This window comes from Pinus tabuliformis, chromosome 8 (assembly GCF_031772625.1).
Source record: "Pinus tabuliformis cultivar Carrire ecotype Pingquan chromosome 8, CPIR1, whole genome shotgun sequence".
Classification (NCBI taxonomy): domain Eukaryota; kingdom Viridiplantae; phylum Streptophyta; class Pinopsida; order Pinales; family Pinaceae; genus Pinus; species Pinus tabuliformis.
Genome location: NC_142294.1, coordinates 1,162,558,467 through 1,162,630,555, shown reverse-complemented (window position 1 = coordinate 1,162,630,555; position 72,089 = coordinate 1,162,558,467). Strand labels below are relative to the sequence as shown.

Sequence of the window (72,089 nt, the reverse complement as noted above, 5' to 3'; positions counted from 1 at the left end):
GAGGCGATCCTTGATAGATTCTATGAGAATCCTTTGAGCCCTAACTTCCCCTTTCATATAATTAGCAATAGGTTGAGCATATTACTTTATTGGTTTAGTGATATATCCTTTGACATGTTCTATAACCTCATTTTCAATGAGATTCATATCTGTCCTTTTCCTCCATGCAAGATAGTTTGAAGCCCCAACCAATTTGTTGCTTTCCTTGCAAAAATACATTTTAATAGATTCATATGTGGACATAAATATACTTACTTGATAGGATGCTCCTTCTATTTTCTGCTTCCTTGATTTTGATGATGATATAGAGAGTAGAAAACTTCTCCTTGACGAAGGTATTTTTCTTCAACAGTGATCCTTGATCTCATTGAGAGTGATATCTCTTTGGATCCTTTGATGAAGATCAATGATGAATTCTTGGTGATGCCTTCAGTGTTAAGGACCTTGATTTATAGATATATTTAACTTGGCCTTCTTTTCTTGATGATGATCCCAAGACTTCTTTGTAGGCTCATTCTTCGATCTAGTGTTATAATTCTTCCTTTGTAGATCTATTCTTAAAGATGATCTTTGCTTTGATGCATTTCTTGAGATTTGATCCCTGAGTGTCCCTTGATAAGATGCCCTTCCTTGAATTTTTCGCCTTAGCTCTGACACCATGTTGAGAAATCTATGGCATTGATATTACGTGATTTCTCTGAGAGATAACTGCTTGTGAATGCTTTTTACCTTTTAGATTAGATTCTTCTCTTTAGATTATTATTGTGTTTTTCTTTCATCAAACAATTACAATGAATGAACAATAAAGAGACAAGAGACATAAAATGTAGGTTATTTTCCAGGGCCAAAACATCTCCCACTTTCGAGGGAAACCCACAAAAATTCTTCTTCTTATAGAGACTTCAATTGACAAATACCAAGACCAAGACCCTTGACCTATTTTCCACTCCAAGAGCAAGACAAAAATCCTTCTTGATGAGATTCTTCTTGCAATGATCAAATCTGCTTCTTCCTCCTTCACGACGACTCTTTAGAATTTTGGTCCCTTGGTTCAGTACTTCCGAGTCATCTCTCTTTATTTAACATTTACTTCTGAAGACTTTGAAGTGATTGACATTTTCTAGTATTACTTCCATATCTCTTAGGGTGTTTTGTCTCTTTTACTCCCAAGCATTCCTTTGTTCAAAATATGAACTATAGCTTCAACTTCCTAGACCCAAAATATATTACTCAACTTTGATTCCTTTAACATGTTTCTAGCCATTTCAACTACAATGTTGTTCTTCCTTTCCGTGACTCCACTTTGTTGAGGTGTTCTAGCTATTTAGAACTGTATTTTTATTCTATGTTCTTCACAATAGTGCTGAAATTCTTTGGATGTAAACTCACCTCCATTTTCTGATCTTAAACACTTTATCTTTAGATCAGTTTCATTCTCAACCATTTCTTTGTGTACCTTGAAATGTTTGAAAGCTTTCGACTTCTTCTTGATGCAACTAATCACTATCATTCAAGTGTAATCATAAATGAACAATATGAAGTAAAGCTCACCTTTGAGCCCTTTAGTTCTCATGGGTCCTCATAATTCAGTGTGCACTAACTCCAATGGATTTGAAGTAGAGTGTTCCTTCGTCTTAAATTTGACTTTGGTATGCTTTCCATGCTGACAATATTTGCATATAATGTTTGTTGGTTTTTTTATTTTAGGAATTTCTTTGACTCCTTCCTTCTTGATGAACTTGACAAGGTTGTCAAAGTGAATTTGAACCATTTTTCTATTCCAAAGCCAACTTTCATCTTCCTTCCCTATGCAACATGTTTCCTTTCCAATTTCATCTAGATAATATAAGTTTTTATGTCCTCGAGTTGCTGTAGACACCATTTTACCTATCTTTTTCTTTCTGATTTAACACTTTTTGGAGTCGAAAAGAAATGTCTGCCCCTGGTCACACATCCGACTCACGCTCAACAAACTGTGATTCAATTTTCAATGGGCAAGGCATTTTCTACCTTGGCACCTTTACCTCCAAGCTTAATTGTGCCTTTTCCCAAAACTTTGGATGATCCATTGTTTCTGAATGATATGGTGCCATATTTTTCCTTTCACAAATATATAAACATGTCCTTGTCTCCTGTCATATGCTTTGAAAAACCAATGTCAACTAACCTTTCATGTTTCTTGCATTCTGCAGTGAACACAAGGCTTCATATCCCATTTACATACTTTTGAAGGAGCATTAAATTATGTCTTTTTCTCTTTCAGAGGAGCACTCATCCAATAGTCTTGTGCTATATGTCCAAAATCATTACACTTGTGGCATTCTATTTCAATTTTCAGTAAAGAAAGTATGTTGTAGTTTCTATTGCGATCTTAACGAAGTCTTCTAGAATAGTTGTTATGAGGTTAATTTTAATAGATTATCCTATTTCTAGAATTACAATTTATAACTTTGTACCCAAAATTGTTGAAAGAGTAACAAACACCAAGAAAAATAGTTTGATACCTGGAGGAGAAGAATCTTCTAGATGGTGCACTTCTCCATCAACCTTCGTACAGGTTGTCAGCTGGTTGTTGTTGCTAGGGAATCCTTCTAGTTGGCTGATCCTTGGTTGAAGATTACTATTTCTTCTTGATAAATTCCTCAATGACTTTGGCATAACTTTTTTCACCATCCTCCTTCCCTATATTGGAGCTTGATCCCTTAAAAAAGTTTGCATGAGATCCCAACACGGTTTTATCATCACATGACCTTTGATTGCCTATGATCTCTTCCAGTATTTTTGAGCTGTTCATAAAGTTCTGTTGGACATTTTTCTTCTAGGCTTCCTTTCAGAGGGAGACTATTTCTACTTCCAGTCTTTTTCTTATCTTGGAGCTTTCTTCTAATTATTTTTTGAGCATTTATTCAATCTTCTTCACATCTTATAATTGTGTTTTCAGATTGATAATGATATTTTTAGAGTTCTCATATTGTTCCTTTAATTTACTGAATTCCTGTTTCAATTTCTTGACATTTTTCCTTTCTGACTTCAAATCATCAAGAGCACTTACCAATTCGCCTTTCAGGTCAACTTCTCCTTCCAATTTTTCTTCATCTTCAGAAACATCCTGATTTTTAAATTCCATAAACAATACCTATTCTGAATCACTGTCACTATCATTAACATTGTTAGATACAAAGTTGTCTCCCTTAGAGTAAAATCTTTTCCTAGGCATTTTCTTTTTGCCTGGTTTCCTGTTTCCTTTTTAATTTTTCTTTTTCTTGGGAGCTTCATCTTCTTCATCGTTGTCAGATTATTTTGCATAGGTGTATTTTGAAGCAAAATCAACAATTCTCCCACAACTAAAATTTTTTATAGGGAACTTACCTTCGCACTTTTTTTTCCTCTCTTGAGTTTCCTCACAAAGTTGGTTACTTCTTCGTTTGAGTCCCTGCTATTACTTTGACTGGACTTTTGTTTTGATTCCTGCTTGTTATTTCTTGTCTTCTTTGAGGCCTTGAATGTTGCTTCACATGTATATGAATTTTACTATTTAATCCTCATTTCATAAGCCGTTAGAATCCCATGTATCTCGTCCATGATAAGTTTGTCCAAGTCTGATCTATCTTCTAGGAAAAAAACTTTAGGACTAAATCTTGTTGGAAGAGATCTTAGAACCTTTCACACAATAACCTCTATATCTGATGGTTCTCCCATTCCTTCTAGGACATTTGTTATTTCATCCACTCAATGAAAATAGGATGCAATGTTCTCGTCTTCTCTCATCATAAGAAGCTCAAAATTTTCTATGCAAATTTGAAGTTTTTATTCTTTAACCTTTGAGTCTCCTTCAAATATTTTTTGAAGATTTCCCCAAATTTCCTTATCTATTTTACAACCCAACACCTTAAGATAGATAGATTCAGAGAGTCCACTCATAATGGCATTCTTGGCTTTGGCATTATTCTCGACAAGTTTTTTACCTTTTTCATATGTTAGAGGAGAGGATGGTGTCGTGTAACCATTTTAAACAACATCCCAAATATCATATACTTGTGAAAATACAAACACCTGTATCCTTCCACTCCATAGTGCACAATTTTTCCCATTAAACAATGGAACTCCATTCTTGGTGTACTACATGATCTCCCTTCAATGGTTAGACTGATTGTACAAGGACCAACTCTGATACTGATTGTTGGAAATACTGAGAGGGGGGTGAATCGATATTTCACTTACAATTAGTTAATTTTTATTTTTTAGAGAATTAATCAGATTAAAACCATAAATCAATAGTGCACAAAATAAAGGACAATAGATACAAAATTTTTAGGTGGAAAATATTATGGGAGAAAAACCACCGAATGCTTCTATAATAATTTTGTGAGTATATCAATGCTTCAAATCCAACTAAAAATGGAAGCCCCAAATCTATTGTACTTTAGAAAAGCATTCTAGTTTTATTAGGGAGCTCTAACTCCTGAAAGGATGCTCCTACATGATGTTTTACCAACACCACTGGAGGGACGCTCCAACGCCTTGCAAGCTCCAACTTGCCCTAGCACCACACTACCATCCTAAATTATTTCTAGGCTACAAATTGTAGGTGAATTCAACCGCCTACCTAGCACCACCCAACCACCCTGAAAATGATAGTAAAAGAGACAAACAACTGTAGGCTCTTGTACTAGAGATAATGACCCACTTACAATGAATTGACTGTTGTAGAAGGATATAACAATGAAGCAACAAAATCCTTACTGCTGATAATTTCTAGATGCACAACAATACTTAGACACCCTTGCAAAATGTTATGACAACGAGACCCAAATACTTCAAAACTAAACAATTACACATTGTAGTATAAATAACCATCCCTTATTACTGAATGCCTTCAATGCACTATACCATCCAATGTCAGAGCCAATAAAATTTTGACTCCATGAACACACTGTTAAAACAAGGTCATGATGATGGAACACCTTTTATTAAGCAACTACTTATCCTTATTATTACAAATAACAATGATGAGACTGCCAAGGATAACACAATTATGCTTCAGATGATACCCTTACAACTTGCTACCCTGTTGCAAACTATATAACAATGAATCCAGACTCGACCAAATACTTTTACTGGTAACGAAACTGTTGAAAGTGACAAAGATCATTTTTGACAATTACACCCTTACTCTTGTAGTGTTGTAGTGAAACCAGGGTATTGATAATGAAACCCTTGCACAAAAATGAAACATATGTTCCCAATAAATAAGTTTAAGATGGGATATAGATTCATTACATAGTTTTCCAGGATACATACTTCTTGCACATACTAGGGATTTTCAATTAAATATAACATACCAACATGAGCATTGTAGAGTTACTTAATATGATTCTCAAAGTTGAGCATTCTTGCTGAAATTAAACACCCTTAGATATGCATTTGGAGTAACTAGTTGACAAGCAAGTGATGCTTCTATAGGCTAGAAATTTCACAAGAGATGGGCCACAGATTCTGTCAACTATGGAAATCACCAATCCTTAGATCCTTGGATACAAGAGTAGACTTCAAAGTTTTTATGCCATCCAGTTTGTGCTCTAATAGGTTGACTCTTACAACGTTTTACAAGTATCTTGACGATTGATGCTTCGATTTTCTTAATACTTGCTCAATGTAGCTTAAGAACTCATTCAATTAATGTGAATTCACCTCCCTTAAGAAAAATTACGACCACATAGAATTAGACAACGAAGTTACACACTTAATGCTATTAGGCCTTTGTCTTAAATATATAACAAGCTCCAGATTATGTCCAAAACTCTTCTCTGATCCTATGTTTAGGTCTGCTACAAAAGATTAATGAATGTAGACATACCATAGTACCTTCAAGAAGGAAGGCTGAATGGCCTTGGCAACCCTTCAATTCAATCCACACACATTTCAAAATACGTTCACCACAAAACCACAGATTGATAACACAAGTTCCTAGAATTTTGTAGTAGCTAGTGATATAAAGTCAAGGGTTTAACCGCTACTCCAAGATGATACTTAATGTGAATTTCATCCCTAGATTCAATACAATTTCACTTGCAACATATTTGATCCTCAGATTGGGTTTATAATGGAGGCTGAAAGTTCAAGGAACTAAGTCTTTAATCGATCTTCTTGTTCCTTCGCTAGTCAAGAGAAGGCATAAAGACAAATGATTGAATTTATTATGCACAATGATGTTTCCCTAACAAGGGCCAGAACTTATAGAGAATAGTTTTGCCTATAAGAAAACAACGAATCCCATGATCTTAACCCAAAAACCCTTCCACTAAATCCATCTCCTCGTTAGGTTTTGAAGACTCCTCAAGGCTGAGAGTTTCAAAGCAAAATCTTGCCTTTAGATCTTTGTTCAAGTACATACTATGGAGAGCTAACGGTGGCCTTTTTATAGTTTTTAGAAGATCATGAATATGGGTAGCCAATTAGATGTTTGGAGGGAAAAGAATTTTGAAATTTAAAATTTTGTGGAGCCAAAAATTTTGAGGGCTAATTTGAATTTAAAAATTTAATTCATTTTAGAGCCAAAAACTTTACTTAATTTAAAATTTATTTTTTGAAACTCTTCATGAACATAAAAAAAATAATTTAATTCTTAGAGAAAGGCCTTATTATCTTAGCCAAAAGAAAGTTGCCACACTATCAACTAGACTAGGGCTATTAACCATGATATGGGGCTTCTGACTTTGAACAAGCATATTTCTCAAACTGTGAAGTATATTGTGGTGTCCCATATACCAATGGAATTAACTTGATGAGGATAATCCAAAAAGGATGGTTTGGACTCCAAAAAATATGATTTTCCATGTCATTTTGGTCAACAAATGTTGGGCTTCATTGGATGCTACTTGGCTTGACATCAATGACAACCATAGTTTATCAATTCCCCCCTTTGAAATTGGTGAAAACACACAAACTCCCCCTGTAACCACTGCTCCCTTGGACTCCATGCCTATGATCTTCCTTGCCTATTTTTTATCCCCCTTTGACACTAATGGAAAATGGTGACTCCCCCTGATAGTGTGCCTGCTTCCTTCCTCTAATGATATGTCTGTCTGTCATGCTAAAAAAGATGAAGATCAATGTGATATTTATGATTGGGAATTACGTAGAGTGGGGGATGAATCAATAATTCAAAATTATTTGTTTCTTCTCAACTTAATATTGTTCTTATGTAGTTAAGGAATATTTATGTTTGTGCTCAATTATTATTGAATTCCTATTGCAGGTTTTAAGGAGATGTAGATTTAATTATCAATAATTCAAAACATTCACACAACACATAAGAATAAACACATGAAGACACCAGATGTAAGTGGAAACCATGAAGGGAGAAAACCAAAAATTTTAGGCTGAAAGTGATGTGAAGGAAAGCTACTACTCCTTATTACATCAGATTTTCATAAGTTCCAACCTACAAAAGGCTCCTACCTCGAAGGAAGCTCCAACTCCCACAAGTTTTGTGCAAGCTACAACCCACAGGAAGCTCCTACCTCAACAGGCTAAAACCTGTTCCTTTTCAAGCTACAACATAGAAGGGGACAAAAATCTCTTAATCACAACATCATGTTACAAATGCTGGTTACCTCACTTACAGTTCTATTTTCAAGTCTACTATTGCACTGCTTCTCCTTTTCACTTTGCATCTCTTTCCTTGTTGCTCATCGACTTTCTTATGCAGATTTTTTCTTCTACAAAAAGTCCCCTTTCCATTCCACATTGTATGTTTTATAAGCGAGCGAGCCATATGGGTTGTTTGTATTCTTTGTAGGAATACGAAATGAAGCATTGTCTCTTGGACTTCCAAAACTTCTCATACACTTGTCCCTTCATTTTTAGTTCTGAAAGAAATTTTGTAATATAAAATAGAGCTGAAATAAAACAACTCAACTAGTAATGATTACAAGAGACAAATCAGATTTGTATCATACATTTTTATATTAATAAAAGCATATATTTTTCCAACTTGTGTTTCAATATTTTTTGTTCCATTTGACAATGTTCAACCTTCACATTGATTATCATAGCCTTTGCACTTCACATCACTTTCAACCTTCTTCAGTTCAAGCCATCTAGAATTCAACATAAATCAACCTTTGAGCAACATTCTCGCTCATCATATGCATACAACAACATAAGCCAACATCATCAGCTCATCAACATCACAAGCTCAACATTCAAATGACTGCTCCTTTTCCATCAATGGCAACAATGCCAACACTCTCCCCCTTTGGCATTGATGGCAACTCATAACCTATTCTTACCTCCCCCTTTGACATCAATGAAAAGGGGTTATAGATGCATTGTAGCCCTCCAATCCACATTTATTTATTTTCTGTGATTAAGGTACTGAAAAAAAAATGGTCTTCAACTCACTATAAAAGAGCGTTGCAAAATATTGTTGTGAGAACACTTTGTAAAAAGTTTCCAGAATAATGTTGAGAGAACACTTTGTAAGGAAAGCATGGAATGTATGAGATTTCCATTATATTGAGAAGTGTCCTCATGTAAAAGCACAATGAATATAAGAATAGGGCAACGATTTGCATCTCTTGATGGACAAATCATTGTTACAAATATCCAAGAATGACTGTGCCTCCATGGTGAAGGCTGCTCCAATGAACTCTTAGGAAATAAGAATGTTAGGGCACAAAACCCTAATTCATAAAATTATGCCTGAGAATGTATTAAAAATACTGCCAATGCATCAATTTTCAATGTTACTTAATGTATTAATCTCCAAGGCTTCCCATATTTGCAACATTACACAATGTTTAAAGTAGTAAGGTAGGAAAGCATCGTTTTATCATATGGTTGTCCACAATTTATCCACATGGCTTCAAAACAATGCCCAATGAATCAACATTATATTTCTCATAGTATTATAAAAAGGGCTGAGAATGACTCCTTGCTTTCTGAGGTAAGTCTCCAAATGAATCATTGATAAATATTGTCAACATTACATACTCATGCACCATGTGAGCTATTTCATACTTCATGCATTTATAATATCCCAAATGGAAACTCTCCTTCTAGCAATCAATTTGTTCCTCGAGTGTGAATGATATGTTGATGTTCCAGAGGCAAGATCCATATTTTTGCCTTCAAATAGTTATCATAAGATGGGGATGGGATTCGATCGATTAGGGATAAGATATAAAAGGAAAGGAAAGTTTGCATATCCTCTCCTAGTGCTCGTTGTCTGTCTTAGTCAATTCCCCTATTTGATACCACACTTAACAGATTAAAACATCTTCGATTTATCGAAACGAAGGCTTTTGGTGACGACATCAGGGTTTTGTTTATACCATGTCGAGCAAAGCCACAACACTAGCCTAGTCGGCATACACGCCATCCTGAAGCCTTTTAGGTATGTCATAAAAATTTAATCATAATCATACCAATACATTGAGTCAAATAGAAATCATAATCAGAGCATTTGTTTTCACATGTTACACCTCTCCCCTTAAATAATAATAAGCTATCCTTATGAAAGGGTCAAGTGAGTACATTAATGCCGCACTCTCCCGTTTTGAGGAAATCCTTCTTCTTCTAATTTTAGTATGAATTAACTAATATTTCAACGAACAACCACATGAATTATTTCAACGAACAACCACCCAAACTAATGATTAAACAAATAGCCACTAGAAAAAATATGGTTTAATCACTAGGCTTGCTTTGAGAAGAAACGAAACGAGATATTGAGGTTGTTTCCCCATATGCCATGAGAAAATCATATATTGAGGGCCACTGTGGTGCTAGCCATAAATAACATATCGATGGTGCTCACCATATGTTGAAATCGAGGCGAACCATAACCCATAGGGACAATTACTCATGAACTAGAACAATTAATGCCTGGTTGCCTGCTTAAGCAGCCCGCGAGACAAGGCAGGGGATTTCTTACTTGCAATAGCGGAAGCCTGCCCAATAGAGTAGTACTAGTAATTAACCATTGACACCTTCCTTCGCTAGCTTCATTCGCTACGTTGGCTTCATACTACCACCCATGCTGGCTTTATATGTTGACTATATAATACATAATATGCTGTTGGCTTCAACTAGGAGATAGAGTAAGTGGATTGATCACGTGCAGGTTCACCAAGCTTGAGCGTGTTCAAAAACCCATTATTTCTAGAAGGTGTTAAACTCATTTTAACATATACAATCTTTTGCTCTTTGTTTTTTTATTTTTATTTTGGTATATGCAGGCAGAGATCTTGCTTCCAATCCAGGCGTAGAATTGCAGTTATAGATGGAGCAAAAGGCTCAACCTCCAAATATGTATTTGATGCAGGTGGGACAATCGAACAAACTACAAATAATAATTTTGTCATATAGTAGGCACAAAACATTGAAAAGATAGACACAACCTGTAATTCTAAATATATCGATGCAACCTGTAATTTTATATTGTTCTAGCCATATAATCTAAACTATTGTAATGTGATACATCTAAATGCTGAAAACTTTCACATAGTCCCATTTTGACCATGCATAGGATGCTACCAAACCCATGTACAATTTAGATGTTGGAGTGGTATAATATTTTTTGTGTAATGCGTTGGCATCAAGTGTATATACAATGAAATGCATATGGCTATTGACTAGAAAATAATAATAAAGATGACATGCTTGAAAATAATAACTACGATATGCCAGAAAATAATAATAACAATAACTATGATAGGCAAAAAACTAATAATAACACTACCAACATTTTTACCATGCATTGGATGCTGCCAAACCCATGTTATAAAATTAACGCTCTCAACCAACCATTTATTCGTTGCAATTGCCAACAGATGAATCAAACTTGTCCATTTGACTGCAATGAATGCTACATTCAATTATGGAATAAAACTCTCTTGTTCAACACATCGATCAATGGTGAAATGAACATATATCCTTCTTTCTCCTGCTCATGCATTACATTCAACTATCCTCATTTTCCTACTGCTACCTATTAGATTGTCATTATTGTCATATGCTGTATTTAATCGTGGAATAAAACTGCTCCTATTCAACACATATCCTTCCCGCTCCTACTCATGTGTTACATTCCACTGTCCTCAGTTTGTTTTATTTATTACCATTTGAGCAGGTCTGATTGCATCAAGTATACAAGTATGTATTCTTTAAATCGATTAAGTTACTTCTTGCTTTGTCTCTTTCAATTTTTTTTCGGTTATCCGATTGTATTGACAGAGATTTGAATTATAATATATGTCAACAATGTTTCATTTTAGGAATCAATTAGTGATGGCATTGCTCAGGATTATCGAATTTCTCCAAGTTCTTTTGTGGAAAAATGTATCTAATGCAACTATCTAGTGTTGAATAATGCATTTGGTTCTTCATGTCCATTGGCAAGTGCTTTGATTTTTCCTTTCAATGCCTGTATTTGTTGAACTGGGTTTGTTAACTGTGGCTTTCATTAACTTGTTCATTTGCTTCAAGGGTCTACACACAATATTGTGCCAAGAAAAATTTCTTTTCAAAGATTTTGAGGATAGCCTTTTCTTGTATTCAATGTTATTTCCTTTTTCACATTAAAAAAAAGATGTCAAGGACTTGCTGATATTGTTGATTTGATTGGATATAGAGATGAGACCTTGAAGTGTTGATTTTATGCTCATTTCCCTATGAGCATGTGGATTTCCATCATTTGCATTCAAATCTTTTCTCTTATACTACAACACTGAAGGATTTGGCAATATCCTGGTAATGCATTAAGATTTTGTAGTGTATGATAGATTTATTATTGTAGACCCATTTTCATAATTTTCTTGAGTAGCAAACTTATGCTCCTTTGTAGCAATTTGAACTTGATTATCTTCTTACCTGCTAAGCCTTTTCGAATAGAATTTTCAAGTAATATGGTTCAGAGGACAACCTCATGTTGCTTCATGACGAGGGTTATTAATAACCAAACATATATATATGTATAAATTCGCTCCTTAAGATGAGATGACAATGTTTTTTCTTTCATATAATTGCAGAGGTCACATTTTTTCTTACTACATGGACCACATGACAGTTAAGTATAACGGTCATTATGATTTACAATGTTTCATTCTCCATAAACATTTAGAAAATAAGGAGATTTGAGAAAATTATGATGATGCCAACATACTTTGTTTAGATATGCAAAAGTTCATTTTGAAAACATTTATATACAAGCTTATGTACAAAATATATACATGTGTGGATTTCTTAAAAAAAAACTTGCATAAAACGCTGAGCTTTTGGATGATGCACCTGATTGATGTTGCTTGCTTATGAAGAAGATGCCTTGGCTTCAGTATTTGATGATGTCTTTGTTCTTGCTACTTCTTAATGACTTCAAATTCTTGACAAAAACATATGCTTCCTATTCTTCTTCTTTACTTCTTCATGCCCCTATAGTCTCCCCCTTAGATGGTGCATTCAATTTCATGTTTTTGGACTCTCCTTTTTGAAGTTACATCAGTGAGGAGCACCTGCAGGCACTATCCCTAGCTTGTTTCTCAGATACTCAAATGGTTCTTTAGCAAGGAGCTTTGTAAATGTGTCTTCTATCTTTTCTCTTGTGGGTATGTACTCCATCTTCACTGTTTTCTCAGCCACTTTCTCTCTGAGAAAGTGGTACTTTATAGGGATATGTTTAGTCGTTGAATGAAGAATAGTGTTGGAAATAATACTGAGAGGGGGGGGGTGAATCACTATTATCTAATCAATAAAACTTTTTCATTTTCATACTCAGATTCATATACGCCACTTCAGTTAAGTATACCCGCATATATATGTGACTATGTCTATTGAAACTAGCGTATAACCATTAAACTCATGATTCAGTTATGTGATCTTCAATGGGTGCATCAGAACATTATTAGATATATTAACAGTCAATAGTAGCAGTAAAACAGATAGATCAACACACATAAGCAACACACATGAACACCATGATATAAGGTGGAAACCCAATGTGGGTGAAAACCACCTGCTACAATTCGTTTCTATCTTCCTTTATTAAGAAACTTCTTTTAGAATGTACTGGTGCAGTCCTTTACCAGCACGCAGGCTACAACCTGCAGAAGGCTACAACCTTCTCTCATTCTCCAGACTCTCCTGGAACGGAGCTCCAACCCCCTTTGCTCTTGTACTAGCTAAGATACTAGTACGTAGGCGCCGGTCTACAATCTTCTCTCCTCTGGGTACCACGTTTCATACATTTTCAGACTGGATACTCCTAAAGCACAACACATAATCTGAAGGCCACGTTTCATCCAATTTTCACACTGGACCCATAATTATCATTGAAGCTCAAAACAATCACTACCAGCATCATCAATTTCTAAATCACTGAAACACTGAAACCCTGTCAATAACACAGTCACCAGAACATAGAGCAGAACTCTGCAATAACAATCAAAACCAACTGTACCATCAAAATCATGCATCAGAGTGCATACACTACTTGGAGGTGCCGAACTTGCGTGTATACGCGACTTCATCAAGATGAACCAGCGTATATGTCATTAATCACTTATTCATAACTTTGCTGCACTTCCTGACTTTAGACAGAACCAGATCATTGCATATACAAGGATAATATATGTGTTAGCACCCAGATCTAGTCCATCGGATCACATAAATATGAGTCATTATGATCTTGATCCATATTAGTTCTCATCCATCAATACACAATCATCCAACCAAGATATGCAGAATACTGACACCATTAAGCAGTCATCAGAACTCATCAACAACCAAAACCACCTGTAACTTCAGACATCATAGCTCAACTGGTATACGCTACTATGATGAATCAACCCCGCATACATACATGCTTTTACCAAAGACAATTCGCGTACAGATCTAAAAATATTTTCTCATAACTTGCAGTTGTACCAGACATCAGTCATATTCATAACACTTATAGAACAATACATGCGTCAGTATGCAGATCTAGAATAAGCATAGTCAACTATATAAAGATAGTTCATTTCAAACCATTTGATCCCGATCTCTCCTTAGATCTTGTTCTCCATCAACCGGTGAGATCCCTCCTTAGCTCAGATCAGGCAATGCATCATCAACCCATAACCTGCATACTGGATCTTATCCTTCATCAGATATTCAAGACTTTTCCAATACCTTTGCCTAATGATATTCTTCTCCTTTTATAGTCTTAGGCCTTGCTCAATACCACGGTCCAAAACCATAATAAATCAATACCAAGAGCCCAATACTTGGGATCAACACACTTGTCGAGATACGATGGTCCAAAACCATAGGTTCAAATACCGAGGACTAACTACCACGGACCAAAAGTAAGCTTTCCGACATGTACACGCTTTTCTGTGCATGAAACTGTGTGTATACCCTATTTGGTATATAGCGAACCTGCGTATACGCGACTTGGTATATAGTGAACCTGCGTGTATACCCTACTTGGTATATAGTGAACCTGCGTATACGCGACTTGGTATATAGTGAACCTGCGTGTATACCCTACTTGGTATATAGTGAACCTGCATATATACTCTTCTTTCTTCCTTCTTTGTAGTTTGATCATCAATTCTTTCCTACTGACCTGCTGCACTATAATTTGTCATCTGTGTGATTTTCCATCAAGGACAACACTTGTCTCATAATGCCAACAATCTCCCCCTTTGTACTTGATGGCAAAGCTAACTTGTCACACTTAGAACTATCATCTGATTCCTTTGAGCAGTCCTGCATCCCATGCATTCAGTCACATCTGATATCTCTTCTGATGATTCATTAAGTGAGATGTTCTTCTATGAGAGGGTTGCCATCAAGTATAACACATGCATCATAATGCCAACAATCTCCCCCTTTGGACTTGATGGCAACAACACCAAATCACTCTCCCCCTTTGACATCAAGGGTAAAGGGCGAACCAAGATATTCTCTTTCCAAGATAAGCATTCCGCTGCTCATACTCCCTTGAGTGCCTGCTGAAATTTCTGAATGAGCTCCCCCTTTGTATATGCCAAGGTGTACCAATATGTCCATGCTCCCCCTGAGTACATGTTGAGTCTCTGCACTGTTGAAGTGTGCTATTCGTGCTCCCCCTGACTGTAGGCAAGATCTGCAAAAATATGTTCTACAAGAACATGACTCTATTATAAATGACCTTCCTATCACTAAAGACTCATACGTACATCCATCTCTCAACCAAGTGGGGATCATCCACCCAACCAAGTGGGAATACATCAGAAATATGACAACCAAATACATTACATCTTCATCCCAGGCATAGTGGGGAAACCAATATAGGACGTTACATGACCTTGACACCATAAAAGAGATACATGACATAGAGACGAAATATCTAGAGAAAGACTTATGAAAGTCACCAATAACTGATAGCAGCAGCATCTGTCAAACAATTTTCAGATCAGCAACCATGATCTCCTTCTGTTCTCCATCTGCCTTTGTTCCACCTGAAACGAACAACAGCTGTGAACTAGAACCAAAAGCTTCTAAGGTAATGCCAACAATGGATTATTAGAAGTTAATCTGCTCCCCCTGAACCTGTGCCAGATGGTCTCTGTCAGACCCATATCAGACTCTTCTCACCCAGAGTCTGGTCCACTGATTTTCTTCAAAACTCCATATACGTGACTATATCTGAATAAAAAGGTGTATATACGCGGATACTACTCATAGAACTCGCGTACAACCACTTCCAGATCAGCAACCTGTAAATGTCCTATAACAAGGTATGTCTGAACATAGATGTCAACTCATCCTTTTAAAACATCATCATGAAATCATTCACATTATATCATATGTGAAACCACCATAGCCATTTCATCAACATCAAGCTCTACATGATCCAAGTATCATTACTTGGGAACATTTACATCAATCAACATATGTAAGTATCAACCTGTCATCATATAGATAAGAACTCATCAACATGTCTCCAACAAAGCGACTTTGAGTAGTCTTCCATGTATCAGTACTATGTATCTTGAGCTCAAGCTCTTTTGACAAAACTTCTTGATATCATCAACAGCAACAATCCTTATCCACATGACTGCCTGCATCATAACTGTATGATCTTTATGCATATGACAACAGCAGTTTATGAGTGACTCATCATCAAGTGAGGAAGATGTGTATTCAAGCTTTGTACCTCTCCTTATCCTTATGAAGATCACCATGTAAGCACCATATATGCATCATCAAAGAATCAACCATAAATCTGATCTAAACATCTACTATGTAACTTCAAGAATCATATGAGAGTTTATCATAGACGACTCACAACCACATCATAGCAAGATATATCATTTAGCCATATAAGTATCATCACCAAGGACTATTAATCCATAATGCCAACAATGCATTATTAAAGGCATATGCTCCCCCTCAACCTGAGCCATCTGTTTACTGTTAGATCTGATCATGCATATATCATTAATAAGCATCAAGACATCAACATCATCTAGTTAGGATCAAAACACTTCTATACATCTTACAAGTATCAAAACATTTCCATACATCCTCAGCAGACTGTAACTATTAACCAATAGAGCAAATAATGGACTGAATCATATCAGATCCTTTTTCTGAGCATGTCCCCACTGCTTTTCCTCAGACTGACATATACGCGACTTTGCAGTGTCTAACTCGCGTATATACGCGACTTCCCTTTATGTAATTTGCGTATGAGATTCAGGATACTGAAATTTTATACTTTCAGCTCCCTCTGAGTCTGTTATGTCTGTGCTGTGTTGTATCTGAGTACATTGTGTTGTGCCACATCTGTCTGACTGTACTTCCTTCTTCTTCCATATCTTCAAGTGTGATGATGTTTTCTCCTTTTGGTGTGATGTCCGTCCTTTGTTCTTGCATTCCTTTGCTATATGTCCAAGCTTGTTACATGCATAACATCTTACATGTTTCATATTCCTCCTGTAGCAATCAGCAGCTTTGTGACCAAACATATTGCAAGAAAAACAATATCCATTAAAGTACCTGGAATGTGATGATCCTTTTATGTGATGATCTTGAACCATTCTTCTTCTACATCTAGCTGCAACATGTCCAAGATTATGACATTCATAACATTCAATATTATTCATCTGAGTAAATGGCCGACTATTACTTCCATTGATAGGAGTAAAAGATTTTCTTTGAAGAATCTCTTTCCTTGATTGTTGATGGGGTTGACCTTTCATCTCTCTTATCTCCTTGTTGATCATTTTAGATTTCTCTTTAGAGTTCCTTGCCTCACCTTGTGAACTAGATTCACCTTCAATAGATTCATGAAAACCAAGACCAGTATTGATAGCAGGAGACCTTTGACTATTAAGAATATCATCCAAGGCTTTAGTACTATCTTGAAATCGCAACAGTTTATCCTTTTCTTCTAATTTACCTTTCAAGATACTTACCTCAACTTGAAGTTGTTCTTCCTTTTCAAGGTATTGCTTCTTCATGTCTTCTTCAGCTTTCCTTCCTTCTTCCAACTGATGTCTTAGTTTGAGAATCTCCTTTTCTTGTTCTTCATTCAGATCTTATTGCATTTGACGAATTCTGAAGGCACATTCTAGCTGAAATTTTAAGCTGATAACTTCGTTTACCTGTTTTTCATTAGCTTGGAGTATATCTTTATTCTGCTTCTTTGATTCTTCAAGATCTTCCTTTAGTGAGCGGATCGTGGCTTCAAGACTTTCATAGTAACTGGATCTATCTCTGAGTTTCTTGATGGTTGTGCTTCTTTCATTGACTTCATCTCTTAGAGATGTTACTTCATCCTGCAACTTTTGATATTTGTCCTTGAATAACTCTCGTTGAGCCTTTAGTCTAGTAACAGCTTCTTTCAGGGCACCACTCTTTATGTTCAGAAGTCTTTCTTGTTCACTAATTTTGTTTGTCAACCTGTTAAATTCTGCCTCTATTTGATATCCTTCTTCCTCACCCATAAAAGCACATTCAATTGTTTCGTTATCATTTCCATCCTTTCCAAATGGATAGATAGCTGGAACATCAAAGGATAGCAAATTCGTACCTGATAGTTCATCTTCATTCTGAAATGATTCTGAATCTGAAGAGCTTCTTTTACCTAATCCCCAATTGATTCTTCCACTGTCATAGTTCTTCTGAGATGTCTTCTTCTTCTTAGATGCTTTCTTCTTAAGCTTCTTTCCCATAGTTCCACGAATCTCCTTCAAGCGATCAAGCTTCTACCAAAGGACCTGCTCTAATACCAATTGTTGGAAATAATACTAAGAGAGGGGGTGAATCAGTATTATCTAATCAATAAAACTTTTTCATTTTCATACTCAGATTCATATACGCTACTTCATTTAAGTATACCCGCGTATATATGTGACTATGTCTATTGAAACTAGCGTATAACCATTAAACTCATGATTCAGTTATGTGATCTTCAATGGGTGCATCAGAACATTATTAGACATATTAACAGTCAACAGTAGCAGTAAAACAGATAGATCAACACACATAAGCAACACACATGAACACCATGATATAAGGTGGAAACCCAATGTGGTTGAAAACCACCTGCTGCAATTCGTTTCTATCTTCCTTTATTAAGAAACTTCTTTTAGAATGTACTGGTGCAGTCCTTTACCAGCACGCAGGCTACAACCTGCAGAAGGCTACAACCTTCTCTCGTTCTCCAGACTCTCCTGGAAGGGAGCTCCAAACCCATTTGCTCTTGTACTAGCAAAGATACTAGTATGTAGGCGCCAGTCTACAATCTTCTCTCCTCCGGGTACCACGTTTCATACATTTTCAGACTGGATACTCCTGAAGAACAACACATAATCTGAAGGCCACGTTTCATCCAATTTTCATACTGGACCCATAATTATCATTGAAGCTCAAAACAATCACTACTAGCATCATCAATTTCTAAATCACTGAAACACTGAGACCCTGTCAATAACACAGTCACCAGAACATAGAGCAGAACTCTGCAATAACAATCAAAACCAACTGTACCATCAAAATCATGCATCAGAGTGCATACGCTACTTGGAGGTGCCGAACTTGCGTGTATACGCAACTTAATCAAGATGAACCAGCGTATATGTCATTAATCACTTATTCACAACTTTGTTGCACTTCCTGACTTCAGACAGAACTAGATCATTGCATATACAAGGATAATATATGTGTTAGCACCCAGATCTAGTCCATCGAATCACATAAATATGAGTCATTATGATCTTGATCCATATTAGTTCTCATCCATCAATACACAATCATCCGACCAAGATATGCAGAATACTAACACCATTAAACGGTCATCAGAACTCATCAACAACTAGAACCACCTGTAACTTCAGACATCATAGCTCAACTGGTATACGCTACTATGATGAATCAACCCCGCGTACATACGCACTTTTACCAAAGACAAGCCGCGTACAAATCTAAAAATATTTTCTCATAACTTGCAGCTGTACCAGACATCAGTCATATTCATAACACTTATAGAACAATACATGCGTCAGTATGCAGATCTAGAATAAGCATAGTCAACTATATAAAGATAGTTCATTTCAAACCATTTGATCCCGATCTCTCCTTAGATCTTGTTCTCCATCAACCGGTGAGATCCCTCCTTAGCTCAAATCAGGCAATGCATCATCAACCCATAAACCCGCATACTGGATCTCATCCTTCATCAGATATTCAAGACTTTTCCAATACCTTTGCCTAATGATATTCTTCTCCTTTTATAGTCTTAGGCCTTGCTCAATACCACGGTCCAAAACCATAATAAATCAATACCAAGAGCCCAATACTTGGGATCAACACACTTGTCGAGATACGATGGTCCAAAACCATAGGTTCAAATACCGAGGACTAACTACCACGGACCAAAAGTAAGCTTTCCGACATGTACGCGCTTTTCTGTGCATGAAACTGCGTGTATACCCTATTTGGTATATAGCGAACCTGCATATACGCAACTTGGTATATATTGAACCTGCGTGTATACCCTACTTGGTATATAGTGAACCTGCGTATACGCGACTTGGTATATAGTGAACCTGCATGTATACCCTACTTGGTATATAGTGAACCTGCGTATATACTCTTCTTACTTCCTTCTTTGTAGTCTGATCATCAATTCTTTCCTACTGACCTGCTGCACTATAATTTGTCATCTGTGTGATTTGCCATCAAGGACAACACTTGTCTCATAATGCCAACAATCTCCCCCTTTGTACTTGATGGCAAAGCTAACTTGTCACACTTAGAACTATCATCTGATTCCTTTGAGCAGTCCTGCATCCCATGCATTCAGTCACATCTGATATCTCTTCTGATGATTCATTAAGTGAGATGTTCTTCTACGAGAGGGTTTCCATCAAGTACAACACATGCATCATAATGCCAACAATCTCCCCCTTTGGACTTGATGGCAACAACACCAAATCACTCTCCCCCTTTGACATCAAGGGCGAAGGGCGAACCAAGATATTCTCTTTCCAAGATAAGCATTCCGCTGTTCATACTCTCCTGAGTGCCTGCTGAAATTTCTGAATGAGCTCCCCCTTTGTATATGCCAAGGTGTACCAATCTGTCCATGCTCCCCCTGAGTACATGTTGAGTCTCTGCACTGCTGAAGTGTGTTATTCGTGCTTCCCCTGACTGTAGGCAAGATCTGCAAAAATATGTTCTACAAGAAGGACATGACTCTATCATAAATGACCTTCCTATCACCAAAGACTCATACATACATCCATCTCTCAACCAAGTGGGGATCATCCACCCAACCAAGTGGGAATACATCAGAAATATGACAACCAAATACATTACATCTTCATCCCAGGCATAGTGGGGAAACCAATATAGGCCATTACATGACCTTGACACCATAAAAGAGATACATGACATTGAGACGAAATATCTAGAGCAAGACTTATGAAAGTCACCAATAACTGATAGCAGCAGCATCTGTCAAACAATTTTCAGATCAGCAACCATGATCTCCTTCTGTTCTCCATCTGCCTTTGTTCCACCTGAAACCAACAACAACTGTGAACTAGAACCAAAAGCTTCTAAGGTAATGCCAACAATGCATTATTAGAAGTTAATCTGCTCCCCCTGAACCTATGCCAGATGGTCTCTGTCAGACCCATATCAGACTCTTCTCACCCAGAGTCTGGTCCATTGATTTTATTCAAAACTCCATATATGTGACTATATCTGAATAAACAGGCGTATATACGTGGATACTACTCATAGAACTCGCGTATAATCACTTCCAGATCAACAACCTGTAAATGTCCTGTAACAAGGTATGTCTGAACATAGATGTCAACTCATCCTTTTAAAACATCTTCATGAAATAATTCACATTATATCATATGTGAAACCACCATAGCCATTTCATCAACATCAAGCTCTACATGATCCAAGTATCATTACTTGGGAACATTTACATCAATCAACATATGTAAGTATCAACCTGTCATCATATAGATAAGAACTCATCAACATGTCTCCAACAAAGCGACTTTGAGTAGTCTTCCATGTATCAGTACTATGTATCTTGAGCTCAAGCTCTTTTGACAAAACTTCTTGATATCATCAACAACAACAATCCTTATCCACATGACTGCCTGCATCATAACTGTATGATCTTTATGCATATGACAACAACAATTTATGAGTGACTCATCATCAAGTGAGGAAGATGTGTATTCAAGCTTTGTACCTCTCCTTATCCTTATGAAGATCACCATGTAAGCACCATATATGCATTATCAAAGAATCAACCATAAATCTGATCTGAACATCTACTATGTAACTTCAAGAATCATATGAGAGTTTATCATAGACAACTCACAACCACATCATAGCAAGATATATCATTTAGCCATATAAGTATCATCACCAAGGACTATTAATCCATAATGCCAACAATGCATTGTTAAAGGCATATGCTCCCCCTCAACCTGAGCCATCTGTTTACTGTTAGATCTGATCATGCATATATCATTAATAAGCATCAAGACATCATCATCATCTAGTTAGGATCAAAACACTTCTAGACATCTTACAAGTATCAAAACATTTCCATACATCCTCAACAGACTGTAACTATTAACCAATAGAGCAAATAATGGACTAAATCATATCAGATCCTTTTTCTGAGCATGTCCCCACTGCTTTTCCTCAGACTGACATATACGCGACTTTGTAGTGTCTAACTCACGTATATACGCGACTTCCCTTTATGGATTTGCGTATGAGATTCAGGATACTGAAGTTTTATAATTTCAGCTCCCTCTGAGTTTGTTATGTCTATGATGTGATGTATCTGAGTACATTGTGTTGTGCCACATCTGTCTGACTGTACTTCCTTCTTCTTCCATATCTTCAAGTGTGATGATGTTTTCTCCTTTTGGTGTGATGTCCGTCCTTTGTTCTTGCATTCCTTTGCTATATGTCCAAGCTTGTTACATGCATAACATCTTACATGTTTCATATTCCTCCTGTAGCAATCAGCAGCTTTGTGACCAAACATATTGTAAGAAAAACAATATCCATTAAAGTACCTGGAATGTGATGATCTTGAACCATTCTTCTTCTACATCTAGCTGCAACATGTCCAAGATTATGACATTCATAACATTCAATATTATTCATCTGAGTAAATGGCCGAATATTACTTCCATAGATAGGAGTAAAATATTTTCTTTGAAGAATCTCTTTCCTTTATTATTGATGGGGTTGACCTTTCATCTCTCTTATCTCCTTGTTGATCATTTTAGATTTCTCTTTAGAGTTCCTTGCCTCACCTTGTGAACTAGATTCATGAAAACCAAGACCAGTCTTGATAGCAGGAGACCTTTGACTATTAAGAATATCATCGAAGGCTTTAGTACTATCTTGAAATCACAACAGTTTATCCTTTTCTTCTAATTTACCTTTCAAGATATTTACCTCAACTTGAATTTGTTCTTCCTTTTGAAGATATTGCTTCTTCATGTCTTCTTCAGATTTCCTTCCTTCTTCCAACTGATGTCTTAGTTTGAGAATCTCCTTTTCTTGTTCTTCATTCAGATCCTATTGCATTTGACGAATTCTGAAGGCACATTCTAGTTGAGATTTTAAGCTGATAACTTCGTTTACCTGTTTTTCATTAGCTTGGAGTAGATCTTTATTCTGCTTCTTTGATTCTTCAAGATCTTCCTTTAGCGAGCGGATCGTGGCTTCAAGACTTTCATAGTAACTAGATCTATCTATGAGTTTCTTGATGGTTGTGCTTCTTTCATTGACTTCATCTCTTAGAGATGTTACTTCATCCTGCAACTTTTGATATTTGTCCTTGAATAACTCTTGTTGAGCCTTTAGTCTAGTAACAGCTTCTTTGAGGGCACCACTCTTTATGTTCAGAAGTCTTTCTTGTTCACTAATTTTGTTTGTCAACCTGTTAAATTTTGCCTCTATTTGATATCCTTCTTCCTCACCCATAAGAGCACATTCAGTTGTTTCGTTATCATTTCCATCCTTTCCAAATGGATAGATAGCTGGAACATCAGAGGATAGCAAATTCGTACCTGATAGTTCATCTTCATTCTGAAATGATTCTGAATCTGATTCTTAATCTGAAGAGCTTCTTATACCTAATCCCCAATTGATTCTCCCACTGTCATAGTTCTTCTGAGATGTCTTCTTCTTCTTAGGTGCTTTCTTCTTAAGCTTCTTTCCCATAGTTCCACGGATCTCCTTCAAGCAATCAAGCTTCTACCAAAGGACCTGCTCTGGTACCAATTGTTGGAAATAATATTGAGAGAGGGGGTGAATCAATATTATCTAATCAATAAAACTTTTTCATTTTCATACTCAGATTCATATACGCTACTTCAGTTAAGTATACCTGCGTATATATGTGACTATGTCTATTGAAACTAGCGTATAACCATTAAACTCATGATTAAGTTATGTGATCTTCAATGGGTGCATCAGAACATTATTAGACATATTAATAGTCAACAGTAGCAGTAAAACAGATAGATCAACACACATAAGCAACACACATGAACACCATGATATAAGGTGGAAACCCAATGTGGGTGAAAACCACCTGCTGCAATTCGTTTCTATCTTCCTTTATTAAGAAACTTCTTTTAGAATGTACTGGTGCAGTCCTTTACCAGCACGCAGGCTACAACCTGCAGAAGGCTACAACCTTCTCTCGTTCTCTAGACTCTCTTGGAAGGGAGCTCCAACCCCCTTTGCTCTTGTACTAGCTAAGATACTAGTACGTAGACGCCGGTCTACAATCTTCTCTCCTCCGGGTACCACGTTTCATACATTTTCAGACTGGATACTCCTGAAGCACAACACATAATCTGAAGGCCACGTTTCATCCAATTTTCATACTGGACCCATAATTATCATTGAAGCTCAAAACAATCACTACTAGCATCATCAATTTCTAAATCACTGAAACACTGAAACCCCGTCAATAACACAGTCACCAGAACATAGAGCAGAACTCTGCAATAACAATCAAAACCAACTGTACCATCAAAATCGTGCATCAGAGTGTATACGCTACTTGGAGGTGCCGAACTTGCGTGTATACCCAACTTCATCAAGATGAACCAGCGTATATGTCATTAATCACTTATTCATAACTTTGCTGCACTTCCTGACTTCAGACAGAACCAGATCATTGCATATACAAGGATAATATATGTGTTAGCACCCAGATCTAGTCCATCGGATCACATAAATATGAGTCATTATGATCTTGATCCATATTAGTTCTCATCCATCAATACACAATCATCCAACCAAGATATGCAGAATACTGACACCATTAAACAATCATCAGAACTCATCAACAGCCAGAACCACCTGTAACTTCAGACATCATAGCTCAACTGGTATACGCTATTATGATGAATCAACCCCGTGTACATAAGCGCTTTTACCAAAGACAAGCCGCGTACAGATCTAAAAATATTTTCTCATAACTTGCAACTGTACCAGACATCAGTCATATTCATAACACTTATAGAACAATACATGCGTCAGTATGCAGATCTAGAATAAGCATAGTCAACTATATAAAGATAGTTCATTTCAAACCATTTGATCCTGATCTCTCCTTAGATCTTGTTCTCCATCAACTGGTGAGATCCCTCCTTAGCTCAGATCAGGTAATGCATCATCAACCCATAACCTGCATACTGGATCTCATCCTTCATCAAATATTCAAGACTTTTCCAATACCTTTGCCTAATGATATTCTTCTCCTTTTATAGTCTTAGGCCTTGCTCAATACCACGGTCCAAAACCATAATAAATCAATACCAAGAGCCCAATACTTGGGATCAACACACTTGTAGAGATACCATGGTCCAAAACCATAGGTTCAAATACCGAGGACTAACTACCACGGACCAAAAGTAAGCTTTCCGACATGTACGCGCTTTTCTGTGCATGAAACTGCGTGTATACCCTATTTGGTATATAGCGAACCTGCGTATACGCGACTTGGTATATAGTGAACTTGTGTGTATACCCTACTTGGTATATAGTGAACCTGCGTATACGTAACTTGGTATATAGTGAACCTGCGTGTATACCCTACTTGGTATATAGTGAACCTGCGTATATACTCTTCTTTCTTCCTTCTTTGTAGTCTGATCATAAATTCTTTCCTACTGACCTGCTGCACTATAATTTGTCATCTGTGTGATTTGCCATCAAGGACAACACTTGTCTCATAATGCCAACAATCTCCCCCTTTGTACTTGATGGCAAAGCTAACTTGTCACACTTAGAACTATCATCTGATTCCTTTGAGCAGTCCTGCATCCCATGCATTCAGTCACATCTGATATCTCTTCTAATGATTCATTAAGTGAGATGTTCTTCTATGAGAGGGTTGCCATCAAGTACAACACATGCATAATAATGCCAACAAATAGGATTTTTCGAAATGCTTATTGCACTTGTATTGTCCCATTTGATACAGATAGGCTCACTAAAATTTAACCTCATTTCCTGAAGCGTCTGCTTCATCCACAACGCTTGTGCGCAATAGGCTGCAACTTCTATGTATTCAACTTTCACTATAGATAGAGAAAATGATGTTTTTTTTGCTTAGCCATGCTATCAAAGACTCTCCCAGGTAAAATGCACCACAGCTTGTACTTTTTCTGTCATCTACATAACTAGCCCAATCCTCTTCTGTGTATGATGTCAATGTAAAGTCCTTACCTTTCAGATACCATAGTCCATAGCTTGTAGTCCCTTTCAAGTACTTGAATATATTTTTGTTGCTAACATATGCCTTTGTTTGGGTGCTCATTGATATATTTCTACTAATCCAATTGCCAACATTATATCATTATATCTGGTCGAGACGCTGTTAGGTATAACAAACTTCCTATCATAGATCTTTAAAGATTTTGATCCACATCAGGGGATTCAACATCTACACATAGGTTATATCCAGTAGTCATGGGTGTCGAGACAAGTTTACAATCTTCCATTTGAAACCTTTTCAACATATCTCTTAGGTATTTCTCTTAAGAAATGAATATGCCTCTAGGCCTTTGTAGGATTTGGAGCCCTAGGTAGAAGGTAAGTTCACCAATCTTTGACATTTCGCACTGGGTTTCCATCTCTTCAACAAACCTTTCTACTAGATGACATTTACTACTGCCAAACATAATGTCATCCACATACACAACTATAATCAGTAATTCATCTCCATCAACCTTTATGTACAAATTACTATCAGCTCCTCTTCTCTTGAAACCCTGTCTTTGAAGGTACTTGTATAGTCTAGAGTACCATGCCAGTGGTGCTTGTTTAAGACAATATAGAGATTTCTTAAACCTGCAGACATAGTTAGGCTTCTTTGATAATGAAAATTTTTTGGGGAAATTATGTGTTATAATTCCAACATTAAATTATCAATCAGAGGTCGTAAGACTTAGAGGCACAAGCACATGTAACACAAGATCAGAGCATCTAATCTAAACTAACATCTAAGAATTCTGGGATAAGGTGTTGAATAGAGTACGAAATTACTGTTCTTAAATTAATTTACAGAATTAGGTACAGAATGAGAATTTCTGTTTCTAAATCAGTTTACAAAATTAAGTACATAATATAATTTCTGTTTTTAAATCAAAATCATTCTACAACTTACGATTTCATAACTTAGAACCAATCTGAATTAACACACACAATTTGAAAAATAAATCTAATTAAATCTCACTATGAAATCATGAAATAACAAATTATCTACTCTAATGATTAACCAAGCAAATAAAATAACACTTTGTAAATGGCATGCAATTTCTAAATAATTAATACACAACCTATACTAAATAATAACACTATGTCTCTAATCGGTTATGAGTATTCAAACAAAGCATAAGATACAGGAGTCTCGCACCATTGATATATAAATTCATAAGCAATAAACACAATAAATTCAATTTAAAACATAAACATTTGTTTCTTCATAAATTCGTTTCAAATTGAAACTTCCCTTTTCCAACATTCATGAATTTGAAAGTGTAATCATGGAGTTGATCATGTACGGAGTATGGTGATAACAATGCTCCAAGGCTTGAAAAGACTTAGCAACAATGCACTTGTTATCTTTAATCCAAATCTATGAAAACAGAGAAACAACTTAAATACGAAATTAAATGCAAAAAATTTGAAAGTCACTAATGAAAGTGATGAGAATTCAATCAACTATTTTAATTAATTCTAAATTCAAATTCAAATAAACTATTATCCTCGGGGTCACACTATAAATCAGAAAGCAATTACATAATCTAGAATGCAGAAATAAATTAGCAAAGCAATTAAATTTAATTCAAACCATTTGCAAGAAATTAAATATAAAAAGGAAATAAATACTAAAATTCACACTTACATAAGCTATGTTAACCCTGCAAACACGATGGCTTCAGGCGGCATTTCCTTTTCATACGCCGCAGGTCAAATCTCAATTCACAAAATGGACACCAAAGCTACAACAAATTCATCATCCTTTATTCATCCAATAACAAAAGTTTAATAGACAACAACCATGTAGTTATGCTTCCTCTCCTACGTGGCTCCTATATGTGTAACTCTCCTCTATGTAACTCTCCCTCTATATACTATTCTTTCACAATTTGAGATCCAAATCTCAAGGATCTGATCTTAGCCAAATGACAACAAAATTACAAAAATACATTTCAAATGATGTTTTTGGAATTGGTTATGGCAAATTTGTCTTGGGAAATCTCATGATCCATGCATAGCATGATTGAGACATAGAATATCTGATTACAGCTCCATATATATTGAAAAAAAAAAAAAAAAATCAATCTGAAATATATGGAACCGTTGCTGACCCAAAATCGTGGTGGACCCCAAAACCGTCAAACCCAGCGATTTTGTACTTAGCTTCAGAATTTGACACCAATTCTATAATTAAAAATTGTGCTAACCATAACTTCTTCATGATGACAAATTTTGACAAACGATTTATGGGTTACCTGAATGAGGGTACTTTGAACAAGCACCATGTCTCAGAATCACACGGTTCTTATTCATTTGATCACAAATTGAGATTTTAATCTACAACCATTCTGTACTTAACTTGTAGCAACTAGTTTAATTGACTTATGAATAATTTCGACAATGAATCCCTGCAGTAAATAAACTTGGCAAAACCATCATTAGAAAATCATAGAAAAGTCATATCTAATCATTTAAAAGGTAAGAAAACTAATGATAATAAACCACGAAGTGTAAGATATGAAATGGCGGCAAGTTGTGGAATTATGGTATGAAATGAGTTAAAATTATAGGAATTTAGGTTATGAATAGTGGAATTGTACAGTGGAAAAATGGGCATATTTGAGGCCCGACATCCCCCCATTCCACAATGGATTTTCATGTCCTCATGCAAACACATCCCTTTCTCACTTACAAATTCTTGACATTATTTTGTAGGCACTGGTTCTTGTGGAACAACATTACTTTAATATTTGGAGGTGTTGGTTCTTGTGGAGCAACACTGCTTGAATATTTGGAGGTGTTGGTTCTTATGGAGCATCACTGCTTGAATATTTGAAGGTGCTCGTTCTTGTGGAGCAACACTCTTCACATTTAACATAACATACTAATTTACTAAGCAATACAAATTGAGGACAAGAAAGGGATGGATGAGGAAGAGATGATGGATGCAATTAGGTGATGATGGATATGGTAGGTATGTGGATGGGTGCTTGCATACTCTGTCATCGCAAGGCCAATGCTTATAGGTGGTTTAATTTATCATTTCATGGCAGTAATGACTTCATCCTATGAATATAATGCTTTTTATCATGGGAGGAGAAGACACTATAGAGACTGCCTTTATTAATATATCATAAGGATTTTCTTTTAACATGGTCTTGTAATCAGAGTATAAGTCTTTTTATTATGAGTGGAAAATGGAAGGAAAACAAAAGGATAATTATTTATGAAAGATAAAATGCATGGAATGAGAAGTGGTGAATCATTAAGTTTCCTAAACCTTCTAATGAATTAGAGAATCTTAAGCCAAATTTACCTCAAGTTTTACCTTTATTGTTGATGTGCTTGGTGCTGCAGGATGAAGTGGAGGATGGAATGGTTGGAGCTGATTTGACTGCTGATCTGGTCTGCTGAAGAAGGATGAAGGATGAACTGAAGGGTTGAAGGATGAACTGAAGGTCCCCTTCTCCCCCATGCCTGAGGAGTTGTATGTCCCCAAACAACTGAGGAAAGGTGACTGCTGCTGCAAATGAATGGTCAGGCTGCTATATGGCAGCCTTTACTAAAATAAATATACTGCTACAAATGAAAATGGAAATGTTGATACAAAGATCCAAACTACTGCAAATCTGTGTTGAGATCACAAAACCATATAGTCTTCAACTGCTACACACCCATGTGAAATCTTGCATATGTGAATAAATGGTGTCGATGTCGAACATAAGCAAGAATCATTAGATTACCGACCATTGAGGAGGTCATTAACCAATGCGAGATATCCCACCTTTGATGTCAATGGGAATCAAGGCACTAGGTACATTCTACTAGCCATGAATGGATTTGCCGAAGTCGAATGGACTATAGAATTCATCCACCAAGAAACATTAATGTATTTCCTTAGTAGATGGCAAGGACATCTGCCATTAAGGCATGCAAGCTCCCAGGTATCTTATCTAACCCTACACTTGATCCCAGAAAATTTGCTGATGTTGATGGGACAAGGCTTGTTGGCAGGTGGGTCTTAAGGGATCCCACATCAACTAAATCGAGTATAAACATAATGACTTGAAAGATACATGATTTGAAGAACTCATACAAATGTACAAACTTTATTGGGAACTTTGCCCAAATTTAACTTATAAACTTTAGAAGGTACATGAGCATGAAAAATCAACAGTTTTGAAAGATGTGATACAAAGAGTATTTGAAAATGAGAGTGGTACTCTGACTGGATTGTGATCTGGAACCAATGATCGATGTAATCCTAGTCGTATTGGTCCATTTCTTCATTTGGACCACTCTAAAAGTCCTCCTCAATCATGCTAAGCAAACTTGGATAATTGGTGTCTAAAATGCATACAAGGCTTGATGATGGGCATGGTGAAAGTTCTTTGATCTCAGGTTCAGCTGGATGCTCCCCATCAGATTTGGTACATGAGTTCTTGATCTCCTTGGTAGGTGAGCAAGAGGAATCAAGGGAGACTTCCAAATCCTTTTTTGGCTGTGGAGAGATAAATAATTTCCTGAATGTGGTCAGGATGAACTCTTCCTGAGAGGCAGATATCCCAGCTACTACTAGGATTTGAGAAAGTACTTCGAGGGACATTATTTAAGCTCTCAATCATTCTTTGAATTTCTCTTGCTGGTTGATGATCCATGTCTTGCAACATGGATTAGTACATGGGGGTTCTTACAACACCCTAAAAATGTTTTATCTTTAAAGAGCTTGAATTTTTAATCTAAATGAATTAAAACTAATTATAATAAAACTCACCAAACGTGCTTACTTGGACAACCAAACTTTGGAGAAAAACCACCATAGTGGATGCATGGATCTTCACTCACATCTTACCATACACTCTCCACCCTCTAGTTGCCCTGCAACTAATATCACACCGAAAATTTGTGAAAGAAACTATGGTCTAATCCCTTTAGCACCTCCCTGACAATGGCGCCAAAAGTGTTGGGGAAATTATATGTGTTATAAGTCAAACATTAAATTATCAATCCGGGGTTGTAAGACTTAGAGGAATAAGCGTAGGTAATGCAAGATTAGAGTGTCTAATATAAACTAACATCTAAGAATTCTGGGATAAGGTGCTGAATAGAGTACAAAATTACTGTTCTTAAATTAATTTACAGAATTAGGTACAGAATCAAAATTTTTGTTTCTAAATTAGTTTACAGAATTCAGTACATAACAAAATTTCTGTTTTTAAATAAAAAACATTCTACAACTTATGATTTCCTAGCTTAGAACCAATCTGAATTAACACACACAGTTTCAGAAATAAATATAATTAAATCTCACTATGAAATCAAGAAATAACAAATTGTCTAGTCTAATGATTAGCCAAGCAAATAAAATAACACTTCGTAAATGGTATGCAATTTCTAAATCATTAATACACAACCTATACTAAATAATAACACTATGTCTCTAACCGGTTCTGAATATTCAAACAAAGCATAAGCTATAGGAGTCTTGTGCCATTGATATATAAATTCATAAGCAATAAACACAAGAAATTCAATTTAAAACATAAACATTTGTTTCTTCATAAATTCGTTTCAAATTGAAACTTCCCTTTTCCAACATTCATGAATTTGAAAGTGTAATCATGGAGTTAATCATGTACGGAGTATGGTCATAACAATGCTCCAAGGCTTGCAAAGACTTAGCAACAATGCACTTGTTATCTTTAATCCAAATCTATGAAAATAGAGAAACAACTTAAGTACGGAATTAAATGCAGAAATTTTGAAAGTCACTAATGAAAGTAATGAGAATTCAATCAACTATTTTAATTAATTCTAAATTCAAATTCAAATAAACTACTATCCCTGGGGTCACACCATAAATCAGAAATAAATTACATAATCTAGAATGTAGAAATAAATTAACAAAGCAATTAAATCTAATTCAAACCATTTGCAAGAAATTAAATATAAAAAGGAAATAAACACTAAAATTCACACTTACATAATCTATGTTAACCCTGCAAACACAATGGGTTTAGGTGACCTTTCCTTTCCATGTGCTGCAGGTCAAAGCTCAATTCACAAAATGGACACCAAAGCTACAACAACTTCATCATCCTTTATTCATCCAAAAACAAAAGTTTAATATACAACAACCTTGTAGTTGTGCTTCCTCTCCTACGTAGCTCCTCTATGTGTAACCTGCAACTCTTGTGTGTGACTTTCCTCTATGTAACTTTTCCTCTATATACTATGCTTTCACAATTTGAAGTCCAAAACTCAAGGATCTGATCTTAGCCAAATGCCAACAAAATTACAAAAATACATTTCAAATGATGTTTTTGGAATTGGTTATGGAAAATATGTCTTGGGAAATCTCATGATCCATGCATTGCATGATTGAGACATAGAATATCCAATTGCAACTCCATATAGCTTGAAAAAGAAAAATAAATAAATCTTCAACCCGAAATATATGGAACCATGGTGAATCTGAAACCGTCAGATAGGTCTTGGTGTTAGTTCCCAAGTCTTGTTCTTCTCAATTTGGTCTAACTCCTCATTCATAGCATCTATCCAACTTTTGTCTTTACTTGCCTCTTCAAAGTTCTTTGGATCTATTTGTGACAACATGGCTATATGAACTTGCTTAGAGTTTTTCCTAGTTTGCTCCTTGTTTGTACTCCTTCATTTTTATCTCTAATAATTTGATTTTCAAGGTGATTATTTTGATTGTGTCTTGAAGGTCCTTTTGAATGAGTCTCAGTATCTTCTAATTCTTCATCTTGTACTTCATTCTCTTTACTGATATGATGATGATGATCTGGAGGATTGATAAAACATGTGCTCTTGTTCTTATTGGGTAGCTCTTCATCAACCTTTACATCTATGCATTCCACAATCTTATGCAATCTTTTATTATAACATCTGTATCCCTTACTTTTTGACGAATATCCCAAAAATATTCCTTCATCAGATCGAGCATCAAACTTTCTTAGCTTTTCATCATTATTTTTGATATAACATTTACTCCCGAATAATTTAAATGCTTGATTGTTTTTGGTTTCCCGTGTCACAGTTCATAAGGTGTCTTATCACAATTTGGTCTGTGATGTGCCTTAATGAGGATATGTAATGTTGTATGCACCACTTCTGCCAAATAGGTTTGAGAAATGTTTCTTTCTTGCATCATGGCTCTGGCTATTTGTTGAACATACCTATTTTGTCTCTCTGCGACTCCATTCTATTGCAGTGTGTATGCAGTAGTATATTGTTGTTTTATCCCAAATTCATTACATAGTCTTGCAAACTCATCTGATGTAAATTCACCTCCTCTATCTGACCTTATGCACTTTATCTTGCACCCTGTTTGATTTCCTGCCAATGCATTAAATGTTTTAAATTTCTCAAATGATTCTGACTTATTTCCGAGAAATTCCCCCCAAGTCAATCTTCGAATATTCATCGCTTACCAACATGAATATTGTTCTCCTCTTGGTGCTTCTGTTCTGGAAGGCCCACACAAATCCATATGAACTAACTGAAAAGGCTTACTACTTGATAGTTTATCTTTGACTTTGAATGATGTTTTTGTTTGTTTACTCATTTGACATGATTTTCAGATAGTATTTTGAGGTTTCTTTATTGTTGGTAGATCTTTGACTACCCCATTTTCATTGATTTTGATGATGTGATCAAAGTTGAGATGCCCCAATCTCCTATGCCATAGCCAAGACTCATCTTGTTTGCTGATGTAGAATTCCTCACTCTCTTATTTCAAGATATATACATTATTCTCAGTTCGAACTCCTTTAGCCAAAACCTTCCCTATAGATGTTGACCTGATTTCGCAGTATTGAGCTCTAAAGAGAACATCACACCCTTTGTCACACATCTGACTTACACTCAACAAGTTATGTTTTAGACCATCTACAAATAGTACATCTTGAGCCTTTCCTCTTCTGTTGTTCAAACTAACTATACCTTTTCCTCTAATTCTTCCTGCTTCATCATTACCGAATGTGACATTTCCAGTTTTATTTTCATTCAAGGAAACAAACTTGCTTTTATCTCCTATCATATGTCTAGAGCAGCCACTGTCCACATACCATTTATTATTTTGATCTTGAGCATACAGAACTAGATCACACTTATCAAGTTTCTTTTCTTCTACCTTATTTCTCCATTGCATACATCCATTTATTCTATAAATGTTCTGAGATGTTAATCTATTGTATTTAAGCTAACATTCATAAGACTTTCAAAAAATTTGTGACAATAGAAACATTCAATGATATCAAGGAGAGGAACAAATGCATTTTTGTCTAGATTCATGTTTGTTTTAATGTTTGTGAATCCATTGTTTCTTATCTTAAAATTTCCCAAATCAATTATTCTAACATAAGCTCTACAATTTATGGCTTTATGTCCAAAGTTTTTACAACAGTAACACTATCCATAAAACAAATATATGTACCTAGTAGTGGATGATATTTAAGAATCTAACCATCTTGACATTTGATAATCCTGTTTCCTGAAGAAGTGTGATTTCTGATAGGTTGTTGTTTGATTGTCTGTTTCTTTTGCCTTATGTACTTTATCGACAATGTTCCTTTGCAGTTGTTCACTTGATGTTGAAGTGTTGCTCAAATTTATATTCTCAGATTGATGTGTGTTGTCATCCTCTCCCCTAGCGGTTTTTACAAAGGTGATTGTCCTTTTATCCTCTGCCTCAGATTTATTGGATTCTCCTTCATAGCCTAACCCAGTCTTTATGAGTGGAGATCTCTGAGCATTTAATATCACATCCAATTTTTCAAACACTTTTATTTGTTAAATATTCATGTTTAGTTTAGTTTGATCCTTCTCTAGCTTTTTCTTTAGACATACCACCTCTTCCTCCAATCTTTCACACTCCTGGTTTTTCTCTTTTATTTTCTTCATTAAAATGTCTTCCACCTTCTTTGCTTATTCAATTTCAACTTTCAACTTGATAATGTCTTTTGAATTTGATTCTTCCTTTACATATTTTAATAGGATCTCTTTCTGCTTTCTATTCTTTAGTTTAAGCCTTTCTATTTCATCTAGGGCACTGATTAACTCCCCCTCAAGGTCTACCTCACCTTCCTCTTCTTCTTCATATTCTTGGAAATCCTTTTCAAGTTCTTCCAAGGCCATGAGTATGAATTCATTGGTTCCATCTTCATGAGAGGATTCATTAAAACTTTTAGATCCACTACTATCTTCTTGAGCATAGAATTGTTTTCTTTTGAATTGTCTCTCTTTCAGCATTTTGTTAGACTTGTTCTTCTCTTTCCCTTTAGGCTAATTTTCCTCTTTCTTAAAAGGAAATTTTGAAGCATAGTGTCCCACTCTTCCACAGTTAAAGAAATTAAATGGAAGTTTTCCTTTATACTTACCTGTGCCTTTCTTCAACCTTTTGACAAATTTTTCTTCTTCTTCATTAGAACCTGAGCATGACCACTCCTTTTCTTCTATGGGGTTGTCTTCCTTGAAAGCTGCCTCTCTATTGGTTTCCTTCCCTTTTGGAATTCTCATCTTATATGATGTCAAAGAGCCACGTAGTTGATCTCTATTCAAAGTCTCAAAGTTTGTTGTTTCTTCTATAGTTGAAACCTTAGGATTGAATTTAGAAGGCAATGGCCTCAAAATTTTTCTTAACTATTACACTTTCATTGATTGTTTCGCCTAGACCCAACATGATATTTACAACTTCATCAAATATTCAAAATAACTTAGCTATATCTTCATCTTCATTCATTTTTAAGGTCTCAAATTGTGTTCTATACACTTGTAATTTGGCCATATTAACCTTTTTATCTCCTTCATAAATATTTTCTAATTTAACCCAGATATCTTTAGCTATCTCATAATGCATTACTTTGATAAATTCAGACACACATAGACCACTCAAAAGTTCATTCATAGCTTTTTAATTAGCTATAAAATTCAGTTTGCCAAATTTGTCACTAGTTTTTGCCTTTGGTTCTTGATACCCTATCATCACAACAACCCAAACTTCTATTCCTAGAGACATTAAATATATTCATTCTTACTTTAGAGAAGGGATAGTTTGTACCAATAAATAGAGGGGCCTTATTTATTGAGCCTCCTTCTTTACTAGCCATTTTACTGACTTAGGACCTCCTTCCAGTTGTTAGACTACCACTGGAGGAATCTGGCTCTGATACCAATTGATATTTATCATTGGGAATTACTGAGAGAGGGGCGGGGTGAATCAGTAATTCAAAATTCTTTGTTTTTGCTTAACTTAATCTTGTTCTTATGTAGTTAATGATTTATGTTTGTGCTCAATTATTATTGAATTCCTTTTGCAGGTTTCAAGGAGAGAAGTTTGCTGATTTATTTATAAAGAATTCAAAACATTCACACAACATGCAAGAATAAACACATGAAGACACCAAATATAAGTGGAGACCCTGAAGGGAGAAAACAAAAAATTTAGGCTGAAAGTGATGTGAAGGAAAGCTTCTACTCCTTATTACATTCGATTTTTGTAGGCTCCAACCTACAAGAGGCTGCTACCTCAAAGGAAGCTCCAACTCCCACAAGTTTTCTACAGACTACAACCCACAGGAGGCTCCTACCTCAACAAGCTACAATCTGTTCCTTTTCAAGCTACAAAATAGAAGGGGACATAAGTCTCTCCATCACAGCATCATGTTACAAATGATGGTTACCTCATTTACAGTTTTGTTGTCAAGTCTACTATTTCACTGCTTCTCCTTTTCACTTTGCATCTCTTTCCTTGCTTCTCATCCTCTTTCTTATGCAGATTGTTTTTCTTCAAAAAGTCCCATCTCCATTCCACATTGTATGTTTTATAAGAAAGCCATATGGGATGTTTGTATTCTTTGCAGGAATATGAAATGAAGAATTGTCGCTTGGACTTCCAAAACTTCTCATACACCTGTCCCTTCATTTTTAGTTATGAAGAAATTTTGTAATATAAAATAGAGCTGAAATAAAATAGCTCAACTAGTAATGATTACAGGAGACAAATCAAATTTTATCATACATTTTTCTATTAATAAAAACATCTATTTTTCTGAATTTTGTTTCAATATTTTGTGTTCCATTTGATAATGTTCAACATTCACATTGTTTATCATATCCTTTGCATTTCACATCACTTTCAACTTGCTTCAATTTAATCCATCTAGCATTCAACATAAAACAACCTTTGAGCAACATTCTCTCTCATCATATGCATACAACAACATAAGCCAACATCGTCAGGTCATTAGCATCCCAAGCTCAACATTCACATCACTGCTCCTTTGTCGTCAATGACAATAGTGCCAACACAATGTGGACCTGGTAAAATACCAAGCTTCTACCAAATATACTCAAAAGTATCTCAAGGTATAGGTTTGGTGAAGATATTAGCTATTTTATCCTTTGTCCCAATGTACTCTACCTTTATGTTCTTTTCTACAACTTGATCAATGAAAAAATGATATTTGGTAGGAGTGTATTTTGTTTTTGAATGCATGACCGAATTCTTGGAGATACTTATGGCATTGGTGTTGTCATATAACATCACAATGGTCTTATCAACCTTCACCTGTAGATCCCGCAACATTTGTTTCATTTAGAGGAGCTAGGTACAACATGCTATTGCTGCTATATATTCTACTTACACTATAGATAAGGAAATTGAAGAATGCTTTTTACTCAACCACAATACTAGACATCCACCCAAGTAAAAAGTTGCTCCACTGGTGCTCTTTTGATCATTAATGCAACCTGCCCAATTTGCATTAATATAGTTATAATAACCAATTCATTCCCTTTAGAATACCATAGACCAAATCTTTTGTCCCTTTGAGGTATTTGAATATCCTTTTTATAGCAAGGGCATGAGATTATTTTGGTGCTACCTGGAATCATGCAACCTATCCAACTACCTGCATCAAATAAGGTCTAAAGGCTGTTACATACAATATGCTACCAATTATGGATTTGTATAATTTTTGGTCAACTTCCTTAAATTCATAGTCCATGCTTAGCTTGCATCCTATCACCATGGGAGTGCTAACTAGTTTGCAATTCTCCATTCCAAATTTCCTCAACATATCTTTGATGTACCTAGATTGAGAGATGAATATTCCATCTTCTTCCTGAGAAATATGAAGTCCCAAGAAAAAAAATAATTCTCCAGGTAATGACATCTCAAATTCCTTCTGCATGTCAGTGAAAAATTTCTTACTGAACTTGTCATCATCACTGCCAAAGATGATATCATCTACATATAATTTTATGATCATCAAGCTATCCTGTTTGATCTTAAAATATATGTTGCTATCTACACTTCCTCTTATGAAACCTTGCTTTTGCAAATATTTGTCGAAGTGGGCATATCAATCTCTTGGGGTTTGCTTGAGACTGTATAGTGTTGTGGGGAAAAATGCCTATGCAGGACGATCCTATCCACCTAAGGTGTGACAGTACCTTAGCAACAAACGAATACAGCTACTTCGGTTTCTTCCTTTATGAAATATGAAAGAGAGGAGATTGGTAGACTTACCGTTATCTTCCGGTTGTCCCTCGATCTAGATCCTCTCCTCTTTGGGTGTCCACAGCTACTCGCCTCCTCGCTTGCTCAAGAGAACAGCTACTTGATTCCCACGAGATCACAAGAGAACAGCTACCTGTGACAAGAGAACAGCTACTTGCGACAAGAGAAGGACACAACTCAAAGGCAAATATACATATTCATAAGTGATTCAGGATTAGAAGTAAATCAAATACACTAATGCAAATCATACAAAATACACCAGCATATAGGAAAGAACCAAGAAGCTTTATTGATTGATAAACAAGGTTCAGGAAGAGATACAACCCATAGGGCTCCAACCCAACATCTCCTTCCCAGCAGAATGGAATTCCTTCTTCAGCCCCTTTCAAAGCATAAACACCCAATGATCCAACCACAATCCAACAGCAATTCTTTGCAATCACAATATTCCAGCCTCCTTGACCTCATGGAGAGAGATCTATATATAGGAGTTTTGGAGAGAGGATGAGTCAGCTTGAGGCTGGTATGAAACTGACTAGTGTCCTCTCCCACTTCAGTTCTTGAGTCCACTTGGAGGTTCTTGCTTCCACTTGGAGATTTGGAACCTCTTACTCATCACCAGTCGAATTCCCTGACCCAAGTGTCATTTTGGAAGCTTCCTGGGCATTGAAACCTTGAGAAATGAGTCTGCCACTTGTCCAGTTACGCTTAGCGTAGGTAGCCTTCTTTGCAGTTGACATTCAACGCAGGTAGACAGTGGAGCAGTTGACATTCAGCGCAGATGCTCAATGGAGCAGTTGACATGATCCAGAATTGGCCTGTTTTTGAGTGTTTTCAGGTGGAGAACTTTTGTGAATTGTTGTGGTTTGCTGGCCTTGTTCCTCTAGGGGTAGGAACAACATATTTAGGGACTTTGGATCCCTTGATTATTGAAATTTCATGCTCAGTGATGCAAGGCACAAAAATGTCTATAACATATAGTGTTTTCTTTAACCCGAAAACATAGTATTTCTTATTAGTAAGTATAAATCCCTCAGGATACTCTACGTAAACTTATTCTTCCAAATCACCATTTAAGAAGGTTGATTTGACGTCCATCTGATATACTTTGATCCTTCTTGAATAAGCATATGGCAATAACATTCGAATGGCTTCCATTCTGGCTACGTGAGTGAAGATATCTTTGAAATTAATTGCTTCCACATGTGCATATCCTTTACAAACCAATCTAGATTTATTCCTAGTAGCTTGTCGATCTTCATTCATGTTGTTCCTAAAGAGCCAATTTGTGCCTATGACATTTTTGTCCTTCGGTCTTGGCACTAGTTCCCATGTGTCATTCTTTTCAATCTGATCAAGTTCTTCATTCATGGCCTTGACCCAGTGTTCATCTTTTCTAGCTTCATCAAAGTTGCTACGCTCAAAGGTGGATATCAAGGCAAAATGTTTTTCTTCTACCGCATTTTCTTGTTGCCTTCTTCTGATTCCAATTCCTACATCTATGTATCCAATTATCTATTCTAATGGATGATTTTTTTGGTACCATTTCTTACATGCTTTATAAGGTGCTTGAGTTGTTTGCTGATTAGTGTCTCCTTTCTCTTTTGTTGGTTCCTCTGGTTCTTATTCCTTCACCTTCACCTCTTTCCTTCGTTCTTCATTTTCTTGTTCTTTTGAATCTTGGTTGTTCTGTGTCTTACATCCTTCACCAAATGTCACATTGATGCTTTCCACTGTTTTTTTGAGTCTCAGATTATAACACTTGGATGCCTTGCTTTTGGTGGAGTACCCAAAAAATTTGCCATTCATCTACTTGAGAACCTAGCTTGCCAAATTTTGGGTCATTTCTCTTTATATAACATTTACTTCTGAATACTTTGAAGTGCTTGAAATTTTCTAGTCTTCCTTTCCATAGCTCGTAGGTGTTTTGTCACTTTTACTCCTAAGAATTACTCTATTCAAAATATGAACTGCTGCTTCAACTGCCTGGACCCAAAAGATATTACTCAACTTTGAGTTGCTTAACATGGTTCTAGCCATTTCAACTACAATCTTGTTCTTCCTTTCTGTGACTCCACTTTGTTGAGGTGTTCTAGATGCTGAGAAATATCTTTTTATGCTATCTTCTTCACAATAGTGCTAAAATTCTTTGGATGTAAACTCACCTCCATTTTCCGATCTTAAGCAATTTTTCTTTAGATCAGTTTCATTCTCAACCATTTCTTTGTGTATCTTGAAATTTTTAAAAACTTTCGACTTCTTTTTGATGCAACTGATCACTATCATTCGAGTGTAATCATCAATGAACAATATGAAGTAAAGCTCACCTTTCAGCCCTTTAGTTCTCATGTGTCCACATAAGTTAGTGTGCACTAACTCCAATGGATTTGAAGTAGAGTGTTCCATGGTCTTAAATTCGACTCTGATCTACTTTCCATAGCAACAATGTTTGCATATGGTTTTTGCTAGTTTTGTGATTTTAGGCATTTCTTTGACTCATTTCTTCTTGCTGACCTTGACAAGGTTATGAAAGTGAATGTGCCCCATTTTTCTGTGCCAAATCCAAATTTCATCTTCCTTCCATCTAAAACATGTTTCTTTTCCAATTTCATTTAGATAATATAAGTTACTATGTCCCCAATATGTCGTAGACACCATTTTACCTATATTTTTCTTTCTTATTTCACACTTTTTGGAGTCGAAAAGAATTGTGTGCCCCTAATTTCACATATGACTCACACTCAACAAAATGTGATTAAATTTTTCAATGAGCAAGGCATTTTTTGCCTTGACACCTTTACCTCCAAGATTAACAATGCCTTTTCCCAAAACTTTGGATGATCCATCATTTCCGAATGATACAATTCCATCTTTGTCCTTTCAAAAATCTATAAACTTGTCCTTGTAGCCTGTCATATGCTTTGAAGAACCATTGTTAACTAACCATTCACATTTCTTTCATTCTACAATGAAATCAAGGCTGCATATCTCATCTTTTGTGTTCCATTATTTTGAAGGAGTGTTGAATTCCGTCTTTGACTCTTTCAGAGGAGCACTCATCCGAAAACCTTGTGCTATATGTACAAATTTTTTACACTTGTGGCATTATACTTCATTGTTTAGTAATGAAAAATTGTTATAGTTTTGATTGTGATCTTCACAAGGTCTTCTAGAATAGTTTTTCTAAGGATAGTTTTCATAGATTCTCCTGTTTCTAGCATTGAAATTCATATATTTGTGCCCAAAATTGTTGCAAAGCAATAAACACTAAGAAAAATAGTTTGATACCTAAAGGAGGAAAATCTTCTAGGTGGTGCATTTCTCCATGAATCTTCTTGTGGGTTGTTAGCTGGTTGTTGCTTGGGTATCCTTCTAGTTGGCTGATCCTAATTTGAAGATGACTGTTGCTTCTTGAAGGATCCCTTGATGGCTTCGAAATAACTTTTTTATTCGTCCTCCTTCATTGTCTTGGAGCTTGATCCCTTAACAAAGTTTGTATTATATCCTAACCTTGTTTTTTTGTCACATGACCTTTGATTACCTATGATATCTTCCCATTTTTTTGAGTTGTTCATAAAGTTTTGTTGAACATTTTTATTTTAGGCTTCCTTTCAGAGGGAGACTATTTATGCTTCTAGTCTTTCTCTTATCTTGGAGTTTCCTTCTAATTCTTTGTTGAAAATTTCTTCAATATTCTTCACTTCTAATTGTGTTTTCAAAATGATAATAATCTTTTCAGATTCCTCAGATTATTCCTTTAATTTACTCAGTTTCTTGAAAATTTTCCTTTTTGCCTTCAAGTCATCAAGAACACTTATCAATTTTCCTTTCAGGTCAACTTCTCCTTCCACATTTTCTTCATCTTCAGAAACATATTGATTTTCAAATGTCATAAAAAATACTTTTTTGGTTCACTGTCAGATACAAAATTGTCTTCCTTAGAGTAGAAGCTTTTCTTAAGCATTTCTTTTTGCCTTGTTTCCTACTTCCTTTTTGGTTGTTCTTTTTCTTGGGAGCTTCATATTCTTCATCGCTATCGATTTAATTTGCAAAGGGGAATTTTGAATCAAAATGGCCAATTCTTCCACAACTAAAACATTTTGATGGAGCTTACCTTTGTACTTTTCGATTCATCTATTGAGTTTCGTCACGAGGTTGGCTACTTCTTCATATGAGTCCTCGCTATTACTTTGACTAGACTTCTATTTGATTCCTTCTTGTTATTGCTTGTCTTCTTTGAGGCCTTGGATGCTACTTCAATTGTAGATGGCTCTTCCTATTCAATCCTCATTTCAAAATATGTTAGAATCCCATGTGGCTAGTCCATTCTAAGTTTGTCCATGTCCAATATGTTTTCTAGGACAAAAGCATTAGAAATATATATTGTTGGAAGAGATCCTAGAAACTTTCACACAATAAACTTTTTATTTATTGGTTCTCCTAGTCCTTCCAGGGCATTTTTTACTTCATCCACTTGATGACAATAAGAAGCAATGTTCTCGTCTTCTCTCATCCTAAGTTGCTCAAATTATGCTCTGCAAATTTGAAGTTTTACTTCTTTGATTTTTTAGTCTCCTTAAAAAATGCTTTGAAGCTGGCTCCAAAGTTCCTTAGCTATTTTACAACCCAACACCTTAAGATAGATAGATTTAGAGAGTCCACTCATAGTGGAATTCTTATCTTTGGAATCATTTCTGACAAGTTTCTTACCTTTTTCATATGTTGGAGGAGAGAATGGTGCAGTGTAAACATTTTTGACAACGTCCAAAATATCATATCGTTTTGCAAGTATCTATACCTGAACCTTCCACTCCATAGTGCATAACTTTTCCCATTGAACAAAGGAACTAATTTCTTGGTGTACTCCTTGATCTCCCTTCATTGGTTAGAGCGATTGCATAGGGAATGATTCTGATACCAATTATTGGAAATACTGAGAGGGGGGTGGATCAATATTTCACTTACAATTAGTTAATTTTTCTTTTTAAGAGCATTAATTAGAGTAAAACCATAAATCAATAGTGCACAGAATCAAGGACAACAAACACAAAATTTTTAGGTGGAAACCATTCTAGGAAAAAAAACCATCAAACACTTCTCTAATAATTTTGTGAGAACATCAATATCTCAATTTCAACTAAAAAGGGAAATCCCAACTCCCTAGTACTCTAGAAAATCATTCTAGTTTTATCAGGAATCTCCAACTCCTAAAAGAATGCTCCTACACCATGTTTTACCTACACCCACTAGAAGGATGCTCTAATGCCTTGCAAGCTCCAACTTGCTCTAGCAGCTCCCTACCACCCTGAAGTATTTTCAGTTTGCAACCTGAAGGTGACTTCAACCACTTGCCTAGCACCACCCAACCACTCTAAAAATGATAGAAAAATAGACAAACAACTGTGGTATTTCATATCAGAGATAATGACCCACTTACAATGAATAGACTGTTGCAGAAGGATATTACAATGAAGTAACAAAACCCTTACTGTTGATAATATCTAGATGAACAAAAATACTCAGACACCCTTGGAAAATGATATGACAATAAGACCCAACTACTTCAATGCTGAAAAATGACACGCTGCAGTACAAATAACCATCTGTTATTACTAAATGCCTTCAATGTGCTGTACTGTCCAATGCCAGATCCAATCAACTTTTGACTACATAAACACACTGTTACAAAAAAGTCATGATGATGGATCACTTATTATTAAGCAACTTCTTCTTATCCTTACTGTTGCAAATAACAATAACGAGACTACCAGGATAACACAATTATGCTTCAGATGATACCCTTACAACCTGCTACCTTGTTGCAAATTATATAACAATGAAGCCCAACTCGACGAAATACTTTTACTAGTAACAACACTGTTGAAAGTGACAAATATTTTTTTACAATTACACCCTTACTCTTGTAGCATTGTAGTGAAACCGAGGCATTGATAATGAAGCCCTTGCACAAAAATGAAATGTTTGTTCTCAAGAAATAGGCTTAAGATGGGATACAAATTCATTGCATAGTTTTCTAGGATAAAAACTTCTTACACACGCTAGGGATTTTTAATTAAATTTAATGTACCTCCATGAGCATTTTAGAGTTAATTAATATGATGCTCAAAGCTGAACCTTCTTGCTAAAATTCAACATCTTCAAATTTGTGTTTGGAGTAACTAGTTGACAAGAAAGTGATACTTCTGTAGGCTAAAAGTTTCACAAGAGATGGGTCGCAACATTTGTCAACTATAGAAATGAATAAACCTCAGAACCTTGGATATAGGAGAAGACTTGAAATTTTTGATTCCCTCTAATTGGTGTTCTCATAGGTATATTGGTATATTGCCAATTGATGCTTCAATTTTCTTAATATTGGCTCAACGTAGCTTAAGAACTCCTTGAAGCAATATGAATTCACCTCCCTTAAGAACAATTAAAACTATAAATACTCAATCAACAAAGTCACGTATTTAATGCTATTAGGCCTCTGTCTTAAACATATAACAAGCTTTAGATTATGTCCAAAACTCTTTTCTAGTCCTGGGTTTGAGTCTGCTACAAAAGACCAGTGAATAAAAACATACCAAAATAACTTCAAAAAGGAAGGCTAAATGGCCTTGGAAACAGTTTAATTCAGTTCACACACATTTAATAATATGCCATCCATAGAACCATAGATTGGTAATACAAGTGCCCATAAGTTTGTAATAACCAACAATATCGAGTCAAGAGTTTAGCCACTGCTCTAGGATGATACTTAATGTGATTTTTAGCACCAGATTCAATACAGGTTCACTTGCAACATACCTGAGCCTTTGATAGGGTTTATAATGGAGGCCAAAAGTTCAAGGATGTCTGCAATTGAGTCTTTGATCGATCTTATTGTTCCTTTGCTAGTTAAGATATGCCACATAGACAAATGGTTGAATTTATTATGCATAGTGATGTTTCCCTAACAAGGGATGAAACTCAGAGAACAATTATGCCTAGAAGAAAACAACGAACCCCATAATCTTATCCCAAAACCCTTCCATTAAACTTGCCTCCTCATTAGGTTTTCAAGACTCTTGAAGGCTGAGAGTTTCCGAGCCCACTCTTTCCTTTAGATGTTTGTTCAAGCACATACCAAGGAGAGCTAACAAAGTCCCTTTTATAGTTTTTGTAAGATCATAAATATGGTAAATTGACTAGATGTTTGGAGGGAAATTCATTTTGAAATTTAAAATTTGTTGGAGCTAGAAATTATGAGCAAAAACCCTCACTTAATTTAAAATTGAATTTTTGAAACCCATCATGAACATAAGAATTTTAATTTAATTCTTAAAGAAAATTCTTACTATCTTAGCCAAAAGAAAGCTGCCACATTATCAACTAGACTAGACTGGGGCTATTGACCACGAGATGGGGCTTTCAACTTTGAACAAACATATTTCTCAAACTGTGAAGGCTTTCATGGTGTGCCATATACCACTAGAATTGATTTGACGAGGAGAACCCAACAAGGATGGTTTGGACTCGAGAAGCTATGATTTTCCATGTTATTTTGGGGAACAAATGTGGGGCTCCACTCACTATTGCTTGAGTTGACATCAATGACAACTATAGTTTATCAATTATAAAAAACTAGCATCTAAATTTTTTATTAGACATGTTTTGCAATTCCTTCTTAATTTACTCAAAATTTCATACTCTGACACCTCCTAGAAAAAGAACTACAACAAAAAATTCGAGATGACTCGTTTGAAATAGATTTTAGGGTGAATCATAACCCTTACTTCCACACCATATATCTTAGAGAATTATAGACATTATTTTTATGGATGTGGATGCTTGTTAAGTTATCCATGATACTATCTTGGATTGGTTTGATGTTATTAACTAGTTAAAACATGGTTATGACTTACTCCTTAAATCAGCTTATTTTGTTATGTTACAATAATTGATGTTAACAAACATTGTTTCTATTTAAAATGACTATTCACAATAAACTTATACACAATAGGGTGCATGTCCTAATTTGTTGATTCAAATTACCAATTTGGTTATTCTTATGTTGATTGCATTGCAATTGTGTTAATAACAACATACTACAATGTAATAGATAGATGAAATTGTGTACTTTGCAGCCAACATATCCAATATTTTATTTTCCAAATTCAAATAATGCAATTTAGTATTTTTTGTTGTTGTTTAAATTCATTCCTATTTTAAACTCTAATATATATTGTTATAATATTATTTTGTTCATATTTAATTTAGTTTTACTATTTTCAATATTTCCTTAAAAATAATATATATATATATATATATATATATAGTTTTTCTTCTCTAAACCAATCTTCTTCCTTTTATTCATGTTTTGAAAAAACTCCAATAAACATTAGCAATCCATAACTTAGGTTATAACCCAATGTAAGACATAATAAACATTATCAATGCATAACTTATTATAACATAATGTAAACTTAGGTTATAACATAGTGTAGGATTTTGTTTTTAATAGTACTAATGATTCAAAGAAAAAGTCCATCAACTTCACCATTAAATCAAATTTATACAATTGCCTTAAATTGCCTTTGTCTTAAGTCATGCTTTTAAAAGCTAATCACTGTAACGGGAAGTGAAATCTTTAAGTCATAGATCATACATTGCAGAACCAAAAACTCTTTTATTCATGTACCAAGCACTTTTCTGTACAATTATTCAATATAGTTCTTCATTTTGATTGGTCGTCTTTTTCGTTGGATGAAAAGGATGCTTGAGCAGACAAACTAAAAGGTGGCAACATGCTTATTGTGAAATCTTCCTAACAAAAACCCAACGCCAACATCTAAACAAATGAAACAGGAAAGAAATGAAAGTGATGGTGGGCACCGGTGAGAAGGAAGGAGATCAACAAGGAGGGAGGTCAGAGGGGGGAGGCAAGAGAGTTTGAAGGGGCCCTTTTCCATTCTTTACTACCCACACAATCTTCAGTCTGCAGGATGTATGAACCTCCAAATGACAGTGCATGAACCACACCCCTGCATATATTCCATGGATATTGATTAAACAAGCATTATTATAATTTTAATATGTGCAATGATATGATTTAAAGCAAAGTTGGAGAAATGAGATGAGATTGTGTGCATATTTTGTATGTACTACTTGATTGTTTGCACGGAATTTAATAGTAGCCAACCTCCTTTGGGAACTCACACAATGTTTTTCTCATCAGGGTCAATGAGGTTAAAGTTTGGTGCATCTGTTGATTCATTGTAGTTTCCAACACCTTGGCCCACCACAAAGAAATTGAAACCATGGAGATGGACAGGGTGGTTGTTTTTGTTAAATATGTTGGTGTCTTGAAGAATCAATTGAATATTTGTGTTGAAGGGAAGGAATTTTTCTCTAGTCCCATTCACAACCTTTGTATTATTTGGTGGAGTGCTAGTGTAATTGAATGGGAATGGAGGATTGTCTGGAAAATCAGTCTTATAAACTCCTTTCATCTGCTTGAAATAGTGGGACTGAATAAGAGAAGTGTTTGCGAGAAAAAAAGAAATGTTGTTGACAGAGGCAGTGAATCTTGTCCCATTGGGTGCTTGGAATTTCCCATCCCCTTGGGACAAGGATTCAGTCCCAGACCAACTGTAAAGAAAATTTTCTTGTCAACTATTTGAGGAACCAGTGTAGGGAATTGTGAGGTAGCCAAGCTTCTAAGTTTTTCACTAAAGTTGGCTACAAAGGAAGTGTCATTAAGGGATGGGAGTTTAGGCATCATAATGGTGGAAGAGGTATTAGAGTTGGAAATGTTGTAGCTCACAATTCCCACAATAGTGGAGTTATCAAATGTTCCACCACCTGTAACAAATGGGCGAGCTGCTATGTAAAACTGGTTAACTCCTCCAACATTAACAATACCATTAGCAGTGAATAACACATTGGTGGTTTGGCCAGGTGTTATAACAAGAGTGTCTATCTGGAAAGCTTCACTTAAACTGCATCTACTTCCACCACATTCATGCTGTGAAATGCAATGGCAAGGAAGAGCTCATCATTGACTGCAACATTGATGATTCGAAGGAGATATGTCTTCCCAGGATTGACATTTAGAACAAATGTATCTACATAAAATTCTATGGTTAGTAAATGTGTGACATCATCTTTTGTACCCATCACATCAAATAAATAAAAAAATCAAATACAATTTCCATTACCATTGGAGCAGTTGTAAAGTGGTCTAGGAAATCAATTTATAGTGTAGGCATCTAACACATTTGGACCTCCTCCTATTTGGTGGGCCTGCTAAGGAACCTTCTTAGTATCTGCATTCCACCATTCTCTTGCAAGGTGGTGTGTATAAAACCATTAAATTCCATCTGGTATGCTCTCTAGCCATTGTTACACGGTCCAGATTATCCATAAAAGGTATTAAGATATATGAACTTACCTGGTGTTGAGCCTCAAACTTGCACCTTCCTATACACCCTCTCAGCCTTCTTTTTCCACTTACTTCATCCACCAAGCTGTTAAATCATTGCATTATAGTCTAAAAAGAGCTTCTGACATGGTTTTCTAACTATGCTTATGACTGTTGTTTGGTTTAGATTTTTGTTCAGGCAGCTGCGGAAACTTGTCAGTTTCCGCAGCCAGCACAGGTTTCCGCAGCCATTTTGTTAAAGGCTATGCTACAGGTGTCCTATGAAGAAACGAGCCACATGGGCAAGCTACAGGTGACGTGTACATGGAACGTGTCCCTTCAGATCAGCCAAATCATCCATAAACGGTCACGGTCAACAAGGGTCAAAGGCAAAGCCAACCAAGGAATTTAGCAGTGGCACGTCTCTGTTTTGAGCACGTGAAGGTTTACGTGGCACAGTCCTCAGCTCACGGAGATATCGGCACACCTGGAGATCAACCCCGTAACCTGAATCCAGCAGCTACCACGACGAGGATTTAATGGACATGATGACCATTACATTAGATCTCGGCCTGAGGAGATCTACGTGTCTCTGGCAACGCAGTTAACAGCATAGGATTTAGGAGTTAGTTACAACACTTTTCATTATAAATAATGCGCTGATAAACGTTGCGTGGTTAAGCTTTTGAGATGTAATTTTGACGGTTGTTATCACCCCACTGTACTCTGTTTTACATGTTTTGCTGTTGCTTTAATACATGAGAAGACTACTTTCCTAAGCTCGTTTTTGTGACTGTTCGTTGACTGGTTGAGGTGGCAGAGGGCCCCTGCACACTAAATCTTTGTATAGTTCTCATTTGTTTTTATTATGTTTCTTCTTTCATAATTATTAGCTTGTATATAACATGTTGTTTTGATGTTTTTAATTCACTGTTGTTTACATTTTAATTTATGTTTTCTTATAGCTGTCAGCTGATCAGTGCTTTTCTACAGGTTTTCTTAGGCAGCCCGGGCAAATTTTCATCTTTTTGATAACTACTGACATATGAGATCATCTTGTCCTTCCTGCTAATTTTCATTTTCTGAAGTTTAATTCCAGCACTATTATTTTTCAAATTGTGTTTTGCTTATTTATTTTTTTGCTACTTAGACATCATACTACTCATTTGTTTATGGTTTCTTTCTATAGTCAAGTGACTCTATTAGTAAGGAATCAGAATATTACTTATTGTAGTGTGATTTAGTTTGCTTTCTTGCAATTTAGATATCATATTTCTTAACTTGTTCATGATTGCTTCCCATAAGGCAGATTGAGTTGAAGGGTAAAGGATCAGAAGAGTTGAAGTAGTGTGATTAGTTTCCTTTATGCAATTTAATTTCCTGCAATTTAGATATCATATTGCTTAACTTGTTCATGATTGCTTCCCATAAGGCAGATTGAGTTGAAGGGTAAAGGATCAGAAGTGTTGAAGTAGTGTGAATTAGTTGCTTTGCTTTCAGTCTTTGAGTTGCTTTAATTTCAGTTTTTACTTTCTTTTTCATACAGCAGTGAGGATACTGGGCCATTGTCATTAGTTCATTGTTTGATACATTTACTTCCTCTTAAGAATTGATTTCATTACAGTTATTTTAGAGCTTTCTTTTTGAACACTTTTAAGTTAAAAAAAATCACTGTAGAAATCACCATTACCATCCATACTTAACTTTCATTTTCACCATCACACACTAGGGAATCCATAAAAGATAAATCCAAAAACAAACTAAAAAAACTCGAAAACAACAAAAGACTAAGAAAATGGTTATCTTGTACATATAGTACACTTCACTTCGTCAGTTTACGAATCCCGGATTGACATTTTAATCAGTAATTTAGAACACACTAAATTGACCAAACATTTTGGCGCCGTTGCCGGGGAAGTGAAACTAGGTAGCCAATTTCTTAAAAAAAAAAAAAATTCAAGGAAGGAAAATTGATAACCTCTCAAAGTATGCTCTCCTCTTGCACTTAGTGTGATCTGGAGGATCAGAAAAGAGAAAGTTATTGGTTTAATAGTTTCTTGAGTATGCTCTCTTCTTGCACCTAGAGTGACCTGGAAGATCAGAAAGAGAATTATTAGCCTGACTTGAAGAAAAATAAAAATGATATGCATAGAGCAAGAGATTCTAGGGTAAGGTTTTTAGCTAGAGCCAAGAGTTCGATTTTCACAACTCCTTCAACCTCAAGGAATAGACAAGAGACACCTCCATCATCTCCAACCTACACTCCTAGCCCTAGGATTCCTGGAATTCAAGAGACAGTAGTTGAGTTAGGAGACTCTTCCTCACCATCCATCAAATCTGAATTAGGAAAAGATCCTTTCTTTTCTTCTACAGGGAGACACATTGTAATTGAAGAAGTAGAATCATTTGAGGAAGAAGAGGGAGAAATTCCTCCTCGTTCGCCATTAGTAGAGGAACCAGAGGACTCTGAAATCTCTGAGAAAACTACCATGACAGAAGAGGGAGTTAACGGATTTGGTAGAGGTAGAGGTAGAGGAGGGGGAGGAGGAAATAATGGAGGAGGTAGAGGTAACAATGGGGGAATAGGGATGGAGATAACTCATTTGGATTTCCTATAGTCAATGAGGATTCTCGAGCAACAATGAAAAATATTTCACCATTTGTCCTCCCAAACTTTCATGGGTTAAGAAATGAAGATCCTGAAACATTTCTATTTGAGTTTGAGGTCGTGTGTCGAACCTATGATTATCTGGAAGACTCTCAAAAACTCAAACTGTTTCCTTCAACATTGAAAGGAGCTGCTTTGAAATGGTTCATGGGATTACTCACTCAATCCATTAGGACTTGGAATGATATGAAACAAACATTTCTGGATAGATACATGGATTATTGTATGCCTACCAACCACAAGGATGAAGTATTTAAAATGGTACAAAGAGGAGATGAAAACTTGGAGGATTTACTTGAAAGATTCCAATACAGTCTGAAAAGAGCAAAAATGAGTAACTTAGATGAGGAAACCTTGAAATCCCTTCTATTAAAAGCCATTAGAGATGAATGGATAGATATTTTGAACATGATGGGAAAAGGAGACATATCTCAACTTCCACTTCATGATATAGCAGAACTGTGTGTCCATCTCTCAAGAGGAAAATCTAAAACTGGAAAAGGGCCTAGAGATCCTTCTCTCATCAGAGCAAACAAATCTGCAACTGGATCAGTAAGTAGGGCTGAGATTGGCAATATGCTTGATGAATTCAAAACTCATATCTTAGGGAGTCTTAGTGAGCAACTAGACACTCTTAAGATCCACAATAAGCAGAAAGCAGAAGCTGAAGCTTTAGCCATCTTTTGCCCAAAATGTAGGAAAAAACATGCTCTCAGGGAATGTCCCTTGGATGCAAAAGTTGTAGAAACATGTGCGATTTGTTCAGAGAATCATGAGACCAAGGATTGTCCTTCAATTCCTGGGCTCAAAGCTGTCTTCCAAGAAGATCCAAATACAATTGAGTCTCTATGTTTTGTTGCAAGGAGACTTTGGCAGGGGCAACAAAACCAAGGGTTTAATAACCCTATGAACTTTCAAACCCCACCAAATTGGAATCCTTGGCAACAACCTTGGTCCCAACCTCAAAATTCTTTTCAATCATGGGTACAAGGTATGCAAAATCCTTATGGGAGATTTGCTCAATTTTATCAATATCCTCCATCTTTTCAAAATCAACAAGCTCCACAACTTCCAAATCAAAATCCACAATTATCATTGCCATTTCCACAACAACAACAACCTTCTCAACAGAATCCGAATTCTCAACTCTTGCTTCTATTCCAACAGAAGTCAAATCAACTTCCTTCTCAGCCATTGCCAAACCCCAATAATAAAAACCCTCAAAATGCTTACATGGTAGAAGGTCAACAATTTCCTGCCTATATGATTGTTCCTCTCAATGATGTACAACTCAAATCTGGTAGAGTTCTAGATAAACCTTCTATAAATGCCCAAAATAAAAGCATTTCTGAGGAAGAATCTCTTTAAGCCAATAAGGGTTCTGAAGCATCTCTTCAAAACCCAAACACTCAGAGAGAAAAAGAAAAAGAAAAAGAGCTAACCCCCACAACTCCTATAGTTGAGCAACCTGCATCTTCATCCACACCTCCTTTTCCTGAAAGATTACAAATTAACAAAGGGGTGGAAAAACAAATCTTGTTGCCTGACTATGATTTTCTAGAGGAATTGAAGAATGTCTGTATCAAGATTCCCTTGTTACAAGCCATTAAAGAGATTCCTGTTCTAGCAAAAACAGTAAAGGAGTTGAGTCTTAAAAGACCAGGAAGGAAACCTAGAGACACAAGAAGAATCCACCTGGTAGGGAAAATTGCAGACATCATGATGGGAAAAATTACTATGCAGAAATATGTATATCCCAGTAGTCCAATTGTCAAAACACATATCAATGGGGTTGAAATTCCAAATACTTTGATTTATTGAGGGGCTGCTATCAACATTATGAGTAGACAGACTATGGAACAACTGAAACTTCCTAATCTTCTCTTTACACCTACTTTACTGCAACTTGCAGATCGATCAATTATTAAACCAGATGATGTATTAGAAGACATTTCAGTCTCCTTAGACTCTTGGGAATATCCAGTAGATTTTATGATTTTAACCCCCAAGAGTAATTTAGGAGGACACCCTCTCATCTTAGGAAGACCTTGGCTAGCCACAGCCGATGCTTTCATCAGTTGTAGGTCTGGGGATATGTATATTTCTGATGGTAATTCGACAAAGAAATTCAATCTATATCCTCCAACAAAAGCAATTACAGAAATAGGAGATAATGAGTGGATTGATGATGAAGATACTATACAACCTGTCTTTACCATTTCTGAAGTTAGTGAAGATAGTCAAATTCTGAACACATTAGAAAACTTTGAAACATCTTCAGAATATGACCACACACAATTTCAGTTAGATTCCGACATTGAGTATTTATCATCTAGACAAATGTCTCTTTTCTCTATGGAAGAGTTTGGTAGTTCCGCCATTGAGATATTTCCAGGAAAAACATTGAATATCAACAAAAATTTGGAAAGATCACAACAAGAAGAACTAACCAAAATCTTGCAAAAAAATTCTACTGCATTTGCCTGGGAATATACTGATATGAAAGGTATTTACCCTAAGACTTGCATTCATCACATCTACATTGAGGAAAATAGTAGACCAATCAGACAACCTCAGAGAAGGATGAATCCAAACCTTAGGGAGATAGTGAAAGAAGAGCTCCAAAAGTTACTTAATGTAAACTTCATTTATCCAATTTCAGATAGCCGATGGGTTTCTCCTTTGGTTATAGTACCTAAAAGGAATGGTAAATGGAGGGTATGCATTGATTACAGGGAATTGAACAGAGAAACTTTGAAGGATCACTTTCCTTTACCCTTTATCGATCAGGTATTAGATACTTTAGCAGGCAAAAAGTATTTTTCATTTTTGGATGGTTTTAGTGGTTACAATCAGATTCAGGTAGCACCTGAAGATTAGGACAAGACCACATTTACCTGTCCATGGGGAACTTTTGCTTACCGAGTACTTCCTTTTGGATTATGTAATGCACCCGCAACATTTCAAAGGGCAGTACTAGGAATCTTTTCCGATCTAATCCATGATTGTGTAGAGGTTTATATGGATGATTTTACAGTTTATGGTAATTCGTTTGAAGAGGCATTAGAGAATTTGGAAAAAGTCCTTATAAGATGTAAAGAAACAAACCTATCATTAAGTCATGAAAAATGCTTTATGATGTTTACTGAAGGGATTGTTTTAGGACATCATATTTCAGGGGATGGGATTAAAGTTGATAGATCAAAAGTTGAAGTCATCTCCAAGTTGCTTATTCCAAATTGTCAAAAAGATGTTAGAAGTTTTCTTGGATTTACTGGATACTATAGAAGATTCATTGAAAACTTCACCAAAATAGCATCTCCACTCTTCAAGTTACTTACAAAAGACTGTGAATTCAAATGGGATCCTGATTGTCAATCTGCATTTGAAACTTTGACAACAAGAATATCTGAAGCACCCATTTTGAGAGGCCCGAATTGGAAACTTCCTTTCCATATTTCCACAGATGCTTCAGATACAGCTCTAGGAGCTGTGTTGGGATAAAAGGATTTAGTTCCTTATGCCATTTACTACACCAGTAAAAATTTGACTCCCACCGAGTTAAACTATACTGTGACTGAGAAAGAGTTCTTAGCTGTTGTTCATGCAATCAATAAGTTTAGACACTGTATAACTGGCTATGAAACTTTTGTCCATACTGATCATTCTGCAATTAGATATCTCATTAAAAAACCTGTTACTAATGGCAGAGTTACAAGATGGATCTTACTTTTACAAAAATTCAATATTACTGTGTTGGATAGACCAGGGAAACAAAATACAGTCGCTGATTTCTTGTCTAGAATCCAAAATACTAATGAAGATTCTCCTGTAGAGGATAAGTTCCCAGATGAGTATTTGTTTGCAATAACTACTAAGACTCCTTGGTATGCAGATATTGCTAACTATTTGGTTACAGGAAAGCTACCTCCACATCTATTTCCTGGTGAAAAAAGAAAAATTATTCAGGAGAGTTCAAGTTATTCATGGATTTCTAATGAATTGTTTAAAACAGGGCTAGATTGTGTGATCAGAAGATGTGTTCGGGAAGATGAAATGCCTGACATCCTCAAGGCATGTCATGATGAACCATGTGGTGGACACTTTGCTGACAAAAGGACGGCCTATAAAATCCTTTCTTTAGGATATTATTGGCCTTCCCTTTTCAAAGATGCAAAACAATATGTCAGAAGGTGTGACAGCTGCCAAAGAGTTGGGAGACCGACTCTTTCAAATGAAATTCCATTACAACCACAGGTACTCATTGAACCCTTTGAAAAATGGGCTTTAGATTTCATTGGACCTATTAATCCACCATCTAAATAGAAAAAGTATATATTGGTATGCACTGATTATGTCACTAAATGGGTAGAAGCTAAAGCATTGCCTTTTGCCACTGAAAATTCAGTTGTTCAATTTCTTTTTGAGGATATTTTTACTCGTTTTGGTGTCCCAAGAGAAATTGTGACAGATCAGGGAAGTCAATTTACATCTAACTTGATGGAGAAGCTGATGGAAGAATACAAAATCAAGCACAGAAAATCTACTCCTTACCATCCGCAAGCAAATGGCCAAGTGGAGTCTACAAACAAAGTTCTTGAGAACATCATCACCAAAATTGTTCATCTACACAGAAGAGATTGGGCAGAAAGGCTTCCTGAAGCCTTATGGGCCTACAGAACTACATGGAAGAATACAACAGGACATTCTCCCTGTGAACTTGTTTATGGGAAAGAAGTCCTGCTTCCTATTGAGTTTCAAGTCAAGACTTTCAAGATGGCAGTCCAGTTGGGGATGAATCTATCAGAAGCCCAAAAGCACAGAATGGAGCAGTTGAATGAGCTAGATGAGATCAGACAAGAAGCAATTTTAAGGACTGATCTAGTTCAACATCAAAGAGCTAAGTGGCATGACAGCTACATCAAAGAGAGAAAGTTTCAAGAGGGAGATTGGGCATTACTGTTTGATTCCAAGTTTAAAGACTTCAAAGGAAAATTTCAGACTCATTGGCTTGGGCCATATGAGATTGACAAAGTCTTTAACAATGGAGCGGTAAGAATCAAGACCATTGATGAATTTCAAACTCCTCTCATTGTGAATGACCACCGATTGAAAATTTATCGTAAGCCACTCTCAAAAGAGGAATTTGTCAAAATGTTCCAAGAGAATTCTGAAATAAGGCTGGTGGAGAAGAATCCTTCTCCCCCACCAACCTAACCTTTGTTTCTTTCAGTTCTTTTAAAAATATATATATATATATGTGTATAAGCCTGAAAACCAATCACAGATTGGCGGTCTTATGCAGAAAATGTAGAGTGAAAATTAGGGACACCTGACACTCTATATTTTCCAAAAAAAAAAAAAATCTTCTCTCTTTCTTTTTCCATTTTCACTCCACCTCATTTGCCATTTCACTCCATCTCCATCTCATTCTCATTTCCATTTCACTTCACTCCACTTCATTTTCATTTCATTCCACTCATTCCATTTCATTTCATCAATAAAAGTCCCTTTCAGGACTATTTTCATTCAGTTAGTTCTTCTCTAACTATCTTTGTTCAGCTAAGTGGGTGTTGTCTCAGTTTCCGCAGCTGGAAGCCGTTTCCGCAGCTAGAAGCAGTTTCCGCAGCCAGAAACGATTTCCGCAGCCACCATCACTCTGTTTTTCAAATTTACAGTCAACTGTTAGTGCAATAATCATGAAATGCAGGAGTAATTGAGCTGAAGACATGGGGCATCTCCAAGACATCAAGGAAGAGCAATTGGTTAGAAGCCTTGAGCAAGAAATGACAAAGTTTCCAAAGGTATGAACAATTTTTTTTATCAAATAACAATTCAAGTCATAATTACGCATAGTTATCAAACCATAAAAAGTTCTACTACGTGCAATGATTCGATATGATGGCTCCATTAAACCACTCCTATTCCACGATATCACTCCACACACCTTGCATTCATTTCTCCAACGGTCTCATGATTATTTCGAGTTTAAACTCAAGATTGACTGCACTTTCATTTATTACCCGTACTCATGAGACGTGACCTATTTCGTTACGGTTCTTCTTAGCCGCATTTTCCGCAGCCGTCCATTGAGACGTGTAACATTTCATACACAGTCATCCGATTCAAAAGAATCCCAACGTTACTCCATTCGTTTACCACTCCATTAATACCATACTCCTCACATGCATCCGCATTTTATTTTATGAACTTGTTTACTGCTGCTCACCCTCTGTTCCTCCTGTAATTCAGGTATTTCCATTCCCTGTTCTCCATTTTCGATTGCAGCCACTACAGTTATCCTAAACCCCGATTGCAGCCACTACAGTTTATTCTAAACCCCGATTGCAGCCACTACAGTCTATCCTAAACCATGTAACCGAGCCATTTTTTTCTCTAAACCCTCACACGAAGAAGAGCTCTCAGTTGAAATTCAAAACAGAGGATGGGAAAATTACTGAGAGTAGAGCCAGAAGGACCGAAATACTTGGAAGGTTATCCTCAAACTAAAGAATTGCTGAAGAAAGCCAGATGGTTACGATTTATCCAAAAGTTTAAAGGCCATAACAAGGAGGTGACCAAAGCTTTTGCACGGTCTTTTGATGGTCAAACAGTGGAGATTGGAGACTTGAAGCTCACGGTGACTGAAACCACAGTAGCAGCTGCCACAGGCCTACCTTAAGAAGGTGAGAGGTGGTTTAAAAATAAAAGTGTGGACGATCAGATATGGAGAATTATGCTACAAAACCAAGGTATGGATACCACTGTGTTTACAAGAGGCATCCCTGTTCATGCACTATAAGAGGAATGGTCTAGTCTGCTGTTAGTTATGCAAAAATTTATCACGTGTGAAGGACGTTTTGGTTCTATGTATATGTATCATGCTAGACTGATGATGAATTTCTTAGAGGGTCACACTCTTAATTTGCCTCATTTTCTGCTGTTGAGTTTGAAAAAGATGAGTATTACAGTTCAAAAACACATAGGCAACATTGAACCTCATCTATATCATCATGGACTCATAAAAATTCTTATTGAGGACCAGCTGAAGAAAACTAAAGATACTTGGGAGCAATTCTTGATAAGAAACTACTTCCAAGAGCCATATGAGGCCTCTGGAAGTAGTCCACCAAAGATTCCAAGAAAAATTAGGAGGAAAGAAAAGGATACTACAATCCAAGACTCCCCTACTATAAAAACTCAAGAAGGAAAAGAGAATAGAATTAAAGACAAGAAACAAAAAAAAGGACCATTCAAGAAGTTTACCCCTCTCCTGAGCAATCCATAGAGGAGGATCATCAAACACTTCCAAAGAGATTAGTACATCTTCAAGAACAAGCTGTTATAGCAAAGAAAAAGAAAAAAGGAAAACAGAGTACACAAGAAAAGAGTACTAGTCCATACTTAAGGAGGAGCACTAGGCTAAGAGGAAAGGGGCGTAAAACCCAAGAAAAATAGCCTCACTTTATCGATTTAGGTGAAGAGACACTTGAGAAATCTCCAGCTCAACCAAGCATTGAATCAATTCCTCCACATGATGAAAGCCCTTTTCGGCTAGAAATAGAGAGCAGTCCTCCTCCACCAGATTTTGAGCTTAGTCCGAGAAATACACCTGAGGTAGATCCCAATCAGCAAGAGGTATATAACTACCTGGAATCCTTAGAACAATCAGCTGCAGGTCCGAGTACCACTCTGCCACTAGATGCACAAGTTCAGTCCTTGAAACAGGAGGTATTTGAATTAGAAGTCCTAAATAGGCATATCAAGCAGGAAAATGAAGCACTCAAAGAGCAGAGCAAGGTAGATAAGATTATCCATGATAACACTATGCTCCATTTAGGACTGTGGCAAAAGAAAAACAAGAAACTGAAGAAAAAGTGCAAAAAGTTAAGCAGAGCATTGATTAATCTCAAGTTCAAATGTCTATTCAGGAAACCCAGGATGTTGTTAGCACCAAAGAAGAAGAAAAGAGGGCTAGATGTCCTAGCAGAAGCCTCAGAACATATGGATTAGAGGGAAACGACTAAATTTTGGTTGCATGAGGACATGCAACGCCTTCACAGTGGGGGTATGTTGAGCCTCAAACCTGCACCTTCCTATACACCCTTTCAGCCTTCTTTTTCCACTTACTTCATCCACCAAGCTGTTAAATCATTGCATTATAGTCTAAAAAGAGCTTCTGACATGGTTTTCTAACTATGCTTATGACTGTTGTTTGGTTTAGATTTTTGTTCAGGCAGCTGCGGAAACTTGTCAGTTTCCGCAGCCATTTTATTAAAGGCTATGCTACAGGTGTCCTATGAAGAAACGAGCCACATGGGCATGCTACAAGTGATGTGTACATGGAACGTGTCCCTTCAGATCAGCCAAATCATCCATAAACGGTCACGGTCAACAAGGGTCAAAGGCAAAGCCAACCAAGGAATTTAGCAGTGGCACGTCTCTGTTTTGAGCATGTGAAGGTTTACGTGGCACAGTCCTCAGCTCACAGAGATATCAGCACACCTGGAGATCAACCCCGTAACCTGAATCCAGCAGCTACCACGATGAGGATTTAATGGACATGATGACCATTACGCTAGATCTCGGCCTGAGGAGATCTACGTGTCTCTGGAAACGCAGTTAACAGCATAGGATTTAGGAGTTAGTTACAACACTTTTCATTATAAATAACACGTTGATAAACGCTATGTGGTTAAGCTTTTGAGATGTAATTTTGACGGTTGTTATCACCCCACTGTACTCTGTTTTACGTGTTTTGTTGTTGCTTTAATACATGAGAAGACTACTTTCCTGAGCTCATTTTTGTGACTGTTCGTTGACTAGCTGAGGTGGCAGAGGGCCCCTGCGCACTAAAGCTCTGTATAGTTCTCATTTGATTTTATTATGTTTCTGCTTTCATAATTATTAGCTTGTATATAACATGTTGTTTTGATGTTTTTAATTCACTGCTGTTTACATTTTCATTTATGTTTTCTTATAGCTGTCAGCTGATCAGTGCTTTTCTACAGGTTTTCTTAGGCAGCCCGGGCAAATTTTCATCTTTTTGATAACTACTGACATATGAGATCATCTTGTCCTTCCTGCTAATTTTCATTTTCTGAAGTTTAATTCTAGCACTGTCATTTTTCAAATTGTGTTTTGCTTATTTATTTTTCTGCTACTTATACATCATACTACTCATTTGTTTATGGTTTCTCTCTATAGTCAAGTGACTCTATTAGTAAGGAATCAGAATATTACTTATTGTAGTGTGATTTAGTTTGCTTTCTTGCAATTTAGATATCATATTGCTTAACTTGTTCATGATTGCTTCCCATAAGGCAGATTGAGTTGAAGGGTAAAGGATCAGAAGAGTTGAAGTAGTGTGATTAGTTTCCTTTATGCAATTTAATTTCCTGCAATTTAGATATCATATTGCTTAACTTGTTCATGATTGCTTCCCATAAGGCAGATTGAGTTGAAGGGTAAAGGATCAGAAGAGTTGAAGTAGTGTGAATTAGTTGCTTTGCTTTCAGTCTTTGAGTTGCTTTAAGTTCAGTTTTTACTTTCTTTTTCATACAGCAGTAAGGATACTGGGCCATTGTCATTAGTTCATTGTTTGATACATTTACTTCCTCTTACGAATTGATTTCATTACAGTTATTTTAGAGCTTTCTTTTTGAACACTTTTAAGTTAAAAAAATCACTGTAGAAATCACCATTACCATCCATACTTAACTTTCATTTTCGCCATCACACACTAGGGAATCCATAAAAGATAAATCCAAAAACAAACTAAAAAATACTCGAAAACAACAAAATACTAAGAAAATGGTTATCTTGTACATATAGTACACTTCACTTCGTCAGCTTACGAATCCCGGATTGACATTTTAATCAACAATTTAGAACACACTAAATTGACCAAACACCTGGAATAATGGGGACTTCTTTGGATGGCTTGGGAAATGGGTAGGGAGCATGTGGCTTAGGATATATAATGATGGCACCATGTACACTAACTTTTAACCAAGAAATGTGTGCATGCCACCATAGAGTTCCTCTCTGTCCTATGGTGGTGAAGTTATAAACATAACTCATTCCAGTTTGAATTGGACATTGGGTGATATAACCAGGACCATCTACCCATCCATACCTTAGCTGTCGAATCCCATGCTTGCATGTAGAAACAACATACATGATATATACAACTATTCAATAGCGGCATGCAAGCTAGATAAGTACTATGATTACATATAGAAATCAATCTATAATAATCAATCTATACACTTACTTTATCATACATATCATAAGTTTCTCCTTACTAAAATCTGAAAAAACCATAAATATAATTACCAATGAATAGTCACATTGTCCTTAACGTGGTTTAACAACTTTATAATTACTTGATCTCCCTCTTGAGAAAAAATTGTAGGTCCTGGATACTTTCCATTTATGGTGATCAAAGGTTTTGTGTTGCAAAGACGTGTCACATTACTTAGCCTCACGTGCAACCCAATGCATTATAATTAGGTTAATATAATCAAACACCCGAACACCCCCAGTAAACTCCAACATAGTATATTATTTTCACTCTATATGGTTACATTGAACTTGTAATGCCTGGTTGTCTACCAATGCTTTCCTGCTACTATATCCAGGTATTGAATGATGACTAACAGGATGGAAATTAACAAGAACTTCATTGCAACCCTGGAAGGGCAAGGGCAAGGGCAGAGCAATGTCTTTGTGTTCAACATTTTCCTCCTGTCAACTTAACTTATAAACTATGAAACCTTCGCTTGAATATAGCTGAGATTGCTGTGATCAGTTGGGAAGGCTTAGCATTTATACATGTACCAAGATTGCCCTGAAGATTGCCCCATGCTTTCTAGTTGTGGGGTATAATTTGGTGGTGAATTGGTGGAGTAAAAAATAAGAACACACACTGACAAACAACCATGGATATTGCACAAAGAAAACCATTGCCTAATTACTTCTATGCAGGCATACCAACTCAACTAAAAGAGTTGTTCATTGTAACAATGAATGGATGTAATTAAGTTCAAAGGAGATTAGTGTGAAATTGAAAGAATTAATGCAGGGTTAGGACATCCATGTTTTTCTGCCATGGCACGAGGTTATATATATGAGTTAAGATATGTTAATCACAGGATCAATAAGCTCATTGAGGACCACCATGAAAAAACTATCCTTGTCATGAAAAAATGTCTCCTTTCTAATTCACTGCATCGCCATGTATTCCTGTAATTTCAGAGTTGAGTTCATTGATCGAGAGAGACACTACTGGTGGTCTCGACTTCGGTTGAGTATAAATTTCTTTTACTTTCATAACACATAATAATTGACCACACTCACTCAAGTCCATTTCAATTCTTTATTGATTAGATTTTCCTATTCAAATCGCTGGAGTCTCCCCTAACTCCGATCACCAAAGGAGTCTATTCACTGGAACCTCTTTAACTACCCTCACCAAAGTAGTCTCAGAGATATCTTGTCGACATTAAAAGAAAATTTTGGAGAAGTATAAGATTATTTGTTTGGATATCGTTAAATTTCAATGTGTTGGCATGGTTCTTGCATGTGTGGACCTGTTGGTCTTGGACTTCAACTATAACTTGTTGCAATCTTATCAAAATGCATTCGTGGGATGCCACTAAAGGACAAAAAGTTGGGAAGTTTATGATTTCCATTGATATTATTATTAAAATTAATAATTTAATTTTAACATCATATTTAATCTAAATATTAAATTGGTGTACATGATTTGTTGTTTATAGGATTTGGTCACTGAAAAGTTGATGGAGATCGTTAAAATTTAAGGAGGACACAAGTAAATTTGAACCCATAATTATTTAATTTAAATTTTACTAATATGTATAATAGAAAAGTTTTGATTAACCAAATACATATTTTTTTAATTTTATTTTTTCAAAATCTATGTGAAAAAAGAAATTTTTTTAATTAAGATTATAAGTTTCAATAAGAAATTTTTATTATAATTTAAATATATTTAATTTTTCATTTATTATATATTTATTTTTGTAATATATATATTCTCTTAATATGTAAATGTTTTTTTGTGTAAAATCTGTTTCATTATATTAAGAAAACATTAAATGTAGTATGGCCTTGTGTTATTCATTTGTCCGAAGGGAAACCAATCTAAACACAGATTCAACATCTTAAGATTACATAGGTTTTTCCTAATCAGTGCATCCAACATGACAAAAATGATGCCAAAATTATACAAAGGAGAGCATGTACGCATTCCATTTCTAGCTGAGTTCACACTACCAAAATTCGAGTTTGACAGAGGCTGAAAAAAATGCAATCCTATGAATCTATAAGAGTATCTAAACCACTTGACAAAACTTGATTATTATTGGCACAATTGACATGAAGCTGGACCCATCTTTGGGGAGACAGGTTACCCCGTGCCACCTTTATGACCACAAGCCCAATGTCCATGTACCACTTCTACCACGAACCCAATGATCTCAGCCACAATGACCACAAGCCATCACGACCACACACCCAGTGACCACCATGACCACGAGCCCAGTGACCTTGAACCCCCACCGAGCTATTGCACACCCAGAGCTAGTTGAGGACCAAAGCTCGAATCCACTACACTTCCATGTCCTTCCTGCAAAGCCCACAAGCTAAGGTATACCCTAGAACTGAAACATCCTTTTTCAAATGCTTGCATGCCCAGAACGAGCCAAGGACCAGAGCTCTTTACCGAAAATCAAAACTGCTACATTCAAGCTCGGAGCACTCTAATGATTAGAAAATCTCTCCCTAAAGTTGGTAATTACCATGGTCAAGACCTTGCCAGAGTTTAAGCCTTTGATAATTTTCTGTTTATTATGAGGAGCAGAGTATTGTGGAACCAACCCAAATGAGCCCCTTCCCTCACTTGTTACCTAAGAGATACCAATCACACTTCCCACTGAGAGAAAAAAAAATCACATCTACTGGGAAATCGAAATGGTGAAAGAGAGTTGAGGTGTGAGTTGAATTACCAAAAATAATCGTGTTGGTTGAAATGTGCCCTAGAGTATCCATGAAAAGGATCTCGGCGGGAGGGATACCATAGTGAGACGAAGTGTGGCCCCTATGCTTCATGCTAGAGTTATCCATTGAACTCCCAATGTTGGCCCTCTATGCGCACGGAGTCAAGCATACACGTGTGCCCATCAAGGAGGAAGGGATAGCAGGGAAAAGTGAGCCAAGAGCATTGTTGGTTAGCGGAAAACAGCTCCTGAGACAAGTTGAGGATAGTGAGATGGGTTATGCAGTTGTAAAAAGAGAAAAAACGTGTTGTTGCATACAGAGGTATCATATTTACCTCCAAAAATCCAACAAATGTTGCAAGAATTTACAGACATAGTGGTGGATGACTTGCCAGACAAATTACCCCCCAAAAGAAGCATAATTCACCATATTGACTTCATACCTGGAGCCAGTTTGCCGAACAAGGTGACATACTTAATGAGCCCCAAGGACAATGAAGAGATTAGAAAGCAGGTACAAGAACTGCTAGACAAAGGATTGATAAGGGAGAGTTTGAGCCCTTGCGCAGTTCCAACGGTTCTCTCTCCCAAGAAAGGAGGAGAGTGGCGGATGTGCACATACTCGAGAGCCATTAACAAAATCACCATCCGGTACAGGTTTCCACTACCATGGATGGACGATATGATGGATTGTTTATGCGGGGCAGCAAATTTTTCTAAGATATACTTGAAGAGCGGGTATCATCAAATCCAGATACGAGAGGGGGACGAGTGGAAGACAACCTTTAAGACGAATGAGGGACTGTATGAATGGCTGGTCATGCCATTTGGACTGAGCAATGCGCCCAGTACATTTATGCAGTTAATGAATGAGATGCTGAAGGAGTACATTGGAAAATTTGTGATAGTGTACCTGGACGACATACTAATTTTCAGTAGGACAAGGGAAGAGCACCTTCGCCATGTTTGGAAAGTGCTGGAAAAATTACAGCAGAAAAAATTGTTGATAAATCTTAAGAAGTGTACTTTTCTGCAGAAGGAATTGATTTACTTGGGCTTTGTAATAGCAGAAAATGAACTGAAGATGGATCCGGAGAAGATTGTGGCGATAGTTAATTGGCCATCTCCGAAAAGTTTATTTGAGGTACATAGCTTTCATGGACTAGCGAGTTTTTACTGGAAATTCATAAGAAATTTTAGTGAAGTTTGTGCATCTATGTTGGACACCATTAAAAAGGCCAGTTAGCCTTTTCGATCGACGGATGCAGCGGAGAGAAGTTTCCAGCTATTAAAGAAAAAGATCATAGAGAGGCCGATCCTGAGATTTCCAGACTTCAAGAAGCTTTTTCAGGTTCGCTGTGATGTTAGCGGTACGACTATTGGAGCTATACTTAGCCAGGAGGATAAGCCTGTTGCATTTTTCAGCGAGAAGCTAAATGAAAGCAAACAGAAATATTCGTCTTATGACAAGGAATTCTATGCTATTATACAGGCATTAAAACACTGGAGGCATTATTTGCTGGGAAACAAATTTGTGTTGTTTTCAGATAATTATGCGCTACAGTATGTAATGCAACAGCACAAGCTGAATCACAAACATGCCAAATGGTTGGAATATTTGCAGAGTTTCACCTTCGTGTTGAAACAAATCAGCGGGTAGGCCAACAAGGTGGCAGATGCACTGAGTAGGAGAGCTTTACTTCTGCAGGAGAGTACTGTGCAAGTGCTGGGTTTTGAGCACTTGAAAGATTTATACCAGACTGACACAGATTTTAAGGAGGCCTATGAGGCATGTCAAAATCCCTTGGTGAGAGATAGCAATCCATGGTTGGACTACAACTTGCAAGAGAAACTATTGTTTAGGGGAGGACAGCTATGCATTCTTGACTGATCGATGAGGGAGAACATTATTTGGGAAAAGCACAGTGGAGGTCTAGCCGGACATTTCAGAATGGACAAGACACTTGAGCAGCTCAATCATTTCTACTTTTGGCCAAAGATGTGGAGGGATGTACAATGATTTGTGACCAGATGTAAAGTGTGCCAGTTGGCGAAGGGTCACAGTCAAAACACAGGACTATACACATCATTACCCGTTCCAGGCAGGTCGTGGGACTCAGTCAGCTTGGAATTTGTCTTGGGTCTACCTAAGACACAACGAGGTTATGACTCGGTGATGGTATTAGTGGAAAGATTCTCGAAGATGGCGCATTTCATCCCTTGTAGAAAAACCGTGATGCCACTCACGTGGCCCACTTGTTTTTCACAGAGATTTTTAGGCTACATGGGTTGCCTAAGTCTATTCTTTCAAATAGGGATGTGAATTTTACGGGGCACTTTTGGTGTACCTTGTGGAAGAAAATGGATACACAGTGGAGTTACAGCTCTGCTTATCACCTGCAAACTGACAGACAAACAGAGGTGGTAAACAGGAGTCTGGGAAACCTGCTGTGAAGCTTGATTGGTGAGAATTCCTGGATGTGGGATCGAGTGCTTGCATAGGCAGAGTTTGCTTATAACGACTTGCCTAATCGCAGCACATGCTACAATCCATTTTAGATCCTGTACGGCATGCATCCTCGCAGAGTGCATGAGTTGCGGGATCATGGAATGCAAGAAAGGTGAAGCGCAGATGGAGAATATTTCGCTAACACGATGAGGGATTTTCATGAGCAAGTGAAAATTAAATTGCAGGACAACAGCCAAAATTATAAACAGCAAGAAGATTTGAAGAGAAGGGAAGTACAATTCGACATAGGAGATGAAGTCCTCACGCATTTGCACAAGGAACGCTTTCCTAAAGGCGCATACAATAAGCTGAAATATAAGAAGATAGGTCCTTGCAAAGACCTCTGGAAATTTTCAGCGAATGCTTATGAGATACAGTTACCATCGGGAATAGGCATTTCACCTATCTTTAATGTAGCAGACCTATTCCCTTACACTGCTGACCTAGAAGAAAAAGAAGAAGACAGAACCACGTGACCTACACAGAATACCCAGGAAGGAGGAGAAGCTTGGATGAGACAGATGCCTTACGTTCCACCTCCCGAGATCAAGAGCATTCTCGACACTCAGGTGGCCAAACGAACTCGGCGGAAGGAGTATCTGCAATACCTGGTCAAGTGGAAGAACCGTCCTATTGAGGACAGTTCGTGGCTTGATGCCAGGCAGATTGAGCAGACAGGTTCTTCAGTCGAGGAGCTCATGGACCGGAGTCATGATTTCTTTTTTGCCCGGGAGCCTGATGTAGGAGCATCCAGCTAAGGCACCATGACCGGGTGTTGGTCTCTGCCAGGTTGGAAAGTTGAGTTAACATCTTGTTTGTCTTTTATGTTTAGTTTGTCAGAGTAGGAGGTAGGAATTTTGTTTTTATCTTAATCTCTATATTAGTCAAGGGTAGTTTGGTTGGTTAGGGTTATTTACTTGTCTGTCTTTAATAAACCATGGATTAATAATTGTCCTGTTATTTTAAGAGGAAAAGACAAATGTGTCTAAAAGGAAAATCTTGTCATAAAGACATAACCGAATGCTTAATAGCTATGTAACTGTAAGGTCTACAACTGAAAAGTAAATGTACAGTTTCATTAATTGTAAACAAAAGCATATAAATGTAACAGTGAAAGCCAGGTAGAGGGTTCAACACTTCTTGCATTCTAGTAATAATAATAACAAAGAAAACAATTCAATCCATCTGTGTGTCCTACTTTACTTTCGTTGTGCTTCCTAATTAACAAACATCTGAATAGACTATTCACAGACCATTGCATTTAATTCCTTTTGTCTTTCCTGAGAAGACAGTCTTAACAGTGAGACATAAGAGCAAATGCCAGAACGAGGGCTTAAATTTCTATTGAAGAAAACAATGTTGATTGAATAGGAGCAACACAAATAAGTTCTAGTATGGGTCAAGCATCCACAGGCCCAGTGACAATTTCTATTTTTGAAATTGACTGTCAAACAAATTACCAAAGCAACCACAACATTCTTTCCTGTTTGTGGAAAACATTACAAGCATAGCCGTAAAGCAACAATTGCATTTCCAAGCGTAGAATCCAGATTAAAAAGAACGATGGCCTAAGCATATAAATAACATTCAGGTAAATCGAATCCAACGTTCTTTCCTATAGTTTTTCTTCAAATTACAAAAGCAAATGTATGAAAATATATAATAGCATTGCAAGACAAAATATGGACAGACATATAAGTGAGTGGACGACGAACCCTAGGTGAGGGTTTTGAAAATTGTTTCTATACATAGCAAGTTACAGCTAATAATCACCAGACAGTGGAAGCCCAAGACAACAAGATGACCAGAACACCACCTACGGCTGAGAGTCACATTTGACAAGCATCGAGGGGAGACAAACCCTCATACCCAGAGGCCTATTCTAAAAAGAAAACGAAGATTGAAGATAATTCATGTTGGTGGAGCCTACCGGACAAAGAACGAAATGTTCATTTCCAAATACATCCAACCGCAAACCCTAACACCTGCAGAGAAACCAAAACACAGGTGTTAGTGCCACATTAATAGAGAAGACTAAACTACAGTGCATGAAAAACAAATAACAAAGGTCACATCTATTCTACCCAAGGGATTTTCAGTGAGAACAGAGGACGAGCCTTCAACCCACGGGTTCCAACCAACTGCTGAGATGAAGGAGCAAACACGTTAGAAATTAAGGAATGAAAACGGAAAATTGAATCATGAAGAGAGGAGGCTACCTACAGTGAACCCGATGACCGAAGGATGCCATTGTTTCGAGCCCTGAACGCATGCCAACCACTGAGTTGCAAACCAGACCATAACATACCAAACCACAACTCGAAACACAAAGACTTGTTGAGCCAACAACAGAAAAGGCACAAAGAACCACTTACCCAGGCGACGGCAGGAACATTCACAACTGCCCAACGAACCAGGGCTAGAGACTACCCACACAGGCATAAACAAACAAGCACAGAAGTTACACTGTCGGACCATCAAGCATACCAAGAGGCGCACCCAGAATTTGCAGCGTAGCTGCATTCCCCAATCAGCAGAACCATAATCGAACGAACCCTTGGCAACAAAAGGAAAGTGACTGTATGAGCGATAGAGGAGGAGTTTTGGAAAATCAAGGAGCGGGAAACGTGACCCGAGGCGAGTACACAGATTTGATTTCGGAATTAATTGCCACCTATCACTTTCCAGAAATATCCGATGGTTGGTGCTCACACATGAAACCACAGTTGTAATACCTTTACAATCATATAATCACTTATACAATCATTTAATTGTCAATAGTCCGAACAGTGTTGGGCTGGTGCCATCAGAGTTAAACTAGGCGTACTTAGCCTCGAAACCATTTGATGCTAGTTGCACCTAAACTTTTAATGCTATGTACTAGGATTTGAGCGAATTGATATGGGAGGCCAGATGGTTTTCCTTCCCTGACCGATTCATCATTACCAGGGCATCACAATGCATGATCACCCGCCATGGGGGATTTAATATGTAAATGTTGTTTTCATAATAACTTTCATAATTTTTGAATGGAAGATTTTGTGAGTGGAGTTAATTTGAAATATATCTTCAGGATCCATCACATCAAGATTTATAAATGTGATGAAGATATATTTCAAATATTTCATATATATATATATATATATATATATATATATATTATTGCCAGAGAAAAAAACTGTAATTTTTATTAAAAGATGATAAAAATTACATTCTGTAAACACACCAAGTGTGTATGCCTATCGTCTTAAAAAAAGTATAAAACAAATATCATCATGTGGCCATATATATACTGAGTGGTCTGAGTGTTCAAAACATATAGTCTCAAAGATGTTCAATGAACATGTCAAGAACTGTAGCGGAAATATATACATATATACTTGTAGTAGAGAGCCAAAAATGAGCACTGAAATAAGCTCATATATAATTAATTATGAAGCAAAAGACAAAAAAAGTGAAAATTAAGAAATAACTCTTGCCTCAGGAGAAACTTGCTCCATCAATGGACCACAAACATATGAAAGGTCTGAGACTAATGCAAATTTGGACAATTGATCTGCCTCCATGTTCCGCTCCCTGAATATGTGATGACATGAAAATGAGTCAAATGAATTTTTTAGAATAATAACATGATCCAATATTGGAGACAGGAAAATACTTTTGCAAGCCTGGACACAATTTAGCCAATTAACCACAAGCAAAGAGTCACCAAACAACTGAATGTTTGTAATCACCTAATCAATAGCAAAGGAAAGAATATTTGTACAAGACAACAATTCCACATAGTTGTTCAACCTTGCCCCAAACCCATTAAATCATGGAAAGAGTGAAAATCAAAGATGTGTAAACTAAATCCACCACCACTATGATCCCCCATAACATCAGAGGCCCCGACAAAAAAATCCCAAGGAAGTGATCAATTTGGATTTTTCAGCTTCAATGACTCTTACATTACGCATATCCTTATCTTGAGGGAAATGACTAAGAATGACCATTTCTTTAGTAGCAATAGACATGGGAGAGGAGGCCACATCTCCAAATTTTGAGCGATTACAAGCGATCCATATCCCATAAAAGATAATCATATGCAAAGATTTAAAAGTACAGGAAGAAGGGAATGATAACCATTTTTTCCAAGCATCCTCTAAAAAATTACCATACCATGAACCAATCAAAGCCTCAACTAATCTACAATAAGACCAAAATTTGTAGGAATTTACAAGGTAAGTTCCTCAGATAGAACACCAGAGGACACTACTCACAAACAGATCACAGATCAATACACCAGTATTCTTGACATGGTTAAAACCCTCAAAGAGGGAAACAGTCCACGACTTGAGCCAACGTGACCACTTTAGTCAATTTATTAATAAAAGAATGAAAATTTACATAAGCTTCTCTCATAAAGTTCACCCTACAAATGACCCTCCATGCTCTTTAAATAGAGATCATGGACCAATCGGGTGTTAAGCCACATATCAAGTATCAGTAATACCGAGGATGGAATGAACCGTCGAATCACTACATATTGTGACCATCGGATTGTAAGTTACAAAAGTACATAGTAAAGAAACACACTTTACCTAACTCTACACTGGACTAGGTTATACTTAACTATTTCC

At 36.5% G+C, this 72,089-nt stretch overlaps 1 pseudogene; it reads right to left on the bottom strand.

The window, feature by feature from the left end:
• Nucleotides 1–47,758: 47,758 nt before the first annotated feature.
• Nucleotides 47,759–62,678, bottom strand: LOC149239472 (laccase-4-like; annotated as a pseudogene).
• Nucleotides 62,679–72,089: the final 9,411 nt, after the last annotated feature.